Raw genomic sequence first — 72,089 nt, 5'->3', positions numbered from 1 at the left:
CCTACAAATGTTCAAGGAGAATAGAAACCACCAAGTATTGCATATAGCGCGCCATATTAATGTGTATCTCTCTAGTATCATAACATAGTTAAGTAGGGGTTTGAGTCCTACAAACTCTGAGTGTGTGTGTGTGCCACAGGTGATCAATGCAGTGTGGGTTTTGCTTTTACTGCGGTATGACATATGTTTCAAACAGTATGTGCATTGCACACATCGGGTATCTGCGTGTCAAATAAATTTGTGTACATGTGACCTCAATCAGTACATAGGTGTGAAGCCTGCATACTACATGAATACATTTGTAACCTTTGACAGATTGTGCCGCTGCTTCTCAGATCATAGGTCACATATGTATGTATGCGTCAAGCCCGGCCAATGTAGTGATCTGTGTCCAAGGACATCCCTCCCACACACACTCATGACATGTACTATAGAGTACTGTGAGCGAGGGTAATTGCCGGGGTATATGTCAGACATGTTCATACACAACAACGGCTGGCAATAATGGACAGTCATTATAGGTGTGCACCAGCCCTGTGGATATGCATGCAGGCCCCTAATGTGTTATGTGAAACACTGAGGGACCCCACAATACCTATGGATATGTGGATACCAAGGGACAGATGACATAACACGTGTCTGTCTGTACACATTGGTAGCCAACATACATGTTCAGGGCTACGACCTATGTGGTACTGTCAGGATAGTATGTATAGTAATTGTGGATGACTATGCCATAGACAGCGTACTGCTATACAGCATGTATTGGACATCAGGTATCTGTCTGCATGATACCCTTGTGTAGGATATGCGTCCCATCGGGGGAATGCAGTGTAGGCCAATGCATGCATTTCCAGATGTGGATGGACATATCCCTAGTGTGTTTGCATGTACCTAAGAGGGCTTTATGCCACTGTGGTCCCAGGAACATGTGGCGGTCAATACCACTGGTTACTGTTATAGTATAGTACTGGAAGGATCCAACTGTTACTGAGTTCCCTACAACTGTGAGTCATTTGTCAGGACATCATCTAATGATTGGTTATAGTCATGCTGTTGAGGTGGTGTATACTACCAGACTGCAGATCATTGACAGATATCAACGGTATCACCCACAGCATAGTGCCAACCCATGTCATACAGACATGTGCACCCATGTTAGTACCTATCTGTAGTAGAATGCATACTGGCCATTGAAAGATACCATGAGATGTTAACAATGTGTAGAACAGGGTATGTCGCACATCCCATGTGTCCACTATGCACGTACATGCAGGCAGTGCGCACACACCATGTTCACAGATGTACACCAGCTAATTTGTAATGCACACATCACACACATACTGTCCACTCACTAACACATGCTGACAACAGTGTACACTTCAGCCAAGTGGCACATGGGTGGACAATACATTTTCAGACCTAACACTGGTGTAAACAATGCTACAATGACTGTCAGAGCTGTGATGCATGTCTGCTCAGCTATACCTACAAGGATATCAGTACACTTTCCTGTTGGCAACTTGCTACTATTGCTACACTGCTATAATGTCACCCTGTGCATCAGAACTCTGTTAGCCTATTCCTGTATCAATGTGACAGATGACAGGAGGTGGCACAGGTGTCATCATATGCACAGGGTGTGTTGTAGGTTTGCCAGAGCCCGACATTGACTCATCCAATCGGCATGTCTGTGTGTGTGTGTATGTGTGTGTGTGTGTGTGTGTGTGTGTGTGTGTGTGTGTGTGTGTGTGTGTGTGTGTGTGTGTGTCAGGGACAACAGTACTGCATGGGCCAATGTTGATGTAATGTGTGTGTGTATGTGTGAGCCCTAGTTGTATGGTAAATGTGTGTGTGTCTGCATGCACACAACTCCACCATGTGGCTGCCATATACAGGCGGTTGTGGGACAGCCACAGACTGTATGTGCTAGGCTGTACAGATCACTGTCTCCAGCCATGGACACAGTACCTGTGCCTAGCAGGGGTGCTACGGGCAGTATCGGGTACCAACCCTGACTGGGTGCTATCATCACAGGAAGAGGTATGATGACTGGACCCATGTCCCTGCTGCGACTGGCCAGCACCACGTGCACGTGGTCTAGTAGGACGGTCAATGGACAGGCCAGCCCCAGCATTGCTGGGGCTGGTACTGCCACTACGGGAGCAGCTGTGATCCGTGGTCCATCCGTGATGACTGCCAGCTGATGCTGTTGCTGGCATGCATCCGCGTCAGCTTCTCATCTGTCCTGCATGGTCCTGGCTCATGGCTAACACATTGTGGAGGACATCTAATGTCTCCCTCCAATGGCTATCGATGACCTCAGTGTAATGGCACCGGCAAGGTCACGGATGCTGTCATTGATAGCAGTGTAATGGGCCCTCTGCACCCTTAGTCCCTGTCAGGTGTACCGTTCCATACGTGCCTGTGCCTGCATTATAGCCCAGAACATACTGGAGGTTGTAATACCTCCGGGAGCACATCTGCCATGGGCAATACGACCAGTGGTGCTACCCTGAGAACCCCTGGACATCCACCTATGTGGTACTATTCCAGTAATCCAGCTATGGCTGCTGTGAGGGGATGCATGTGCCATAGGTACCACACTCTCCTTGTAAAAGCCAACTGTATGCTGTCCCTCAGCTACGGCCATTGGTGACGAGGGATGTATTGGCAGTATGAGTGTGTGCATAGATGGGGTTGACCACTGTGTACTGTCGATTGGTGGACCAACGACAGACCTTGTCAGACCTTCCTGTGCCACAATACATGTCTCATTATCTCCACTATTAGTGACGGTGACATCAGGTTCCCTGCTGCATTCAGCCACCCCTAACTCAGCACCTGTGGAAGGAAGACAGGAAACACACTTTACAATCTGTACATGATGTTAGCACACATGCACACATGCACACATGAACAGATGAACACATGCACACATGCACACATGTACACATGCACACATGAACACATGCACACATGCACACATGTACACATGTACACATGCACACATGAACACATGCACACATGCACACATGCACACATGTGCACATGCATGCATGAACGCATGTACACATGCGCACATGCACACATGCACACATGCACACATACACACATGCACAGAAATACACTGCTCACCACAGCACATACACACACACACCAGCAATCCAACACATACACAATAGTTGGTGATGGTGGGTGACAGTATCACAAGGCAAACAGTCACCACACACATGTCAGCATGCAGACCATGTGTTGCTCAACACCATGCAGTGCAAGTGTAGACAGCCCTATCTAATGACATTATACATGGCTTTGATGCATGTGTGTAGTTGTTCAGTGATTGGCTACACCCTGGACAACAATGTGTACATGGACACAACATTGCTGTGCAAGTATTATCTGCTCTGCAATGTCATGTGCACCCTCACTCAATGGTATACATACCATGGCTGCATGTGTTATCTGTGTGACACATAGATTGCCATGTCTGGTGACAGTGTCTGTGTCCATAGCACATAATAGTGGGCACAGGTGTAGCAAATGCATGCAATGTACAGACATGGGATGAGTGGTGCATGCAGATGTGAAGGAATCCCAATGCTCAACATGGACATTGTACAGTGGTTATGGTGAGTGTGGGACATATTGCAGATATGTTGGTGCCAGCCATGACATGGCTTGCTACACAACTGCAACTTTAAACACCACACATACCCAATGTGTGTCATGTGACCTATACACCCAATAGCATTCCAGGACATATATGTGACTCTTTGTACAGATGGCGACTGCTGTGTAAAATGTGTATACTAGCATATGTAAGCACACACACAACATGCTATGCATAGTATGCATAGGTGCATATGTTTGCACACACAGAACAATGAGGTGCACAGCAAAGACTGCTATGTGTAGTACTGTGGTCACTGTAACTGGATGGGGTGTAGTACCATGTGCCATCATCATCATCATGCATCTTGTGGTCACTCATGGCTACTACTGTGTGACAGACCACTGCCTAGCATGCTGTACCTGAACTGCAGTGCAGTGGCTACGTTCACTATTACACAGCCACTTTGTACATGGGTGTATGAGGTGCCCAAAAGGGAGCATTGCTTAACATGACTGTGTTATGTGTTGAAGAGTGTTGCACAGCCCCATGATAGGCCTCTACCCCTGAGGTACATCATGTGTGTGTGGATGACATGTGGGATACTGAAGTGTTATCTTGCAATGGGCGTGTGGTTACGCCATATGTAGCATGGCTTTGTGTACTGCATGTGATAAATGTGTTATGTTGTGTACAGGTGTTGCAACTATGCCTATCCAATGTGCAGTACAGGGTTGCCACAACTGTGTGTCATGTTCTCTGTATTGCATGTCATTGAGGCAGCTACTAACATTACTGAGCTGTGCAACGTCTCACAGCAAACATGCATGGCATGCATTATGCGTAGGTGTGTTACGTGTACATGGCCTACACCTCACCTATGACATGCATATCTCATTACCAACATTGCAGGTATAACATACTCATCAGCATGGATCGGCTGCCCTGCCGTCACACCAGAGGGACCTACGAGAATATGAGAGAGTTCGTCAGTGGCCACAACTGTGGCATTGCTACAGTGGGTATGCTAAACTGCAGTACAACAACAGTCAACAGTCACAGGTGTAGGAATATTATTCAAACTATCCATATTGCACAACACTAGGCAGCGGAACTGCTAAACACACAGTACACATCTCACGTAGACATAATCTAACAATACAGTTAATTGTAGTCTACAGATAGGGCATGTTACCTGCTTGCTCCAGGTGGATGTGCTGGGTGGCTCCGGCCTCCATTACAACACATGTGAGAGGTTGATGTAGCTGTTGTCCAGGAGTCGCCACGCTTAGGAGCAGCTCCTCCACTCTGGTGAGGGGGGATGAATGGCCACCCCACCACCTGTGGCAAGCTGCTGTCTTTGGATATCATATGCATGCTGCCGGACTTGTCTAATTAAATCACTGCAGTGATGGCGTACCTGCTCATATGTCCGGTTATGCATGCCTATGTCATTTACCCGACGAACAAGTTCCTGCCACAGTGCAGTCCCCTCCTGCTGGTGCTGGCTGCTTCTGGAGAACAGCATTGTGTTCTGCTGCAATAGGCTTTCAAGTATCACCTCTTCCTCATCCGCTTTGTACGCTGGGTTGCGTTGGTGGGCTATCTGGCTAAAAAAGATATGAACAATATGTGTGAGAGTGTCCTGTGGCACACTTTACACATTTACTCACAGATATCACTTTACTGACATATATACCATCCTATTGTCTGTCAGAGGTGACACACATTCAATACCACTTATTGGTTCTCAGGCCAAAACTAACTAACACTGCCTGGCAGACTCTATATATCACACCACTATACAACAGTACCCGACACACTGTTTGTGACACATTGCACAACCTCAAGACAGGGGTGTATATCACACCAATGCATGAACAGAGATGTCATCCATTGCAATGGATGTAAAGTACAGGTACAGTAGTACCAATCAACCACCCTAGTCATTGATGCCATGGCCCTGCCTAACATATGTGTACAGTTGTTACTATAGGTGGCATACTGCTGTAACAGACTATATATGTTGCTGGATACACACGTTTACCCTGTAACACACATATGATTGCAGCCATTGTACAGGCATAATCACACACACATCAGGCAAACATACAACGCACCACTGTATGCCAACACAGATGAGCATTACCCGTGTACCATACGTACTGTGTGTCACTACTTACACACCCTTATGCCTGCATTCTGTCCTCTGTGCAGACTACAGGAAACACACATGACAGTGTTTCCAAGCATTGTGTCACACACCATACTGTGCTGTTTAGGCCTACAGCTTCAGGTAGTACTACAGTTCATACTGGTGATGGATTCACCAGCAGTACCACTCACTAAGCATATATGTATTGCTTTAGCCTACAATGAGACACCACATTCGTCAATGGAGAACTACGTCACATCATATGCCGTACTACTATGTCTGCCTAACAGTACATTACACATCAGTTGCTGTCCTCAGAGCTAGGATAGGCACTACCATGTCAGATACAACATCACACTAAGCTATCACACATTTACAGACCTTGCATCACATTCAGCGTTACACTTATTCAACCTCACATAGCAGCTATTGCATTAAGTACATGTGTGAGTGCATAGTGTCATAGGTAGGTAATATGCTATTGGCCCTAGGGCCCACAGCAGCCTAACCATATGCTACCCTGGCCTTTGACACACATGTACTTTGATTTCACTTGCCCCTGCCAACCCGAACCACAGAGGAGTTTCCTGATGTGTATTACCAATCTCCCACACAATCATCAGGGGTATTTATAATAACTGCTAAGGAGGAACCTTTTTTACTATTGCTATGTGGTCTATTCCGGTGTATGGCATATCTCTGAGATGGGAACCTATCCCTCCAGCATGTGCTGTTTAGTGAGCTGACAAGGTTTAGGGCCCTAGACCGTGTATCCGGGAGGGATTGTGATATATTGCCATGGTGGTTGTCACCCAGCTATGGGTGTGACATACCTCTGTCCGGCAGAGGTCACCTCTGTGTGTCCAGTATGCAATACATTGTAGTTGTGGTTTTGTGAGTCAGTCTGCATAGGGCATCTGTTTGCAGCCAGTATTACCCTTTGGGAGGTCTGTCTGTGGCCTGTTCACCTGGTGTAGTTGTCATGTGAAGTACATACCACACAGGGCATTGTGATGAGTAGAGGGGAACTCTACCCTATACTTCCATAGATGACAGACCTGTTGTCATGACAAATACCACACAGACAGATTACAGGTGTAGTGTGGCACTGTCTTCATCAAAGCAGAGGCTACTGTCCACCTGTGTCCCATGTTCCCTTATCACACCTTCACTGCTAGGTAAATCTCTACCTATGTGGTAGTTAATGGGTACACTGTTTTGGGAAGGTGGAATAGCACTGCAGTATCAACACTTGTCTACAGTCCATGCCTTGGTCACCACACACCTGTTGCAGTACATATGACCCCGTGTCTCTCTGTCTCTCTCTCTCACTCTCTCTCTCTCTATATATATATATATATATATATATATATATATATATATATATATATATATATATATATATATATACATATAGGTTCATAGGTTGGTACTAGGTTATCAGCCCTAGGGCCTATACAAGCTTAGCCATTACAATTCCCTGGCTATTTCTTCCCACACTATTTACTTCCCTGGACCCCTGTCTAGCAGGGCGACTGACGTGATCCCCGGGGTGAATTTCCTTTCTCCCATCCAATCGTCAAGGTTTCTTTTGAAGAGGACCAAAGAGTCACTCTGCTTGACTTGTATGGGCAATCTATTCCAGAGTCTGAGGAGTCTCTGGGTCAGGAACCTATCCCTCCAGCATGTTTTGTTTATTGTGATGACAAGGTTTAGATCCCTGGAGCGTGTGGCTCTGAGGAATTGGGATTTCTTTAAGTGTAGCATGTCCAACAGCTCTGGGTTTGACATGGCCTTGTATGTTAAGCAAAGATCGCCTCTGAGTAGACGATATGCGACAGAGTATAGCTGGAGTTTTTTAAGGCGGTCAGCGTAGGGCATCTGCTTTAGGCATGTGATTCTTTTAGTGAGGTATTTCTGCGGCCTTTCCAATACTTGCAGTTGTCTTGAGAGGTTCATACCAAATGGGGCGTTGTATTCTATAATGGGTCTAATGAGGGATGAGTACAGTGGGACAATGACCTCCTTTTTTCTGGATGAAAAGCCGTTAGTGATGAGGTGTGCCACATAGAAGGATTTCCTGACTGTTGTGGCGATGTGGTTATCGAAGGTCAGACCACTGTCCACCTGTGTCCCTAAGTCTCGTATCACAATTTCAGTGTTTAGTGTACTGCCACCTATATGGTAATTCACGGATACATGTTTTTTCCCAAAGGGGATAACTATACATTTCTTGGCATTGAGCTTGAGCCCATGGCTCTAGCACCAAGCATCTGTTTTTGTAAGGCCCTTTTGTAGAGTATCCACATCATTTGGGGATTCAATAATGGCTCCCAGTTTGCAGTCATCTGCGAACTTTGTTATCCAGAGTCCCTTAGTGTTGGCCTGTACTTCAGAGAAGTTGATGCCAAACAAGAGCGGTCCCAGGACTGAACCCTGAAATACTCCACTTGTCACTTGTCTGGAGCTGGATTTGGAGTCAGCTACTTTTACAGTGTGGGTTCTATCAGTAAGCCAGTTAGCAACCCATTGGGTGACGTAGGGATTAATGCCCAGCTTAGTAAGTTTATCTATGATTCCAGAGTGGGGGATGGTGTCAAAGGCCTTGGCAAGATCTAGATAGGCTGTGTGGACCTCCTTACCCTTGTCCATGGCTCTGGAGACTGATTCGAAGAAGTCAATCACGTTCAGGAGACAAGATCGGCCCTTCACGAACCCAAACTGGGTGGGGTCCAGCGTTTGAACATTGCCAATGTCTTTGTTTATAAGTTCCATGATAATACGCTCCATATATATATATATATATATATATATATATATATATATATATATGTGTGTGTATATATTTTATATATATGCATAGCTATACACATACATGTACACATCCATTGCTGTACACATGGATGTACATATAGGCACATGTACAGTTCACCTTTCATGGTGGCAATATCACTTATGTGACAGTTGTGGGATGTACAGGTATGTGATTAAATTGCACAGTGTTGTGCAGAATGCATGTGGGTGTCCCCAGCCCTTGTAGCATTAGCAGGCCTCACTGGCTGTAACACAGCAGATCTGACAAATCTGTCCCACAGCATCTAACCACCACATGACATATATCAACACTACCATAGCTGGCCTTAGGCATAGGCCAACTGAGCGGCTGCCTAGGGCGCCGCTCTAGCAGGGCTTCTTTTCCACTATTTATGTGGTGTAGTAAGACAAGGATGGAGGCACCAGGAAGTGTGGTAGTGGGTGCCGTGGAGCCCTTTTGCCTAGGGCACCAGTTGACCTAAGGCCACTCCTGAGCACTGCATGCTGTTTTCTAGGCTACACACTATGACCTATATGCACATATCAACCTTCACTGACAGATATCTGTCCACCCTTCACTAACAGTTGCAGTATGTCCCTTGCCCTATGCACATGTGCAGATACAGATAGATACATACTGCTGCCACACATGGATGATTTGCAGTGTGTAGAGTACGCTTCAGGAACATCTACAACATGCCAACACATACATGTGAGTTACATACCTTACCTTTGTATTTCCCTGCTCCATGTGTTACGGTTTTGTAGTTTTTTTTTTTTATTGGTGGTTTGTTTTGGGTTTTCGCCCTCTATTTAACTTTCTGTCTCAGTTTCTTACTCTGTTCTGTCTCTGTCTCAGTCTGTGTCCATGTCTCTCTCTCTCTCTCACTCTCTATCTCACAGCACCTGCAATGATAGAATTGCATGTGTGGACTGCAGGTACAGCCTGCTTTTCTAGGTATCTGCACTTGTGCATGTGACAGCCTCTGCACCAATTGCTGCCCACCATTCAGTAATTGCATGCAGCCTGCTGCTTGGTGATTGCATTACTCACTGTGATTGCAGCCCACTGCTATAACATGCTAGGTTAGGTAGGCATAGCCCTTTCAAATTTCCAAGGTGGGGCCCATGCTTGTTTGCTCTGGACACCGTTGTGTCAGTCTGAAGGTTGGTATATGTCTCTTATCTGATGCTAGGGTTGTAGCCAGTTATATGCATGTTGTACTCAAACCTGAAAGTTGCTGCTTCCAGTACACACATCTCAGTGTAGACATGTACGCACCCCTCCAAATGCTAACACAGGATACATGGGAGTATGTACTTTTTTCTCACTTACACAATTAACTGCCATACAAATGTAGTTATTGCACTGTATTCCTGTGGCCAGTATTTATCCTGGTCTGATACTGTGTGGTGTTTGTAAGGTGCTACTGTAACATTATTCCCTGCTAGGATGGCTGGTTCTCCTTTCACAGTCATGTCATGCAATTCCACAACCACTGCTAGTAAAGACCCACAGAAAAGGATTTGTGTTATACCATTCCTAATTTCCATTTACATTCCCTCATTGTAATGCATGATATATTTATTTCAGAACCAAGTTATTTGTTTATCTGCTGTGGCTTAGTGGTAATTCATGCAGTCTATTGTGTCAATGGTCTGGGGTTCGAGACTAGCAGAGGTTTTTTATTTTGCTGCTCAGCAGAACAAGGGCCCTGCCATAGAGTGACTAAGGCACTTTTGAGCAGTTGTAAGTGGGTTTGCGCAGGTTTGTGTGATGCTTAGCGATACTTAGCTAAGCGCACACATGCGCACACTCCCTTAAACCCGCTTACTACCACTTAAAAGTGCTTACTCCCGCTAACCCCCGCGCTAATTTCTTTTAAAGAAAAGAAAATGGGGAGATAGAAAAGTGGTGAAAAAGGGGGCACAAAAAGGGACAGACAGTAAGTAAACAAGCTCAGGATGTACAGGACAGGTGTAGGGAAGGTCCATAGCTGCCCATTTCTTTAACAGCAACAGCTGTGCATATGCAATGAATTTGGAGTGAAATTTGAAACCTTCCACCCCTGGGAGGGGGGTGAGGAGAACAAAGTATGTTGTACTGCCAATTCTAATTATCAGCTTACATGTCCAATGGACATGTGTGTGAAATGGGCAGCTATGTATGGGGCGTAATTTTTTTTGTGGGTACAGATTGCCCTTTTTTTTCAGGTGAGAGTGGGAAGTGAGGTAGAGGAAGTAGGTATATCTGGGGAGGTAGGTTGGGAAGGTAAACAGACAAGACAGACAAGGCTCATACAGGGGTGGTGTATGACACATGGGGTGGCTGAACACAATTGACGGGGTCGGATGTTTGGAAATCACAAGCCCATGAGCCCACAGATGGTAACAGTGGAACTGAGATCCCCACCCATGGGCAGTCACCACTGAACCTTCACAGCCCTGAGGGTGGCTGTGCTTGAGGCTGTGTAGGACAGGCAGGCTCACATGTGAGACGCGCCACTCTCACCTTGAGCTGGCGTAGGGGATCAGTGACTGAACATTGGATCTCCCTATGCACCACAACCTGGACCCTAGCAAGGGTGACAGGTGGCCATTCTCCACCCACGCTTGAACGGGGGGACTAGCCCCATTCCCTGCAGTGCTTCCACCCAAAGGTGGCACAGGACCAACGGAGGAGGGGAGCCCGGGCTGAGCACCGGACCTGCTGGTACCAGGTGCACTCGCCAGCTGAGGAGGGACAGGTGGGTCCGCTGGGATCGGCCTTCCCATACGTTCTGTGATTAGGTGTGTTTAATTACAACATAAGCAAAACAGCATTCCAGATTAGTTGTAACAGCATGCAGTAATATTCCCATTAACCCAACACACCAAGGTTACAACATTTGAACAGCAAGCATAACACATGCATATATTGAACCACAGTGGATATTCCAACAGCATGCAGGGATGTTTGGTAGCAACAGGCCACCATGATTGCGGTGTTTAAACAGGGCACATGCATCAATGTGAATGCAAATATTTATAGAAAAATAGGACATATATCCCAACAAATATTTAAGATTACACATACCCATTGAGGTGTGGAATTGCATGGTTTATGCACATACGGTAGGGTGTAGAAAAAACCTTGGTTAACATCTTATAATTACCTTTTCGTCTACACTACATTCCTAGTGACTGCAAGTGTATATACCCTACATGTATTATTACACTTGCCACCATACATTAGGTTGTGTAATGGGTTTGGCTAGTTCAATATATGCCTGACCTATATCTGACATACTAACTGACCAGGATGCAGATGTTACTGCTACATATTTGATTGCATTTTTACTTCTTTATCTACATATCTGGGATGTTTTCACATGACATTTTCACTTCAATTTGTACAGAACCCTGCATTTCTTGACACACACTCACATTTCTGGGGAGAAATAACATGCTACACGTGTGCCAGATTTACTTATTCATGCCAGCCAGTAACTGGCTGTTGTGGATTGTCTATATGTTTCACAGCTACTAGCACTTCCATCACCCACTTTATATGGGACTGCACAACTCTGGGTTGCCAGCACCTTTTCAAACAGTACTGTTTGTATAATGCAAGGGTACAATAACATTTCAAACTGTGTGACACTGACACACTCCGGGTTTTAGACCTTTATTAATGACATTACACACTTTTCCACAGGCTCACTCCTTTATTTGTTGTAATGGTGTATATGGCGGACATGTTCAAGACATATTATACCTTTATTAATAGGTTAGAACACTCTTTTTTTCAGGCTCACTCACTTATTTTATATGACAGTGCCTGCAGAGATATTATTCCATACATATGTTACCTTTCTTAATGGGTTACTACACTCTTTTTCTGCCTCTCTAACATTTTTATCTGACAGTACATGCAGAGGACTTATTCAGGCAATTTTATGGCAGTATTATTGGACTACAACTCTTTCTTTCATGCTCTCTCCCATATTTTATATAACAATACATGCAGAATAATTACTAACCTGCCTGGTGGCACAGCCTTAGCAGCCTATCAGCATAGGCTTGCTGATTCGCAGCAAGGTCACCTGCAGATGTAAAGTAAATGAAGGGATATTGAGACATACCTATCCATTATACATACTCCATTATCAATTCTTACATACTGCATTCAATGGCTACATACTCAGTTGTGGGGCATCCCGCATCCCATGGGCCTCCTGTATCCATTGGTTCAGGCGGTCCTGCTTTCATCTCTTCAGGTCTGCATGGTGGTGATGGACCTGCTCACCAGTCCAAGGAATGCCTGTGGCACTGGTGAGTTCACGAGCTAACCGGTTCCAAGCCTCTGCCTTGTACTCCGTCCCTTGGAACTGGCCCTGCAGGAGTCTTGACTCATGACGGTGGACAAGGAGCCAAACCATGTATTTTGACTCCTCGATGCCCCAACGTTGTGCTCAGAAGCATGTTCCCTCTCTGACACCAGACATTCTAACTGCAGATGTGAGCTACAATCAGTTATGGCGTGTATTCCCGCCTGTGGGGCTTAAATATGCCGCATTTCACACACTTTTTTGTGATTGGCCATTTTGTAAAATTCTCGGCTGACTGCAGACCTGCTTAGTAATGGTTAAAATAACATTAGTAAGTATATGAATGTTAACAGTGGCTGTTTCCCCTATGTTGTCACGGCTTAGTGGTTCTGTACTTTGCTTGTGATGCACAGAGTCCTGGGTTCGAACCTTGTCATTCATTTTATTTTCATACTGTCCAGACAGGCTAGGGGGTGTGGCTGCATTTAAGCAACTTTGCTCTACGTTGCTCCTTGGTGCCCTACAGTACCCTGGTTGGCGCGGCGCGCACATCCACGCAAACACATTGCGCTGGGTAAAGTGCTATTGAACTATGGGCAACTCTATTGCGCTGGGTGAAGCGCTGCTTAACTGCAGGCAATTTTACATTGGGATCCTTTAAAATATTTATTTTGTTCACTGATACATTTGGCCATTTCACTGCTTTTTAGTTATGTTTAAACATATTTGTTAGGTATTATTCCATATACTGTTTTAAAAAATAAATACAAAAGGGAGTGGTGGGACTTGAACCATGAATGCCTCTTTTTTGTGCGAACGCTCTACCATTACACTATTGTTATTTGGTATGATTTGCATAAACATTCTTTCTTATACTCTTCCATGTCAGAATTGCTAACTGTAGCTAAGCAATGGGCACACCCGCGCACACACGTGCAAATACGGGCATCTATTTTGGGAATTTAAAAAAAAATTATGTTATGCGTTTTAGAACTGTGATGGGGGTTTACAATATCAGACAGTGAGGTGTTGGGTGCAGGGACATTTGAGTGGACTCGCTGTTGTTTATTTGCTTTTATTTTGAACACTTGCAGGGGCATGGACATTTAGACTGCTCTGCAGTCGGACATGCCCCCTTCTTTCTTACACAGTCTGTGTAAGACTTACGGTTGAGTCAGCATGCCCTCATGCATATTCATGGCACGCTGATGTCATACCATTCAACTGCAGCCTCCGAGTAAGACTTATTAAGTCTTACACGGAGGATTCGTGAATCCGGGGGAAGGACTCATGATTGTTGTTTATTCAGTGGATATCATCAATCTTCAGGCTTCATTGGCTCAGAGTACTTCATAACTCATACTATATCTTGGTCCTGATGCACTTGGTCCACTGTCAAAATCTGCACTGCTTGATGTTTCACATGCTCAATTCCACATTTGATGGCAATAATTGTTAGGCTTATGCAACCTAACATGTCAACTATAACCAGTATAAACTGCATTATTTTTCCTCTCAGCCATTGATAGAGCCACTCAGTCAAGTGAACCATGTTTCTATTTGTGCTTTTTGAGCAATTTCCTCAATTAGCTTGAGGTGGTTCCTGATTTCAGGTTCATTAACAGGAATATAAGTACAGCATTCTTCTCCTACCAATGCACAAGTGCCACCTTTACTAGCAAGAACAAAATCGAATGTCATGCAGTTCTGTAGGACTACAATTCTCTTGGCAGTCTGTGCTACAGTAACTTTATCTATCACTTTAAATGTAGAATTACTTAATTCCTCTAATGACCCATGGTGGTGGTGTTGCGGTAGCGTTGTCACCTCACAGTAAGACACTGTCTGGTTCGATTCTCAGCTAGAGTGTCTTCTGCGTGGAGACATGCGTGAATGGACGTACCTTCATTGAAGGTTGGGCATCATGGGTGATAACTCGGCATGTAAAAATCAACTACCAATCATTAGTGGACCGGAGTTCCGCTGTGGCGATCCCTAAATGGGAAAAGCCGAAAGACACAAACTTAATTCCTCTAATAGTACTGCAGATTTTTAAATTTACCAAATCACCTTCCCTACTCCATAGAATGGAAAGATTGATGCTCCTGTTATGACGTCATCTCCTACATCTATTTTTGTTATGTCAAAATGCCTTCTTATGCTAACATTTTTAATATTATAATTAGGCAATGTTGAAGTGTGTCTAATGGATGGAATTACATGTCCCGAGAAACACAATCCAGTCCAGATCTCAGGAAGCAATTTCCACATATGTAATATATGCCTGCTGAAAATGGAATCATCCATTTGATCCAATGTTTATTTCTAGCTCTTTCAAATGTCATGAAAGTTTCATTACTAAAATGTTCATAACATTGTTTAGTGGTATTTAGGGTAGCATGGATTATGCTGCAAGAATTTTCCCAACAAATTGGTGATTATTCTTTCCTTCTCCTTGTAAACAAATAGCAGTCACATTTGTATGAACAAGTCTTAAAAAAATGTTCAGTTTCTGTTTTTTTAATTAAGTCATTGCTTTGGACACAGTCTTGTTCTGTGAGATTGAACATTTCTAGAAGATTAAATGGAATAGGCTGCAATGGAATTCTGCTGTTCACATCTTGTGGGATTTCAACACATATCCAACATTGTTTGGAATTAAAAGTTTCTGAGTACATTTGCAGTGATTTGTTGAAGGTGTTGAAATTCCCTTTTCCTTGTGATGGGGAATGAAAGTTTATCAGGATCGCGATTGATATCAGGACTTTCATAGTTCTGTCTTTCCTTCTCAAAAACTATCTGTAAGAGAGAGGAATCACATGCGTATGTTTTATCTGATACTGTGTCCCTTTAACCCAATATTTGTCAACATCAGTTATTACATTCATAACTGAATTAATTTTCTCACCTCCATTTTAATCTTTTAACATGATCTTTATGAATCAAACAATTTTTGGTGGTTGCTTATCATATGACCGGATTGTACAGCGACTAGCACCACTGTGATAATAAGGTAGGTCCTTAACCATTTTGAGTCCCATTTGATTGTGTTTCCAAACTGACAGACCACTACAAGATATTATTATTCCAGCTGCATCTCTGGCTTTCCTCAAATCTCATTTTGCTAATGGTCTTCTAGACTGTAGGCTTGTACAGTTTCCCAGGTTCTTTCTTTTGCCAACTGATTTGATCTTGTAGCAGGTCCCACAATTTTGTTTCTTCTAATGGTATCCCATAAGGGATTTCTCTTCCTTGCAGATTCATAGGTCAATCTGTCATTAATTCATGTGGAGTTAATCCACATCCTTGAGGAGAATTTAACATCTTAATCAAAATGTTGGATAAATGTTGTACCCAATGATTCCCATACTCAGTGATCATTTTCTTTAATCCTTCTTTCAGAGTTATATTACCACTTTCAACTATCCAAGAACTCTGAGGATGATATGAAACATTTGCTTAATTCCCCAAATTAAGCACATTTGTTTTGTTATCTTCCCAGTAAAATGAGTCCTTTGATCACTATGAATGTGCATTGCACAAGTGACACATCTATCTACATGATTTTGAATGTCTGCTGCCATACCGTCATACACAAATCTAGATCTAACAATTTGTTGTAGTTTTTCTCTTCCTGGGTGACCTAGAAAACTGTAGTAGTAAGTTAGCAACATTTTTCCTTTCACAGGATACATAGTTTTTACACTATGTAAATGACCTTTTTTGAATTCTCCTGATATTGACCCAGGCTGTGGAAAATTTTCAAATTCCTCCATTTTGTCCTTTTTTATAATATTTGGCTGTCCTCTCAAAATTTTTACTAAGCTTTCTAACTGTTGATTGTCTTTGTTGGTTTTCATTTTTAAGGTCATATGAACACATTGTTCAAATTCTGGACCCCATAATGGCTTTATTTTATTTGTCTGCACAACTGTTAATCTACACACAGTATGTCATATGATGATCCCATCACACTGACTCTAAGTGATTTTCCCCACTTTGTCTTTCACTTTATGCTCCTACTCTGTGCACTGGTATTTAGAAAAGTAAGCCATACAATGTAAATGCAAAGGCTTTATAGGTAAGTCCATTTGTATTTGGCACTTAATCAAAATCTTTTGAACCATTTTCTTTCTTTGGTTTTCTTCCATGATACTTACTTCCCATGCCCAGTATTGAGGAACATTTTGTATAGGATATGTTTGTTTAGCATTGGGAGACCCTTCTTTTTCTAGCTGGTCTACTATTTTATTAGCCTGACTATGCACTTCAGTTTTGGTATGTGCTTTGACCTTATTTATGCTTACTGTAGAAGGATTACCATCTTTTATTGGGCCCCAAATATCTGATAATACTTCTTGATGACAGATTGGTTTACCATCAGCTATAATCAAACCTCTCCTTCCCCATGTGAGAAGAGAGTATGTCAAAACTAGGATTACATGCTCACTGTATAGATGTTTACAGGTCTGGGTAATAGCAAAGCTTGCCTGATTAGTTCTAGTTCTGCTCTTTGTGCTGAGAATCCTAATGGGAAACTGCCCTACATTTGCTCTTTTGTCTCTGTATTGTAAATTTTCCATCCTGTCACAAAACACTCTGTTACAGAGCTCCAGTATCTGTACCCATCGGTATACCAATTTGAAGTTCCTTCAGTGGTTTGAGTGCCTACTTTTAAGTGTTCCTCCTCATTTTCCGAGTCAGGACATTCATGAGACCCCCGTTGGTAATTAAATAATTCTGGTAAAAACTTAATATGAGGGACTTCTACCCTAATCCCCCCTCCCTGACTTGCAAAACTTGCAGTGATTGTATGTAGTTGTGCATTGGATTTCCTTCTAGCATGTATTTTAATGGGGTATGCTTAGTCTGAAGTACAGTTGGAGAGCCCTGAATCAAATGGCATCTCACATCAGGGCATCAATCTGCTACAATGACTTGATTTTCATATTCTCTCATTCCTTTTTCAACTGGGCTCATAGTTTGGGAATAATAACCCAAAACCTTATATTGAGATCCTCTTTCATGCAACACTATAGCCATCATAGTTTCACCATTATGTCCAAACTGTATGATTATCTCATTGTGTCTTTCTGGGGCACCCAAGGCAGGTGCAGGAATAAGTTCTTCCTTGATCTTAAAAAAAAGCTATTACTGACTCATCATTCTAATTGAGAAGTTCATCTCCCTTCTTGTTTCCCTTAAGCATATTAATCAATGGTTATGTTTTACCTGTGTAATCTGGTATCTATTCCCTTGATAATTCAAAGATTCTTAGGGTTTTCCTTAACCCTGTGACAGTAACTGGAATTTGTAACTTTCTAATTAATTATTTTTGTCCTCACTAATATTTCTCTGTTCTGCTGATACTGTGACACCTCCAAAAGTAACAACATTCTTCATACATTGACTCTCTTTAGGGTTCAGTTTTAATCCTGCTTGTCTTATTGCTTGGAATATTTCTTTCAGTGGATTCAAGTTCATAGGTTCATAGGTGTGTACTAGGCTAATGGCCCTGGAGCCTTTACAAGCCTAGCCCATAGGATTGCCCTGACATCGTGCCACCCATCCTTAGTTCCCAGTGCCTCTGTCGAGTAGAGACACTGGAGTAATCCCTGGGGTGAATTTTCTATTTCCCATGCACTCATCAAGATTTCTCTAGAAGAGGGCCATTGAGGTGCTCTGTTTGACATGTATGGGAAGTCTATTCCATAGCATGTGCAATCTCTGTGTTATGAACCTGCCCTCTAGCATGTTCTGTTGATTGTAGTAATGAGGTTGAGGTCTCTGGAGCATGTGATGTGGAGGGATTGGACTTTCTTTAGATGTAGCATTTCTAACAGAGTTGGGTCAGACATGGCTTTATAAGTCAAGCAGAGATCACCTCTAAGTAGGTGATATGAGACAGAGAACAGTTGGAGATTTTTGAGTCTGTCCATATAGGACAAGTGTTTAAGGCCTACGATCCTCTATGGGAGGTACTTTTGCAGCCTCTCCAGTTGTTTCAGGTGTCTAGTGAGGTACATGCCAAATGAGGCATTGTACTCAATGATTGGCCTAATGAGGGAAGAGTAGAGGGAGGCAATGACCTCTTTTTTTTTCCTGGATGCAAAACCCTTAGTAATGAGATGTGTCACATACAAGGACTTTCTGACCACAGTGGCAATATGGTAGCCAAAAGAGAGGTTGCTGTCAACCTGTGTTCCCAGATCTCTTATAACACCTTCTGTGTTTAGTGGACTACCATTGATGTGGTAATTCATGGGAACCGGGTTTTTCCTAAAGGGGATGATGACACATTTTTTCGCATTGAGCTTAAGGTCATGGTTCTGACACCAGTCGTTGGTCTCAGTGAGGCCTTTCTGTAGGATGTCAACATCACTTGGGGAGTTAATAATAACTCCAAACTTGCAATTGTCTGTAAACTTTGTCAGCCAGAGTCCCTTTATGTTGGTCTGGACTTCAGAGAAGTAGATACCAAACAGGAGAGGACCCAGGACCAAAGTCTGTGGGACTCCACTCATGACTGGTTGGCTGTCTGACTTGGAGTCAGCTACTTTCACACTGTGGGTTCTATCTGTGAGCCAGTTTGGAGCTCACCTAGTGATATAGGGGTTGATGCCTAGCTTAGTGAGTTTTTCTGGGATTCATGAGTGGGGAATGGTACCAAAGGCCTTGGCCAGATCAAGGTAGGCTGTATGAACCACCTTGCTTTCATCCACAGCTCTGGTGACTGACTCAATGAAGTAGACCAGGTTGACCAGGCATGATCTACCCATCACAAAACCAAACTGTGTGGGATCCCGAGCTTGGAGATTCCCTATATCCTTGTTTATTAGGTCCACAATTATGTGTTTCATAGCTTTGCATATCATAAGCTAAGCTAAGCACAGCTAAGATGGCCTAGTGGTAAATTGCTGTGACTATGGTGTATAGCATCCCGGGTTCAAGACTGAGCATAAGTGCTGCTTTTCAGTCTCTGTTTCTACAAGGATGTCATCTACATATTGCATAATAGTGAATCTAAATTTTAATGGTATTAGTACTTTGTGCATTGCATGTTGTAAAACTTTTGAAGCATTATGAAAGCCCTGAGGCATTCATGTCTAAGTATATTGTTAAGCCTCTACAATAAAAGCAAATTTCCACTGTGAGTCTTCATCCAGAATGATACTCCTGAAACTGTTACTCACATTCAATGAGGAGAAAATTTTTATTTTTTCCTGAATCTGAGCATTAAAATCAGGCACACTTCCTACTAATGGCAAAGAGTGAGACACTACCTTATTAAGTTCTCTATAATCAACTGTGAGATGATAACTTCCATCTGGCTGCTATACAGGCTAATATGGATGTTAACAAAAACTTCCTACTACCAAACTAAACGAAAAAAGAAAAATGAGCAGACAACAAATCCTTCGACACTTTATTGAAAGTTAGTGCTTTCACTGAAACAAGTGAATCAGCTTCTTCAGACTGAGTAAAAAATCACAGTCTCCCAGTTTAAAAACTCACACTAAACCCTAAGCTAATAAACAGCTACCTACAAACATGATGTCACCGTTCTGCTTTCAAGTTAATATGGAGTGTTAGCTGGTGAACTGATTTTTCTCACAACCCCTTGAGCTTCAAACGCTTTTACAGTATTCAGTATTACCTTATCTGCTTCTTTCTTGATTGGATATTGTTTTATACATTTCTTGGGACTGTCTCTTACTTTGAGAATAAAGTTAGGGATTTGTCCGCAGTCATGCCTATGTTTGGCAAAAATATCCTGATAACAATAGATTAGTTGAACCAACTCTTGCTTTGGTGTTTTCAGTAACTCATCTAGATCAAATTGCCCTGGATCCTTGACACTGTATTTGTGTAAAGCTTCAGAGATGGCTAACACTTTGACTGATGGTCCCTTTATCAATTCCCTGTTACTCAGAGCTATAATGTAACCTCTTTGTTTTAAAATGTCACTACCAATGATGTTTTGTAGGTGAAGACCTAATACCCATGCATGTTGGAAAGTATCTTCAACTATCTTTGTTTCTAGAAAGAAATGTACTTGAGCTTGAAAAATTTCTCTTCCCAGTCCTTGCAAACTTATGGTACTTGTTCCTGGGAATGTTCCCGTAGTAATGCTAACTGCAGCTCCTGTATCTATTAAATATGTATCTAAATGGCCTTCTACCCAAATCTGAGCATGTGGCCTCTCATCACAGTCACTTTTTAGGGAGGCTACAGAGACCCCAAATTCCTAACTTGATAAGAAATGATTTGTCATCTTCTTGTGAAGATTTTCCAATCTTTCTAGAAGGGCTTGAGGAACTCAAGTCAAAGTCAAGTCACGTCAAAGTAAACTTTATTTTCATTCAGATCAACATACAGTGATGAAAGTTAAACAAAATTATGTTGCTTCAGTTCAAGTGCATATATCTCATACAACTACCAAGAATAACAAGGACACATAACAGTACAATAACATAAGTATACTAAACAAGACTGACAAGATCTGAGAAACCTCTATAACACTGGTAGCAACCTTCATCAAATATTGCATGTGTGGAAAAGCAACTATTGAACATTGTATACAGAATATACTGACTAGCACAAATATATTGCATGGAATGTTCAATTACTACTGATTGCACTTTCAAAGCAGATTGATGTGGGTATTGCATAAGAAGATAGCTGTACTACTAATTGTTCTGATCACCAGCTATTGATATGTTCTAGAGTTAAACAGTCTGATAGCATGTGGGAAGAAGCTCCTGCTAAACCTGTAGGACTTACAATGTCTACTACAGTATTGTCTTCCTCAACATAAGCAGGAGAACAGTCCATGTGCACGGTGTGTATGATCTCTGATTATTTTTCTGACTCAGCCAATACATCATGCTTTTTATAGGGCCTGCACAGCCAGAAGTGGGGAGCCAGTGATCTTCTCAGCTACGTTCACCACATTTAGTAAGGGCCTTTCAATCTGATACTTTGCAGTTTCTGAACCAGACTGTGAGATTAATGGTCAAGGTACTTTCAATGGTACTCCTATATAGAAGGTTTTGAGGACAGAGGAAGGGAGACTAGCTTTCACCAGCTTCCATAAGAAGTGTAGGCACTGATGTGCTTTCTTCACAATGTGTGTAGTATTTCCTGACCATGCTAAGCTCTCAGAAATATACACACTCAGAAATGTGGTGCTACTCACTTTCTCCACTGTTTACCCTTTAATTATGAGTAGGTGATCTGAGTCCTTATTATTTCTGAAGTCCATTACTAACTCCTTGGCTTTACTCATGTTTAGGACCAGGTTATTAATAATGCATCAGTTAATGAGGTAGTTCATCTCATCTCTGTAAGCAGTCTCATCTCCACAACTGATAAGACCCACTACAGTGGTGTCATCTGTGAATTTGATGATCTTGTTTGAATTATGTCTGGTGATGCAATCATGAGTTAGTAAGGTAAACAGCAGAGGATCAGCACACATCCCTGAGGGACTCTGGTGTTTAGTGTTAAGCTCATTGAGGTATTGTTGCCCACACATACCTTTTTGGGGGTCTATCAATGAAAAAGTCCAGGATCCAGTTGAATAAGTAGATGCTGACTTCCATCTGGATAAGCTTCTCAGTCAAGTGTTGAGGGATGACCATATTAAAGGAGGAGCTAAAATCAATGAATAGCATCCTTACATAACAATATTTGTTGTCAAAATGTGCCAAGTATTCATGAAGAGCAAATGAGATTGCATCTGTTGTACAGCCGTTGGCACTGTAGGCAAATTGAAGTGGGTCTTGAACTCCATTCTTATCTGCTTTTCTTTTTCTTCTTGTTTCCTTTTTTGATTTGGTCCTTGTCCAACACAATCTCTACCTGGTGACCAGCAATCTCTTGCTATATGTCTTTCTCTATTTCAATTATTACATCTTTCTTTGAATTTTCTTTTATTTGTTATTTCATCTTGGTTTAGATTTAATTATCCGTCATTAACATATACTTTTTTGACTTCCTTTGGTTTATCTGTTAGTTCATTTATCATTTCCTAGAGTGATAACAAGGCCTTATGAAAATCATTATATGTCTGCAATTGACTCCTTACTAGGATGGCCCTTTTCAATCAAGTTGGTAGTCCTTCTAATGCTGTACTTTGGGAGGCTGAGTAATCCATTTCAGACCATTCTTGACCATTATACAATCTTTAGCATCCAATTTTTTATGAATATATTTATCTAAATCTCCACTTTCCCCTAACTTTATTTCATTTATTTTTCAGCAATCTACTCTAGGATGAGGTGACATATCTTGTAGAAATTCTTGAATTTCAATCCAGTTGGCTATGAATTAATCTTGATGTCCCTGTTCTTTCTGGGATAACCTTTTTGAGTTTTGAAAGCATCTTTTTTTCCCTTGAGGGAGCTTAAAAACCTTTACATTTTTCTGTAAGACCTTTCTTTTTGAGATGGTTCAGCAAAAATAAGAATTTCTATAACCTCAGTTGTACTTTTAAACTGTTTGCAATTGCTTTGCAGCCTACTTTAAACTGTTGTATTGTTTGTGACTATTTTCTGGCCTACCTATTTACAGTACTTGAACAATCTGCACTATAGGCTACATTCAGATTTGCTGAATCTAGACTGTTTGGCATTTTCTGAGCACTAAAGCCAGCAATCTTACATTAAGGTGGCCCTCCTGCACCCTTGTGGCAGAAGAGTGCAGTCAAGGACCCATCTGAGTTCAGGATTGTTGGAACAATGCTCAGTCTTGGGCTTTTCTATTGGTTAAATTGTTTGAAAATTGTTTTACTTAGCTGATATTTAAACACATCATTTGCTCACATATGTGGGGATCTCCCTGATAAAGTCCAATCATAAATCAATGTTGCTTGAAGTAACAATCATACCTAACCCACCCTCAGGAGCAAAAAGTTTTAAAAAATTCTCTAAAGCAAAGAATAGCCTACTGGGTGATGGCATAGTTTCAGACCCTCTGCCAACACTGACAACAATGACCCATATACTGAGGTGTACACAAATGTCCTGTATAAACACCTATATAAATGTATAGACTCAGCCGTATGAGAATGAATCAACTTAAGATCCTCACGAAAAAATAAGCCACTCTGGTGGACATCCAGAATAAGTAGGTTATACAATAAGAGAAAGAAACTGATGCCAAAAAACAACAGGAAATGGTCCCAGCAAAGGTAAAACTCCCTCTGAAGCATAAACAAGCAGATTAGACATCTTGTAAAGTCCTCTAAAGCTAATTACGAAACTAAATTAGCATCCCTGGCTAAGGTAAATCACAAAAATCCTTTAGCTACATTCAAAATCTAAAAGGAAGGGCACAGCTTTGTGCTGCACTAGCTGTGGATGGTACCACTTATACTGAACCTGAGGACATCACTGACCTGCTGGAAGACAGGTTTAGCAAAACTTAACCCCTCTGTCCCCACCAACCATACCCCATAATATACCTGTCAGCAGTTATCTGCCTAGTATCTCCAGAGACCAGGTCATAGCCACACTCTTAAAGACCAAAAACATAGCCTCTATGGGACTGGATAACATCCCAGGCTGCTTATTAAATGGTCTAAAACAGGAGTTAGCAGAATTGCTGAGCACGCTCTTCAATCTCAGTCTAAGCAATGGTTTTGTTCCAGCTGAGTGGAAAACAGCAACCATAATCCCCTTGCACAAAGGAGGTCCCTCAACTGACCCCGGGAGCTATAGACCCATAAGCCTAACTAGCCTTATCTGCAAGGTCATGAAGAGAATCACTATGGATCTTATCAACAAGGATATAGGTGAGCTTTGAACTCTTGACCTGACCCAGTTTGGGTTCATTAAGGGCAGATCTTGCCTGCTAAATCTGGTGGACTTCTTTGATAATGTCAGCAAGGCCATGGATGAAGGCATAACAGTTCACACTGCCTATCTCAACTTAGCTAAGGTGTTTGACACAATCCCTCACTGAGGCGTCATTGAGAAACTCACCCATCTGGAGAGTAACCCTTATGGTGAGGTTGCCAACTGGCTCACAAACAGAACACATACAGTCAAAATTGGGAATGCCAACTCTACTAGCAGACCTGTTACCAGTGATGTTCCACAGGGATCTGTGCTAGGCCCCCTACTGTTTGGTGTCTATTTTTTAGAAGTCAAGGTGAAAATAGATGGTCTGTGGCTTACCAAGTTTACTGATGACTGCAAACTGGGGTGCAATCATCAAATTCCCACAAAGATGTCAACATGCTACAAAATCAGCTTACACAGACACATGTTTGGTATCAAAGCCACGGACTTAAACTAAATGCAAAGAAATGTATTGTTATCCCCTTCAGCAAAGGAGAAACCCCTGCTAATTACAACAGTAATAATATCCTCCTAAGTTCAAACTCAGTGGTGAGAGATTTAGGAATGCAACTTGATAGCAGCCTTAATTTTGATCATCAGATATCCACAGTATTAAGGAAGGCCTTATACATTGCTCACCTCATAAGCAAGGGTATAGCATCCAAAGCTAAGGAGGTTACAACTTACCTGTACTCGGCTCTCATCAGACCAATAATAGAGTACAATGTTCACTTGTGTATGTACCTCACCAGACATCTGCAGCAACTGGAGAGACCTCAGAGGTTTCTTACCAAGAAAAGTCAGGGCCTACAACACATGACCTACATGGACAGAATGAAGGCCCTATCACTTTACTTAGTATCGTATAGACTGCTTAGAAGCGATTTGTGCCTAGCCTACAGAGCAGTCACAGACCTGGCCTTGATGAAGCTGCTGCACATTCCCAAATCCAATGTGACAAGATTCACTCACTCTATGGATATTAACCTAGCCTGCGATATTAACAGGACATGCTGGAGAGACAGATATGTCTCCAAGAGGTTGCCAGTCCTCTGGAACAAACTCCCAATTCATATAAAACAGAGCTCCTTAATGACCCTATTTAAGCATAACCTGTGGAATTGGATGGGAAACCATAAATTTACACTAGGGATTTCACCTGTGTCCCTCTTAGACAGTGGCATCCAGTGCTGATATTTGATTAGCGTGCAACCATAGACTATATATCTTGGTCCATAAGGGAACAAGGGTATAACATGGCTAGGTTTGTAGAGGCCTTAGGGCCAATACGAACAACAGCAAAAATGGAGACCAAGTTGCTACACCGCAGATTGAAACAACAAAGCCAATGTAAAAATAAGGTTCTGTATTTATTCTCTAGCACCTCGGCCACAGTAAGCCTTCAAGGAGTAACACATAACACAGACAAAAACGTTTATATAGCATCAGCTATTAACAGCAATCAAACACTCAAACAATTAAATCATTAAAGTTAATTAGAATACAATTCAAGCAAATTTAAAATGCATTCAGGCAAATCAAATAACACTTCTCCAGCAACAATCTGTATTCAAGCCCCTAGGAGTTAGGGTTTCATACTTCAAAATAAAAATAGTTTTTTTTTAACAGTGCATTCTTAATCAAATTCTCATTTAGTTCACTTATAAAAACCTGTTCTAAAATGGTTGCTGTTAACCTATCACATTTACCATCATGACATTCATAAAAATGCTGAGCTAAAGGACTCTCTAATTTTTTTACCCTAATATCCCTCAAATGTTCCAATAGTCTCACCTTAAACATTCTCTTCGTTTGGCCAATATAAAACTAATTACAACCACATCTGATGGCATATATCACTCTCTCAGTTCTACAACTATACTGGCCATTTGATCTATACTCAATATTATTTATATAAGGGAAAAATTAATTACATAAGGGCAAACACTACATTTCCCACATGATAACATCCCTCTACTCATAATTTGGTAGTGCAATTTTTCATCAGGTTTATGGAATCTAGTGTGCACTATCATATCCTTCACATTTTTTTCAACTAAACTCTTCAATTCAAAATAATTTTTTAGAAAGTCCCAAAAATGTAAAATACATTTTTTGATATTCTCACTACAAATATTATAAGTAGAAACCATAAATATCTTTTCCACTTCTTTGTAATTCTTAATATCATTCCTACACTTATTTATACATAATGGCCCCTTATTAAACCTATTATTAAAAATCTTATTGATATCTAAATCAATCAACTTTATGTCATATTGTCTTTTTTCAAACATATTCCTGGTACATAATATTTCATTCATAAATGTATTATCATCATTACATAACCGAGAAATTCTCAAAAATTCACCATATGGTATGGCTTCAAGGGTATGTTTAGAGTGACAACTGGTGCCCATCAAAAATTCATTTGGTAAATCAAATTTTCTATGTATGCTAGTGATGACATGTTGTCCTGAAATACCCTGTAGATTAATATCTAAAAAAGAAACAGTTGATCCACACTGTATACCATCAAAACATATATTAAACCTATTTATTTGAATATCCTGTATAAAATCATTCACTAAATGCTTACCCCCTTCATATAAAAAAATTAAATCATCAATAAATCTAAAATAAAATTTTACATGATTTTTCACAAAACAATTAGTATAAATACATTCTTTTTCAACTAATCCCATAAAAATGTTAGCATACATTGGTGCAAAGAGCACACCCATTGCTGTACCTTGGATTTGATGAAAAATTTGATTATCAAAGTGAAAATAATTATTTTCTAAACAAAACTTCAATAAATCTAAAACATAATGTGTTAACGGAAAATCTCCCATCTGTTTATGTACTGCTTCAATTCCAAATACATGTTTAATATTGGTATAGAGACTCTTAACCTCTAGAGTCAGCCAGTACATACTGTCTACCCAAATAACATTTTTAATTTTACGAAGAAAATCAAATGAATCTTGTATATAAGACAGGAGTTTCTGGGCTTCCTTTTACAATACTTGATGCAGAACAACTCCCAAATTATGTAGAAAGTATCTACTAGCCGAAACTATAGGTCTACCCGAAGGATTACTACTATTTTTATGAATCTTGGGTAAGCAGTAGAAATAAGCTGGACCAGAGTCCTCCACACTTAATTTGTTCTTAACATCAGCTTCCAACCAATATCCTAGTCTCAAACCTCTCTGTATTAGACAGGTATACTTATTTTAGCCTGTTTAACAAAATCTTCTGTAACTACACAATATACTGTATCATCACTCAATAAATCTAAGCACATTTTATAATATTGTGTATAATGCATGATTATAATTTTATTTCCTTTATCTGATGGTTTCACAATTAATTCCTTCTGTTTAGAAAAATTAACTAGTTCAGACCATTCCCTTTTAGATAAATTATAATTAACCTGTGTCAAATCTAAATTATTTATCAACAAATTAACTTCAAATTCAACCATCACATGAAAACTTTTTATACCTTCATGTGAAGAAGGGGGCATATAAGTACTCTTAGTGTTTACTCTCGAAGTGTCTATAACACAATAGGCATTTAAGTTACTCTCACAGGATACAAAAGATTCATTAGAGTCCAAATCTGAAACATAATCATCAGTAGTATGTGTATCATTCAATGCAGTTTCCACATCAACATTCAAAGAAGGTAAACAGTGAAAATGATACCATAAATATAATTTGCGCACAAGTCTGAACAATTCTATTTTAAACTCATATTTCTTAGGTAAAACAGTGGGTACAAATTTCAATCCATGATTCAATACAGCATAAATACTATCATTTAACTGACATCCAGATAAATTAATTACAATATTAGATTCAGAACATAAATTAGTACCATTTTGTCCTTTTGTTATCACGCCATTGGCGTGGGGGCCCTCCCCTTTGCTGTTCCTGATCCGAAAAACTTTTCTTCTGTTGCCTACCATATGTCCTTGGTGGCCGAAAATGTTCAGAGAAATAAAAGTCATCCACCGGTGATGGCAAAGGTGGAAAATCATGGTTCATTATATTATCCATATCTTGTCGGACTGCTGGGCTCGCAGGCAGATTACCATTATTACCAGTTCTTTCTTTAAACCAGCCAGCATCATTACGACGAGCTTTGGAACGTGAACGCTGATTGGATCCCATGAAATAGGCAGCGCCTTTTTCGAAATCACGGAGATCTCTCTGTATTTTGTACATTTTCTGTTCAAGGACTCTCTTTTCTTGTAAGTTTAATTTGTCTCTAATATCATGAAGACAGGACTCAAATTTCGCCCTGTCTAAAGCAGACATTAAGTTAGAACAAACCATATTAATATCTTTTTTTATGTTAGACAATTTAATGGTATCTCTCTCAATCAGAATATTAAGCCATTTCCTTGAGTAGAGATGTGCCGCTTTTTCCCATCTCTGCTGAAAGACCTTATCAACTGCACAAGTTCCAATGAATGGCTCAGAAGGAAATTTAACAGCTCTCAACCCTCGCGGTATGATGTCAAGATCTAAGTATCTTTGCAGACTCGTGTAATTATAGAAAGTCAACATTTCCTTATTCATTAAATTACTTAGTTTAGAGATTAATGTCTTTACCTCTACCGGGTAATCCACGGAGCATTTTCCAATATTGGCAAAAGGATTAGAAGCACGCTTGTTCCTTGTTTCAGCTAAAAAACGCTCCCATAATGGTAAACCTGAGACATTCTCACCAACAGCATTAGTATCGGAGCGATCAAAATCGCGCTCTGAATTGAAGAAACCATCAATAGTCCGCTGAGAGGTACCTGGATTATCCTCTCTAAAAACCCTCGGAATATTCAATGCTGGATCACTGGCCATAGAAAAATGGATAAAATGAACAACAGCAAAAATGGAGACCAAGTTACTACACCGCAGATTGAAACAACAAAGCCAATGTAAAAATAAGGTTCTGTATTTATTCTCTAGCGCCTCGGCCACAGTAAGCCTTCAAGGAGTAACACATAACACAGACAAAAACATTTATATAGCATCAGCTATTAACAGCAATCAAACACTCAAACAATTAAATCATTAAAGTTAATTAAAATACAATTCAAGCAAATTTAAAGTGCATTCAGGCAAATCAAATAACACTTCTCCAGCACCAGTTGTCACCCTAAACATACCCTTGAAGCCATACCATATGGTGAATTTTTGAGAATTTCTCGGTTATGTAATGATGATAATACATTTATGAATGAAATATTATGTACCAGGAATATGTTTGAAAAAAGACAATATGATATAAAGTTGATTGATTTAGATATCAATAGGATTTTTAATAATAGGTTTAATAAGAGGCCATTATGTATAAATAAGTGTAGGAATGATATTAAGAATTACAAAGAAGTGGAAAAGATATTTATGGTTTCTACTTATAATATGTGTAGTGAGAATATCAAAAAATGTATTTTACATTTTTGGGACTTTCTAAAAAAATATTTTGAATTGAAGAGTTTAGTTGAAAAAAAAGTTAATGTTCTCTTACAAGAGGGGTAGAAATGTGAAGGATATGATAGTGCACACTAGATTCCATAAACCTGATGAAAAATTGCACTACCAAATTATGAGTAGAGGGATGTTATCATGTGGGAAATGTAGTGTTTGCCCTTATGTAATTAATTTTTTCTCTTATATAAATAATATTGAGTATAGATCAAATGGCCAGTATAGTTGTAGAACTGAGAGAGTGATATATGCCATCAAATGTGGTTGTAATAAGTTTTATATTGGCCAAACGAAGAGAATGTTTAAGGTGAGACTATTGGAACATTTGAGGGATATTAGGGTAAAAAAATTAGAGAGTCCTTTAGCTCAGCATTTTTATGAATGTCATGAAGGTAAATGTGATAGGTTAACAGCAACCATTTTAGAACAGGTTTTTATAAGTGAACTAAATGAGAATTTGATTAAGAATGCACGGTTAAAAAAATAAACTATTTTTATTTTGAAGTATGAAACCCTAACTCCTAGGGGCTTGAATACAGATTGTTGCTGGAGAAGTGTTATTTGATTTGCCTGAATGCACTTTAAATTTGCTTGAATTGTATTTTAATTAACTTTAATGATTTAATTGTTTGAGTGTTTGATTGCTGTTAATAGCTGATGCTATATAAACGTTTTTGTCTGTGTTATGTGTTACTCCTTGAAGGCTTACTGTGGCTGAGGCGCTAGAGAATAAATACAGAACCTTATTTTTACATTGGCTTTGTTGTTTCAGCCTTAGGCCCAATAGCCTAGTAACCTTCTATGATCCTATGAACACTTTCAGATTTCTTTTGAGACTTTTTCTCTTGAAATGGTTTAGTAAATCTTAATAAATATCTATTTCTAGGTCTAGTTACAGGTACTTTTTTCCTGGTATAATATCCTGTTCTAAGTCTCTAATACTGTTAGTTTTATAATTAAGCTTTTCAGGTTTTATTTCTGGTTCTAAAAAGTATGGTGCTTTGCTTCCCCACATTTAAATTCTTATGAATATACAAGTTCTGATACCCTTGATAAGTGTAAGCATGGGCCTGGGAGATGAATCATTTACAGGCCTATGCTTACACTTATCAAGGGAATCCTAGCCTTCTCTTCTTCTTCCAGTTTCTGCACTCTCTGCTTTGTTTCCTCCCAGGTTTCGGCACTACACACCTGTACAATGATGCACAAGTACTGCACTTATGAGGAAAAATAACACACAATTAGAATAAAAAACAAACAAGCAAAACACAACAGTTGGATCAGTACAGTCTATTTTCCATGTAACATGGATTGCAACTGGGCACAAGGTATCTGTGCTCTTCTTTTCTAGACCTAACACCACTCTAAGTAATCGGCTGCAATAACAACTTTATCTTCAATAACACCTTTATCTTTACCCTGACCAGTGGATACACTCTTATATGAAAAGTGCAGTCCGGGTCTGAACTGTCTGCAAACACAAACAGCTAAAGTTAACTTTGTGTATGTGTCTACCTGTTTGAGCTAATATTCATTATCCACTGGAGAGCACTCAGCTTTGGCTTGTAAGCAGCCCCCCCCCCCACACACACACACTCATCTTCCATGTCTCTTTTATTCCTTTCTGTTAGCAAATAGTATCCATAACTTATCAAATACTGTGTGTGTTTAATTTAATTGAGAGCACAGTAGCATACAGATACAAGGTTATGCTGTTTTTCCACCTAATAAATTGTTAAGAAATGACTTACAGCTTCACAGCAGTTCTTGGTCAATTTTGATTGTTTTTCTTAAACACGAACTTGTCTTTGCCTTGTTCTTGGCTCATTAACAGCAGTGCAAAAGAACTCCCAGGCCAAACTCTTGTTTCCCCCCCTTCCCTGTTTATTACCTTAAGCCAATCCCAAAGTTACTCCCAGCCCACACTCTTGTTTCCCCTTCCCCTTCCCTGTTTATTACCTTAAGCCAGTCCCAAAGTTAATAAATATTACCTGTGGCAGGCACCATTTTAATGTTTTACATAGCCGGACTGGGTCTGAAGCACTAATTGCTCCCTTCCAATCAATATCTTAGAAAACCTTTATTACCTGATTTGGCTTACTAAGTCCCTTACTACCCGTTAAAGAGTACCTCAGTGGAAAACTGCTCAAGAATACTTAATGCTTTACATGTGAGCTCTTGAAAGCTAAATGTCTTACCAAGGCATAAAAGTGAAATTTACTCTGATAGCAATAAAACTATAAAACGTAACAAACACATCTCTTTAGACAAATTGTTATAAAAAGGAGGAGAGGAACCTAATAGAAAGTAAGAAAGAACCTACTTTTAGCTCCAGTGCACTCATGCAGTATACACAGACCCTTACTACCTCATGGTCTGGTTTGGCCCTGCTCCGTTCGCTGAGCTTGGCCTTGTTCTGCACCCCACCCTGCCCCCAAATCTCACCCGCCCCCAGTGGTGCCAAATATATAGTGCTACAACCACACCCCATCTTTCTTCAACCAATCAGCTATATCCAAGTCATTAATAGGCTTTCCAGTACTTAACCTTTCTATCTTATCTTAAAACGTTTAAACTGGGGACAAGTCAACCTCAATAATTCCAATGTTACTTGCAATGAAACCACTTAAAATACTCTCACTGTATTGTCTGCTACCCTTTCTGCTTGTCCCATGTCTTCTTACTGCCTATGAATATTATACATACCCAGGTTTCCACCACTCAAAAGGGCAAACCTCCACTTGTATAGCTCCACACAAGCTTGAACACTTAACAAATCCTCTCCCATCTAACTCTTTACTTACTAGGTGTCAGTATGCCATTAGAACAAGATATGCCAACCCTAAAACCAAAATATACCACTGTCTATTAATTAAAATCTAGAAGTTCACAATCAGATTACAGTGCAACTTGACAATGGATGAAGATATCCACCCAAATCCTGGCCCATCCTCATCCACTGGCTCTAGGTCCTTTACTAACTGTCCCACTACTACACAAATGTTAGACAAACCCCCAAACTCACTCTTGATCAGTCACCTAAATATCAGAAGTGTAAACAATAAGATTCAACACCTACATGCCCTCTTGGATGCTCTTTCCCCAGACATACTATGTCTTACAGAAACATGGCTAAAACCTTCTACTTCAGAAAAAGAAGTTATACCACCAGGCTATAACATCCTAAGCCATAACTGAACCAATAGAAAGGGAGGTGGGGTAGCTGTTCTGTACAAATCCATGCCTGGAGTGTCCAGTAATGCCCTGTAAACATCCCTGTTTGGCAGAGCTGAAATTCTTATCACTAAGCGCCGTGTCAATAAGAACAAATTTATAAATCTTGTCTGTGTGTATATTCCCCCAGGCAAAAACATAAATACCCTTGAAGATATACTACATTGGTTATCCAGCAATTACCCCCAAGAAAACATTGTACTTGGGGACTTCAACATAGACTGGAACATGTGTTCCTCAGAACCCCCACTCTCCACATAAACCTTTATGGATTTTCACCAGTTATATCCTCCCCCACTAGGATCAGTAAACCCAACAATAAAGCAAGTATTCTGGACTGGATTCTTGTTAACACCCATCCCCTCAAACACAAGTATGGGACCCTGCCTGATGATGTAAGTGATCACCTCCTTACCTATTTAATCAGGCAAAAAGCTGATGTCACAACCAGACCATTTTAAAACAATAAGGAACAATAAGAATTTCAACTGCACAAATTTCCAAAATGAACTCAAATCTTGCAATAGGTCAGTTCTGAAACAATTACCACTTGAAGAAGCAGTAAATTACTTTAATACCAAATTTATATCCATGCTTGACACCCATGCACCAACACAGACTATTAGAACCAAAACAAAAGTTGCTCTTTGGCTCTCAAAAGAAACCAGACATAAAATGCTACTTAGAAATAGGGCTTGAGCCACTTCAAGGACCACAAAAAAAAAAAACATAGATCAACTTAGATACAGACAGCTAAGAAATGAAACAAAAAAAATCCACCACATTGTACAAGAAAAACTATTACTGTCATCTACTAGAAAAACACCAAAACAAGCCACAACAGTTTTGGGTAGGTATAAACAAACACTTTAGTCCAGGACAGTCCTCCACTCCTACCCCCTTGGATTCTAACCAAAAAAAAAAACTAGCAGAAATTGCCAATACCTTTAACAGCTTATTTACAACAATCATCCAGAAGCTAGCTAACCAATTATCCCCAGAATGTCCATATTCTACGGCCACTACACCCTGCTCTCAACTCCCCTTTAACTTCAAGCCAGTTTGCACATCTTTGGTCCGAAAATTACTTAAAAAAACTAAAGCCTACCACCCTGTCAGCTGATCTCCTCCCTGTTGAATATCTACAAAAAGCTGCAGATGCCATAGCATGCCCCATTACTATCCTGATCAATAGAACTATAACTGAAGCATCCATTCCCTCCATCTGGAAAATAACCCATGTCATCCCACTCCATAAAGGGGGCAGCTCTACTGAACTTTCCAACTATAGACCCATAGCTATTGTCACCATTGGCTAAAATTATGGAAAAATGCATCCACAATCAACTCCTGAAATATCTTATCCATAATAATCTTCTAGCCAACACCCAGCATGGCTTTAGACCATTCCATAGTACAACCTCAGCCCTCCTCTCCTTTTCTAACATCATTAACCAACACCGAAACAATAATAAACTTTCCTCTGCTATCTTTCTCGATCTTAAAAAATCCTTTGATATGGTAAACCACCAAATACTCATAAATACTTTGAAATCCATCTCCCTAGAGGACTAGGCCATCCAATGGTTTCAATCATATCTCAGGGGTAGACAACAGGCTGTCCTATGGCAGAGCAATCTATCCACCCTTTTACCCATCACCCTCGGAGAACCGCAAGGCTCCATACTAGGTCCACTATTATTTTCCATTTTCATCAGGCCATCCCAAATGCAACATGCATTCAATATGCAGATGACTCCACTTTAGTATGCTCCGACACTTCACCTACAGAGTTGCAGATTCTATCCCAAAATACTTTTAACACAGTTGAAAATTGGCTCCTTAACCGTCTTCTCTTGTTAAATCCTAATAATACCAAACTGCTGCTTTTCTCCCTCACTCACAGGCCTGCCCCTATAACCTTAACATTAAAATCCCACAATGGCATCATTATTTCCCCAGATTCCTCAACCAAACTGTTAGGAGGTATAATAGATAATAACCTTAAGTTTGATCTGCATATCAATAAAACTATTAAAACAGTTAATAAAAAACTTGGCTTACTATATAGGATCAAGCGCTTCCTAACGCCATTAGCCAGAACTGTAATTGCTTGTACACATCTACTCTCCACCCTCCTCTATGCTTCCCCTCTATTTACAAACCTCAGCAAAACTGACCTTAATAAACTTTCTAGCAGCTACAATCACATTGCTAGATTTGCTACCGATGTAGCCTACAGAACTCATCACTGTCATAACCTAAATCTACTAGGATGGTTTCAACTGCCTAACCTACTTCAGGTTAACCAACTAATAGTTGCACACAAGATCCTGTACCAACCAGATAATACACCCGTACTTAAAAACCTCATCACCCCCTACAGTAACCTTAGTGCACTTGATTCATCGGAAAGACTACTAGTTCAAACTCTCAAATCCAACAACACAGCCAGTAAATCTCTGTTTGCTAACTCTTTTGGCAAAAGTTGGAATTCTCTTCTTGCTAATCTTGCATCTGAACTCTCTCTACCTCAATTCAAGAAAAGTCTGATTCAGTACTTTAAAAAACAATGGCTATGACCTTGTCCTAATCCAGACTAACTCTAACCATCACTTATGCACATGGAGGACTTCTGCCTACACTTTATTGTTTCTTAACTTATAAATCTTATGATCTCCTTGGATCTATTACCAGGTTAGCCTACTAGGCATTCAATATCCTATCATTCCTAAAAACACTGTGTAGAATTTTCCATCTGAGTAAAAATGTAATAATTTGTTTGTGTATCTGTTTTTGTGTTTGTTTACATCTGTGTAAAACTCCTTTTATTTGTGTTTTATTTTGTGTTTTAAACTGTAAAAATGTAACAGTTTGTTGAATGTCTTTTTGGAGTTTTTCTCCCCGGGCCTCCACTGAAAATGGGTATGTATCCAGTCAGACTACCCTGGCAAACAAATGTAAAATAAAATAAATAAATAATAAATAAAAGGATGCAGTCCTTCTTTTCTGTTTTCCATAATACTGTATTGGACAACATAATTTTATCTTTTTTTCCTTGAATGAGAAGAGTGTATCACTACATAGTGTCCTAATCTTGTTATGCAGTTATTTTCAGAAATGCTGCTGACACAATTTACTTTTGTAAAGGATACAGATGCTAGCATTCTTTGCTCAGCTTTATCATAATATTATTATTTCTCTAATCTTTCTAATAAGAAAGTCTATTCATTATTGTTATAGCTACATTTGATAACTGTTTTGCTATTTTCAATGATTAAAAATTAATGACCATTTGCAACATACAAAGTAATACAAAAGCTTAATAAAAAAGAACTTCACATAATCAAGTCTGCAGTACAGCACATATATACAAGACACATCTGTTCCTGTCCTTCATTCTATAGACAGCATACGAAGTAAAAGCACTATACATTTTCAAATCCTTTGATGATTGTATATGTGTATGTTTATTATACATAGTGTGTATTTACATTTTCTTTACTCTCTACCCATATGTTTAAAGGATGTTTCTGATAGAGATAGAACATTACTGATTAATACATTTATGAGACTTCTAATAAAAGAGCCATTCCCTATTGTTGCAATACATCAAATTATGTGTCATTGTGTAACCCTTTGTTCTAGTTTGCTGTGACTCTTTCATGCTAATTTTATCCTAGTAGTAGGCTTATAGCTCTAAGAGCTGCTGCGAGGACTTACAGCTAATTTACATCTGACTTTTTCAAGTAATTAATTCCAATCAATATCGATATTCATTTATATTGATAATTATGCTTTAATAGAGAGATGAATTCTATATAAGCACTATTTTATCTTAGTGGATGCCCTTTTAGCCAGGTATTGCAGTTTTGTGTAGCCTTTTATTCTTTTTGTTAATTACTGTCATGTTTTTCAGTCACTGACATTCATATGAAAGATTGTTCACATATCGCAGAATATTTTGTAAGCTGGTGTCTCACATTTGTTTGAGATTCCAGTACTATAACACAAACATGGGTTCCATATTACAGAACTAGGAAACATTGCACATCTTTTTGCTGGTTTCACTTGCCTCATGATTGAGGATCTGTTTGCTGAAGAACACAGCAAGGGACCAACATTCAGGCAGCTGAGAAACACTGGAAAAATGAACCATAAAGGATTGCTGGAAATGAAGATTATTGTATTATTGTTCATTGAAAATTAACATTATTGTAGCTTTTGGGAATCATCCACCTCAGGAAACTACCACATTAACAATACCCCCCTAAGAATTAACCCAGTTATTCAAGGTTTGGGGATTTATGTGGATAGGGACCTAACTTCTGACCAATATGTGTTCATTGCCATAAGAAAGTCCTTCTATATTGCACAGGTTATAAACAAAGGGATTTGTTTAGATATAGGAATGTCTTTGTCCCCCTCTACTCATCCCTCATTAGGAAAATCAATGACTATAATGCCTCCTTTAAATAATGCAGCTGAACTTGCACAACGGGCCGGTGCAATGGCCAAAAAGCAAATACAAAATACAAAAAACAGCCAGCACCCGGAATCACACTGGAAATATATATTTATTTAAGATCCACGATCATACCGGTTTCGGCATTAAGCCTTCTTCAGTGATGTTGACCCATAATGCCAACTAATTATATATAGCCTAAAGTTAATTACATAATTAACCAAAAATCAGGGAGGACTGTATTTAAAGCTATACATCACATATCTATATATTCAAATAGTAATGAACTCCTAATACTGAATATATAAATACCCCAGACGTCATTCAAAGGCCCTAAACTAAAGAATATATATGTGTAAATAGGGTCTAATAATATATATAGACCTACACAACTTATAAATGATCATTCATACCTGGAAAAAACAAATCCCCAAGTCTTATGATCCATGTTTTTTCTTTCTTATCAAGCAAACTGTGCCAACCGGATTTATTAATATGATCTCCCCTAATAATATCAATAATTTGAAATTGAAATTTAGCTTTGTTATGGGACAAAACATGCTTGTAAAGGGCACTGGACAAATGTTTATTCCTAACATCACTCAGATGTTCAGACATCCTGATTCTAAGTGGTCTAGATGTTTGTCCTATATAGAAAGCACTACATGAACATGTCACCAAATAAATAATCCATCTCATTCCACAATTTCTAAAACATCTAATATCAAATATTTTACTAACATTTTTACTTGAAAATTCCTTAGATTTTTTGATGTATCCACAAAAAGAATAATGCCCACATGGGAATGAACCCCTGAGCTCCTCCCCTGTTAGTGTACGTTGTATCCCTCCAACATGTTTATATCTCCCTTGTTTATGCATATTTAAATAGGAGCCCAATGTACAACCTCTCCTAAATTAATATAAACAATTAGAACCTAAAAACTTAGCTATCTCTGAATTAGCTAATAGTATATTCCAATTATTATTAATGGCACTCTTAGTAACATTAATATTTCTACCAAATGTTCTAGCAAATCTAATAGGTGTCACTGCTGGAGTGTTCTTTTCTTTATATTCCAGTAATTATTCTCGATTAAATTGTTCTACTCGATTGGACACCAAGCAAACCTCCCCATATTTGTATCCCCTGGTTATAAACCTATTTTTTAAGTCCTTCTTAAAATATTCATAACTATCCTGATTTGAACATATTCTTTTAATCCTTAGAAACGGGGGCTTGGAGATATTTTTTATAATATGTTTGGGATGTAAACTGCTTGCCTCCAATAGGGTATTATATTGTGGATACTTTCTAAAAATCTTAGATTCTAAAGTATGATCACTATTTCTAGTAACACAAACATCCAAGTATTGGATCTGATTATATTGTACATTTAAAGTAAACTCAATGCCCCAAACATTGTCATTCAGATATTGGATGAATTCCAGAAAATATTCCTTGTCACATCTCCAAACAAGCCAGCAATCATCAAGGTATCTTCACCATATATATAACTCCTCTATATATATGTTATGGGTTTTATCATAAATAAGATACTCTTCCAAAAAACCCATAAACAAATCAGCATATATAGGGGCAAAAGATGCCCCCATTGTAGTACCTTGAGTTTGCCAATAACATTCTTGATGGAAATAGAACACGTTCTTAGTCAATACATGCTCCACCATACAGATTAATAAAGTGTTGAAGCCTGGTTGGTAGATCCCACTTCTATTTAACCAATACTCAACCACTTGCAACCCAGCCCAATGTGGAATACTGGTATATAAAGATTTAACATCAAGTGTACACATCCACCAACCAGGCTCCAACTGAGTATCTGCAGTAATCTGTAAAAATTTGGTGGTGTCTTTTAACCTAGATCTAACAAAGACTAGGAAAGGTTTTAAGTACAAGGTAAGAAATTCTGAAAGTGGTTCCGTCAGTGAACCACGACCGGAGACAATTGGTCTACCTGGTGGTTTCATCAAATTTTTATGAATCTTTGGCAACAAATAAAAAATGTGTTTAAGTGGATCTGTAACTGTCAATTGCACTTGAGTTTGTTTGTCAATAATTCCTTCCTCAACCGCCAAATCCAAAAATTGATCAATCTCTTGCTTAAATTTCTTTGTCGGGTCTAAGGGCATTAACATATAGTATTTTCTATTATTTAATTGTGTATGTGCCTCCAAAACACACTGTTCTAAATCCATCACTACCACCGCTCCTCCTTTATCTGTTCTAGTAATGACAATGTTGGGGTCATTTCTTAAATCTTGGATTGCTTGAAATTCTACCTTGGATAAGTTGTTGCCCAATATAAATTCTTCTTCTTGTTTAAAATGTAGATCTTTAATTACTTTTTCTTGAAAAATGGCAACATACTTATCCATTGGTGGTTGAAAAGTAGATTTTCTAAATCGGAAACCAGTGGTTCCGGAGGAGTTATCCTTATCTCCAAAAAATAATTTCAAATTAATACGTCGACAGAAAGACATAACATTCTGCAGAAAATCATATTCATTAACAAAAAACCCTGGAACAAAAGACAGCCCTTTATTAAGTACTTTAACCTGCATATCATTCAGTGACACAGAAGAGATATTGTGTACATTTGGATATTCATTTACTTCTGAATCAACACATCCAGCAACATTTCCAAATTCTTTGTAGTGTCTATGTTTATGTTTCCTACCTCCCCTGTGTCATTTAACTCTAAAGGGCAATCCATGTTTCGGGTTTTCTTATATACTGGGGACTCCTGAGTGAAAACATGTTCTTGTTCAGTGATCGAAGACTCTTCACCTGAGGTACTAATAAAGTCCATTTTGGACTTTTTTAATATAGACCTATGTCTCTTTTTCCTAAATCTCATTTGTCCAGTATCCCGCTCCCTAAACCTGACATATTTCTTAGTGCCAAATGGCTTTCCCTCTGTATAGTCTGTAACATCTCGCTGAAATTTTTGTATCTTTTTATTTTTTAAACTGTGTTCTAATGTCAGTAAATCTTTGGAGAGCTTGGACAAACAGGACTTGTAAATAATTTGTCCCTCAAATGGTTTAATGTCATCACATAATTTTTTCACATCTATAGCATTAGAATCAATATTTCTTTCATAAAAAGAAATCAAAGTGTCCACAAACAACATAGTAGCTGTGTGTTGAGCTCTAACCCATTCTTCATTTAACTGTTCGTCCGGACTACTTACAAATGGTTGAATTTTAATTCTCAACCCCCTTGGTGTAATGTTCTTAGCCTTATAGGTCTTAAAAAGCCTTAAATGCCAAACATTGCTTCTAAGTTGGGTCATGCTCCTAGTTAGTTTAAAAAACAGATCCTTACAAGAATCCCCCGGATCTTTGGTCATCCCACCATCAAGGGAGATACCCTCATCATTAATACCAAAAATTTGGACATCATCCTTATCTGAAGATAAACCTTTCAAAATGTTAGCCAGATCCATTTTTTCAAATAATGCCAAAAAATCAAACTAGTAATATGAATACAGAGGCCTAAAACCACCACTACAATGATAGAAGAAAAACAATCAGTACCTGGACTTGCCTGTGATCAATAATCATATTATATATGTATAAAAACAAAAATAGTCTCCCAACAGTCAAGAGTCAGATCCATTTTTTCAAATAATGTCAAAAAATCAAACTAGTAATATGAATACGGAGGCCTAAAACCACCACTACAATGATAGAAGAAAAACAATCAGTACCTGGACTTGCCTCTGATAAATAATCATATTATATATGTATAAAAACAAAAGTAGTCTCCCAACAGTCAAGAGGGGTATGCACTAATATTCCTAAAGTATTTATGACTATTAGCCCCTGTTTATAAGCAGCTACAAATAAACCGCCCTTTGCAATAAATGTTAAACGTTGCAACGGTTTATTACAGCATCCAAACTAAAAATGGAAAGTTAGATTTTGACGGTAAAAAACATTCTTATTCCATATCTAGTAAATATAATAGCTGCCAATAAACGTCAATAGCGTCGTCAGATATTACACAAAAAATTATTAGCTGCTTTGTCAATCAGAGACAATAAACGTCAATAGCGTCGTCAGATATTACAAAAAATATTAGCTGCTTTATCAATCATAGGCCCAAAAATAAAGTTTTAGTACAACACTCCCCCAACTGATGAATGACACCTCAAACCCCACTATATCAGTTATACACAAGCACCAAATGTCCAGATACTAATCAAAAAATCAAAAGTATGGCAGTACATAGATATCCCCATATCATATAATGAAAAATTGCATCTGTTTTTATACATAATATCAATTATAGTATAATCATTCATATTCACCCAAATATAAATACACGTAAACAAATACAATTAGCTAAAGTTTGATATCCAAAAAATATTTTTTGCCCAAGATGTTCCGGACAATTTCAATCCAAAAGTCTAAGTTCTTGTAGACCGTAAAGGAGCTCTCTACTAAATCTAGTCGGAACACATCATTTCGGAACAAACAATATTCACAGTTTATTTGTTTCCATAGTCACCTGTGAAAAATATTTGACATATGGTATAAATAAACCACTTTATAATGTCCAAAAAGCCCAAGATATTAACAAAAAATTGTATTCAAGCAAAGTTTATATCACCCAATATTTCATGCATAAAGTCTGATGACAAAGACTTCAATCCGTTGGCCCAGAACACAGATAAAGAAAGGCTCCAAATAACAAATCAGTTCTTGTGTACACCATTCGTATAAAAAAGAACTTTTTCATATCCTACATATACGCTTCCCACCATATCCTTCAGTTCTTTCATATAAAAAATGGCTACAAATGCAAAAGTCATAGTAGGCCCAATGTTACATGGGAAACGCCTTTAACGAATGAAAAAATGTACACTAGAATTGGATGTAATATCCTAAAGTTTACCATTTCACAAAGCCTGGGATGTATATACATTCAAGTATTCCTCCATGCCAAATACAACCAACAACAGTAGCAGACCAATCCTCTCCGTTAGGATCTAAACCATACACTAAACAAAAATCTGTGTGTTCAATAAGGAGCCCCTAGAGAGAATGAAGAACCAGAAAATAATGCAGCTGAACTCGCACGACGGGCCGGTGCAATGGCCAAAAAGCAAATACAAAATACAAAAAACAGCCAGCACCTGGAATCACACTAGAAATATATATTTATTTAAGATCCACGATCATACCGGTTTCGGCATCAAGCCTTCTTCAGTGAAGTTGACCCATAATGCCAACTAATTATATATAGCCTAAAGTTAATTACATAATTAACCAAAAATCAGGGAGGACTATATTTAAAGCTATACATCACATATCTATATATTCAAATAGTAATGAACTCCTAATACTGAATATATAAATACTCCTTTAGCATGTATCTGACCAGATGCATGCAGCTACTGGAAAGCCCACAGAGATACTTTACTAAAAGGATACAAGGCCTAAACTTCTCCTACATGGACTAACTCAAAGCCTTGTTATTATACTTTGTACTCTACAAACTGCTAACCTGTGTTTGGCATACAAGGAATCTTCTGACCCATTACTGATGGATTCACTGCACATAAGTCAAATGGCATCAGAAACACTCAAATTAGGAATCTAAACCTCTTCTGCAAAATCAAGAGAACAGTTGTAATTGAGCATTGATGTCTGGACCCTGAACATGCAGTCACAGTTCTCCCTTCCTTAATGGAAGTGTATGTCCAGCCTTGGAAAATATGCCAGCCTCTAAACCTTTAGTGGCATATCCTGAAATATCACCAAAAGTATAAATAGCAGGAAAATGACAGTCTGAGGACTCCAAAATGGTGCTACTCTGGACCAATTTCCAGTCCACATAAAACAAAGTTCATCCCTGTCCAAATGCAAGTGCAACTTAGCTCTATGGATCAGAAACAAAAAAAAATGTTCCCCAGGACAGCACCCTGTACTACTAATGGACAGAGGCTGCTCCTAAATGCTTTTGCCCATGCATGGGTCTCCTCACATTATGTATCGTACAATCTCAGTTATTCTCTTTAGGGGTAATATATAATTATCAACCATGGGATGGTAAGGCTACTGTACAACCAAATGCGATAGGTTATTTCATGCGCAAAAAGGGAAATTGGCCAGGTTTAAAATGTCCCACAAGTGCAGTTATCCTAGTAGCTACCTATGAATCTATCATCTTAGAAAATGGACACATGAGGTCATCCAATATCAGCAGTTTAGAAAGTAGAAGTAAGAAAACCCGTTATAGTGGTCAAAGGAAAAAAATGACAAAAGTATCATTTATCAATGAAATAACTAGTGATTATAGTACTTTTGCACCATGATCCAGTCCACACCTAACCCCCCTCATCTTCTCAGCTCTTCAGAGAAAAAAAAAGACTGTTTCTACTTAAGACCATGCCCTTGGGGTAGCTCCCTCTTTACCCTTGCCACATTTTTGCTGTTTGAATCGTCAAACTGCTTGGGACTTTCCCTCCTCTTTTTGTGAGAAAATGGTCTACTATCATATAGAGGAGAAAAGGTAAATCTCTTTGTGGCAGAAAAACACACACACAGAGTCCTTACAGAGATGCCAACACAGCTTGTCTTTTTTTGCTTGGAGAAGGCTCATGAAATTAATTTCTGTAGTATTTATTTATTTACCCCTACACTAATAGAAGTAGTCTATATTCCCCTCAGTATTTTCCTTGGAACCAGAGACTGAAGGCTTTAACCAAATCTGCAATGTAACCTGGCATTGGTACCTCAGAAGTCCCCCAGTAGGTCTGAAAAAGAGAAAGACTTCCAGGGAAGTAATTGAAGTGGCTGGTCCTACACCTTCCCTCTCCCCCCTCCCAGTCTTTGACAGATGTATCTTATTTGGCACTTTTGGTGTCCTCAGACTGTCCTTTTATTGCTTTTGATCCTTTTGTTGATGTTTCAAGAGATGACAATAAAGGTCTGGAGGCTGGCATATTTTGCAAGGCCAGATGTACATTTCCATTCAAGAAGTGAAAGCTGTGATTGTCTGTTCAGGGTCCAGACAGAAGCACTCAAGTACAAGTGAGGGAAGAGATACATAATTCCTGGATTCAGCCTCATACATCTGATTTGGATTCTTCTTTATGATATCCCAAGTAAAAGTCATAAAAAACAAACATGCTACTAGTCTGTCTACTCTGTATTCTGGGGGGTGTAAAGTAGAGTTGTACTCTTTTGTTAAGCGTCTTTTTAAGGCATTCCATTTTTTACAATCTTTCTCTTCCCTCTCTCAGAAAAGGAGGAGATCCCCATCTTCCACTGGGAGTGATTATCAATCTGATTTGAGAGACTGGTTCTTAGTATGCTTCTCAGGTATCTTCACCTGATTCCCTAGAGTCAGAATTTGAAAAGAATATTTCTTCTTAGTCTCCTGTAAAGGAGATATCATTTGCAGAGAGTATTGTTACGAGGAAGGAATTTTTCCAGTGGTAGGAAACTGACATTTCTGAAACCCAAAAAAAAAGATACTACAAGCTTTAATAGATTAATACTTTTATGTTTTAAGCAATTCCCCCACTGATAGATGCTCTAGAGAATTAATTTGTTCATACAGAGCAAGGGATCACTGGTCCACCTCAAACTACAGTAGCTTCAACTCACTGCCTGGATGATAGAATTTTGATCACAATAAAGCACCATTTGTCTGAGGATGTGCAGTGGATGTTAATGTGGCCTGTTAGAAATTATACAATGCCTCCTAAAAAACGTGCACGCTGATTGGCCAGCCCAACCAGCGTGCCCGTTGTAAATCCCTCAATATACTAACGGAAAAAGGTCCGGTCGCCCGGACTTTTTCCGTTAGTATAAAACACTGTCTCACTATGTTAAAAGAGTTTAACATAGCGACACAGGTTTAAAAAAAGCAACACAGATCTCCGTTGCTTTTTTTAAAGCTGTCTCGCTATGTTAAACTCGTTTAACATAGCGACACAGTGTGTAAAAAGCAACGGAGATCTTGCGATCTCCGTTGCTTTTTTTTTTAACCTGTCTCGCTATGTTAAATGGGTTTAACATAGCGAGACAGCTTTAAAATAAGCAACGGAGATCTCCGTTGCTTATTTTAAAGCTGTCTCGCTATGTTAAACCCATTTAACATAGCGTGACAGTAAAAAGCAACGGAGATCTTGCGTTCTCCGTTGCTTTTGCCCACAGCTCTGATGTACTGCTTAGGCATGCGCAGTACATCAGAACTGCCACGGAGCACCAGACAGCTGCGGAAGGGCAGCAAAGAGGCATTATACAATGCCATTATTTAAGAAAAATAATTATTTCTTTTCTTAAATAATGTCATTGTATAGTAATAACCACTTCTGGGTGTGGATAATGCTGGATTTACCCACGGTTGTCTTTGTTTGGTTCCTCGGGCTTCACCCTCGGGACCAAACCACGCCAACCGTGGGTAAATCCAGCATTACCCACACCCAGGCGTGGGTTATTGCTATAATATCACGTAGCAGAATGGAAAAGATTCTCTATATAGGTGATGACAATCATCACATACAGTTTTATGTTTCTGCCAGAGTGATCTAATGATGAACATAGTCCAGTTATGTAAGTAAACTTACCATAACAGTATGTTCAAATAGATCACTTCTGCACTACTGAAGCCCTCCTTCCAGTGCCCTGTTTTCCTCTGTCAGATACTTATTTTCTATATCTTGTATATTTAACTCCCTTTGGAGATTCTCCCTTTTGGCCAAGGTGGGGTTTCCTTCGACCTTTAACGGCTTTCCCCGAGCACACATGTGCATCGCTAGGCCTGAGCCTCTCTTGGGTTGAGACAAGAAAATATGATTTTTCACACTCATACATCTGCTTTTACACCAGCTTTACTGAAAAAGCTGTCTCAGATTCTGCGATAGATCGCGGTGAGGGAAAGGTTCGTTTGTTTTTGCTTTATTGTAATTCGTATTACTTCTTTGCCTTCTTCTATTTCATATATTGTGATGCATTTTCTTTACAATGTGTTTTATTTGTATTCTGCTTTCACTTGCATATTTTATCTAGGAAAGAGCCCAGAGCTGTGTCTGTAGTTACCCACCTCATATGTTAATTTGACTTCATATATCCTTCCCTCTTCTCTTTCATTGGTTATTTTCAGTAAGCTAAAAATAATCATTTTGTGAAGTCACTACTCTTCAGTTACATAAATGTATTAGCCCTCCCAGTGTATTCCATACAGCCTAAGCACTTAAGTGCCCACCCCCTTCCAATCTATCTAGCTCTTTTAAAATGATTGGCTCTACCCTCAGACTGCTAAAGCTTGATTTACCCCCTCTTTCATTTCTAACTGATTAGTACACACTGCAACTGTTAGGATAGTAACCCATTTTTCTATGTTACCTTTAAAATCTCAGTGACAACTAGTCCAAGACCACCAGTTACTGGGGAGCCCATATTCTGCCTTTCACTAGTCATCTTGGAATTAATGCTTCTGTTTTGCTCTGGATAACAGAAGGAGCATATAGATATTATTTTCTGGAGACTGCTGATCAGCAGAAAGCCTGAGAATTGTTTCATATGTGCCATTTAGAAGTGGTGCTGATATTTTGCTCCTGGTGACAGAAGGAACAGAGGACATTGATTCCTGGCTGTCTCTGATTGGCCAGTGAATGTCTGTGTGGAACCTTCTTGATTGGTCTAATTGCTATTCAAGGCATCTACTAGGAAAAGGCTATAACAAGCCTACAGATCCCTGCATCATCTGAGAGAAGACTGTTGCTCACCAAAGGGCCTGTGGCCTGCTTCTCATGTTGGTATTCATGCTATTGTTTTGCTTCTAGTGAGAGAAAAAGCAAAGTGACATTGTATGCCAGTAGCATGAAGCTGCACTGAGACCAGCACTAGTAGTAGTCAGGTACTGACCTATCAGGCGAATCCCCACTTTTCATCATACTTGACAAAGCTAATTCTTTTTTTTTTCTTTTTGGCAGTGCTCTTTATAGATGCAGGCACCTTGCATTGACATTTTTCATATAAAAGCACCCTTGAAATTTCACCAATACCTAGTTGCACATGGGCCAACTAGACTGCAGTGACAAGCACTTGCAAACCAAATACTCCTGATATTACAGGTGATATTTTCACTGCAACTGTCTAATCAATAAAAAGGGCCTGTTGCCATGGAAAAGAACGTCCCACTATATTTGTTACCAGCTTGCTGAATATTTTGCATCCTGAGGCAATGAAGAAATTGCCTCATGTTTACTGACAACCAGCTAATTCTCAAAAAAAAAAAATGATAAGGTATGTGAGAGATATATTTACCCAATGACACTGGAGGCAAAACTCTCACATAAAAGCTCTCTTAATGACAAACAGGATGACAGTAGTACACACACTGCACCCAGAAGCAGGCACATAGACCCACATATGCTGAGACACTTAAATGTAACTTTCCAAAACCCCAAATAACTCCTAAATGAAGTGCACATAACAAATACCCTCAGCAGCCCTGAATGCACTCTTTCAAAACAACACCCACACCAGCAGATACAGCTACATCTCATAGATCCTCTACTTCTAAGCCTATAAGGCAAGTAAAACACAATCCAACATTCTAGTCATCGGAAATTCCATTGTGAGACAAACTGATGTCCCTCTCACCAAGCTGAATAAGAAGAAAGTGATGGTGAGTTTCCTATCAGGGGCCAGGGTCCTCCAGATTACATGTGTACTCATTGGACCACAAGTACCAGTATGACTCAGTCATAGTCCATCTGGGTGAAAATTACCCAGGCTACCTTCTTGCTATTAAGTAATAACCTGGCAAAATTTCAAGCCTCGTTAAACCCTGAGAACTCTGCTGCCTACATGGAACTGATCACAGAAACCATAGTCAAGCATGTTAATAGCTGCATAGAAGCAGATATACCCACCAGAAATAAGTACAAAACTAATTCAAAAAAAAAAACAAGCCTGGTGTAATTGCCACATTAATAGGCTGTATAACAGAAGGAGGAAAATCATGGCAAAAATTAGGAGATGCAGCACCCAGCAAGATAAAATCACTCATCGTACTGAACAAACAACTCAGAGGAAACATAAAGTCTGCCAAAGCCATATTTGAGGTACATTTGACCTCCCAGCCCAAGGACAACCACAAGCATTATTTAGAGATGTCCTCAAAAGCAAAAGCAATCCACAATTGTGTGTAGAGCTCATTTTTAATGAGGCTACCTATACTCAGCCAGAATATATAGCAAACCTACCGGCAGACAAATTGTGTTTTAACCTTACTCCTCTTTACCCCTCAACCTCCCGTCAGGAAATGGCATCAAATATAACTCCCCCTTTTATCACCTGGAAACTGGTTATCAATGCTCTGTCTAAGCCCAAGAACATTGCATTGGTGGGCATAGGCAATATCCCAGGTTACTTTCAAAATAGCATGAAACATGACTGCTCAAGCCATCTGGAATTGCTATTTAACTGTACCTAATGAATGGAAAACAGCAACAGTCATCCCTCTGTACAGTGGTGGGCCATCTACAGACCCTTGAAACTACAGATCCATAAGTCTCACTAGTCTCATATACAAAGCCATAGAAAGAATTATCATGGAAATTATCAATAATGAGATAAGAAACCTCCAGACACTGGACCCAACCAAATTACTTTCTTCAAGGCAGATCATGCCTACAAACCTGATGGGCTTTTTTGAGAAGATCACCAAAAATGGATGAGGGCAAAACAGCTCACACTGCCTACTTTGCCCTGGACTAGGCATTTGACACACTACCCTACCTGGGCATTGTTGACAAACTCATGAGGTTGGCTATAAACCCTTATGTTATCCAGTGAATAGCCAGATGGATCACAGACAGGACCCATGAAGTTAGAAATGGGGAGTCTACCTCTACAAATAGGCCAATCACAAGTGGAATCCCTCAGGGATTGGTCCTGAGACCTTTCTTTTTTGGCATGTAAATCTCTGAAGTCAAGACCAATGTCAAGGGCCTCTGGCTGACCAAATTTGCAGTCGATTGCAAATTAGGAGCAGTCATGGAATCCCTCACTGACACTAATATTCTCCAGGAAAGGCTGACACAAGCAAATAACTCATGTCAGTGCTATGGGTTAAAACTAAATGCCAAGAAATACATATTAGTATACTTTGTGAAGTCATCCACCACTGGTAACTATCACATTGACAATACACTCTTAAGAGTCAACCCAGTAGTCAGGAACTTGGGGACACACATAGACAGTAATCTAGCCTTGGACTATCACGTCTACAGTAGTGAGGAACTCATTTTATGTTGTGTAACTTATAAGGTATGGCATCTAATTCCAAGGAGGTCATTGTTCCACTGTATTCAGCATTCATCAGACCTATCATTGAGTACAATGCCCACTTTGGTATGTACCTAATCAGGCACATCAACAATAAGAATACTAACAGAGGTTCCTCACTAAAACAATACAGGGTATAATTAACATGCCTTATGCAAACTGCCTCAAGGCCCTATCCCTGTATTCTGACTCCTACAGGCTGTTGAGGGGAGATTTATGTCTGACATACAAGGTATAGTCAGATGCCACTCTGACTGACCTCCTGCATATCTGCAAATAAACAGCACCAGCATTGCCTATTTGAAAGACTTAAATCTTGCTTGTGGTATAAATAAGACCTAATGGAGAGACAAGTATATTTGCCAGAGACTACCCCTTCTTTGGAACAGACTTCCCATCCATGTGAAACAGAGTTCCTCCCTAACCCAATTCATGTGTAACTTGGGCAATTGGATGGGGAATAGGAAATTCATCCCTGATTTGGCACCTATGTCTAATGGACATAGGCAACCTGTAAATGGTACATCTCCTAGGCCCCTGTTTACACTTATCAAAAGTACCAGAACTTGTCAGAGATTTGGGATGCATGGCTAGGCTTAAAAAGGACTTGTGGTCATTATTCTAGTAAATACCTATGAACCTATGAGCACATACTGGCATGTTTTCATCTCGTCAGATGTACAGTACACAATGAAGAAGCCTAAAATCATTTGTATATGGGCTAGGGGTGTGATCCTTGACAGGGTACATCCCATATGGCTGTATGCCACTTTAACAGTAACCTTTTCAAACATCTACTCATATGGTGAGTTTACTACACAGCTGTACTATCCAATACATTCAGCTGCAAAGATAAATGAAGATTTTAAATTTCTTTATCTGTTTTTAAGTTCATTTTAACAGTCTGTATCAGCTTTAACTAGAATCTTTAAGCATATGTTAGTAATTTCAATAAATAATTGCACTGTATTTTGCCATTGAACTGGCCTACTGATACTAAACTCTATTTTTTTCTTATGTGATGAATGACAATCAGAATAGTTCAAGACGTGTATTTGCTTTTTTTAAAAAATGCTTTTAGTACCAGGCATACTTCTCACTGTCCAGATTTTTGCAGAATGTCCAGATTTTTGCCTCTTAGTTTTGGTCTGCTCCTCATAAAATCTGTGTTTTTTTCTGACAAATCAATGGGAAGATTTTAGGATTAAAATTATTAAATAGTGACATGCCTTTGAGTTTCAGACCATGTCCTTCAGATAAATGCATGCTAATACAAATTCTGTTATTCTAGCAACTTTCTAAGTTTATAAGGTCAATATTTAAAATGTGTCCCTATTTTGGGCCTTTGTCCCCCCATTATGTCATTTTTTGTCGAGATTTCTTTCACCATGAGGTTGAGAGGTATGGTTCCAGGCCAGTCAGTTACAGAGAAATGTCTAAGACATTTTCCACCCTTCTACATATTTGCATTTGTGTTTTTAAACCATTGTATATGTCATTGTCCAAACTTCATGATAATTTTACAAAATAACTCTCTCCTTCAACTTGATTATTAGCTGCTGCGAGTAAGCACATAAATATTATTTTGAGAAGACTCTCCCCTTAAATGTTTTTAAATACACTTGCCCTCCCACTATATTCTTTAGAGTGAGAATAAAGTGCCCTCCAAGCCAATCTATTTTGATCTTTTAATTGTTTTGCTATGTTGCCTGACCTTAGAATAAAACTGTCTTTGTTTTAGCTCCTTCTGGTTTCATTTTATATATTCATGATAATGAGCACTAGTGGATCAAATTAGAAAATTCCACCCCTTAACTTTATTTTCTTTACTCATTTAAACACCTAAGCATTTACAACACAGAAGGTTATCCTGCTAGTTTCATGTCTGTTGCCAGCCCTTTAGCATTTGGTCTCATAAGAAAATTTATAATCTGTCTTATGCTCACAAATAATGAACTTATACTCAGCAATAATAATTAAGTCTTTGAGAGATGAATATATTTACTCAATCTGGAGGCTTATGTCTCACCTATAAGCTTTCCTTGTGGGCTTTGGACACTTCCATAATGATGTTTCACTAATTGTTCAAAGATGACTTAGCTGAGGATATAAAACAATCACTTACAGATCCTCCTAGAAATAAAAAAGATAAAGTTACAACAAAAATCAGGCAACGTGTCCACCTAATGCATATCTCCCATAAAAAGTCACTCTGAGAAAAGACACTCTAAATCTTATTATTTTGAATCATAATAGCAATAAAATGTTTTATTCATAGGTAACTTTTATGTTAGACAAACTGACGTGCTGCTCACACATCAGGATCTGTGGCATTACAAGGGCCCAAAAGGGCACTAAATCTTGACCAATATCAGTATAATATGTCAGTGGTACATGTGGGAACAGATGACTTGAAATGTAGAACCTCTGATGGATAGGCAGAGAGATATGTCAAAACTTTCCAGGCATGTTACAAATACAAGTTACAAACTAGTCTTGAGTAAAATACTTCCTTCACCTTGAATGACATCTAGGTAAAAAGTAAAGATAATTGGCTTTAATAGTTTGTTATATAGCTGTTGTCATTCTAGGAGAGTCCAGTATGTGTCAGCATGGAGAAAGATGTTTGACAGTCTAGCTTACATCTCTAAGGATGCCCTGCACCTCTCATTTCAACACTTTTGCATACTGGATAAAGCCTTTGCTGCCCCAGAGCCTTTTCTGGGCAGAGTCCAGTTGATGGCCATTCCAGTGTAGCTAACATACCAGTCCCAAAACCAGATTCCAGTAAGGTGGCTCTCCCTAATGCCAAATGTCCAAACAGGAAATTGCCTAACCTTGAAGCATAGTTACTGACAGTTTGGTTAAATGTAAAGAGAGCCTTCTGTAAATACAGGGCTTTATGCTCTCCATACATACATACATACATACAAATATTTCAAGCACTGGCATTAATGCTCTTCTAGCCTGCTAATATACCAAAGCACTTTTTCCATAATAAGTGTCCAGGTTGTTCTTAAAAGTTATCTAAACTAGTACTTGCTTTAATGTAATTTGGCAGTCTGTTCCATACATCAGCTACTCTCTCAGAAAACCAATTAGTACACTTCTCATTCCTATAGAATCTTCTACATAGATTGTCTGATGAATCTCTAGTACTTTTTGATAACCCCAAACATTCTCAGAGATGGTTGTCTCTAAATGCCCTATATACGTGAATAAGATCTCTTCTCAAATATCTATAAGAAACACTATACAAGTTCAGATATTTTAGTCTTTGATAATAACTTAAATTTTCACATATATGGATGTCCTTGGTATATTTCTACTGTACTCTTTCCAGTTTACTCATGCTTGTTTTCTTATAAGGTTTCCATATTCTTATTCCATACTCAAGTTTGGGTCTAATGTAACTAACAAACAACGACTTCATCATTTATAATTTCCTAGAGATTATAAATCTTTTTATTCAACCTATAATTCTATAACTATCATTAACCAATTAGTTGATGTGATTAAAAAACCTCAAGCTGGATCTACCCATATATCCAGATCATTACATTAATCTACAGTTTCAATAACTGTGTGCTGTATTAAATATTCACCTTTCAATTTATATCTCCCAAATCTCATATGCCTAGTTTTTGATGTATTTATCAGCATGTTATTCTCCTGTGCCCACATGATCAATTCAGTCAAGTTCTTTTGTGGACATGCCTTATCTGAAACACATGTAGTCAGTTCACCCGGTTTCAGGTCATATGAATATTGACTGTAGAACACCTCAGATGAAAAGGTTAGGTCTGAAAGATACAATCTAAACAAGTAAGAGCCTAAGGCAGAGCCATGTGGGACACCTTGACTGTAACCTAGAATTTTACCTGTCCAGTTGCAGTATGATACTTGCCATGTCCTGTTTGGCAGATATGGAGCTACCCATCTAATCAAAAGTACATCAATGCCTAGTTTTTCTAATTTATTGATCACTGGTTTGTGTATGACCCTGTCAAATGCTGACATTAAATCTATATAAACTACATCACAGCACAATTTTTCATTCATAGCTGTATTATGTTGCTGTAGAATATCATGTTACAGGTGGTAATAGATTTATTTTCAACATATGCATGCTGATATATCGTTTCAAGTCCAAACATATCCAGTTCTGACAATAACTTATCCAGTATTACTGTCTCCATTATTTTTCCACAACATGAAAGTAGACTTAAGGGTCTGTATGACTCTGGGTTTGTCCTACTCCCCTTTCCCTTAAAGTCAGGCTTAATATGCACATGTATCCAATCTTGAAAACTCTCCCCATATTTATAAGACCTAGTAAATAATAGATATAATGGTATCTCCCTTTTTTAATTTCTCCAGGTATTTTGGGTATTTTATACCATGAATGAAATTAGTATTGTTTCAGTCTTTGATGTCAGCCAGAAGTGCTCTTCACAGCACCCGCAATGTGCCCAGTAATGACCCCTTCAGCAATTCATATGGAGGTATGTGTATTGGTAAAATATCTAAATACGATAGTAGATTCTTTTTTATAAGACCCATTGTTCCTACTACTATTGGAAGTGTCTGGGTAACTTTCTTTCACATTGCTCTCATTTCTGCCTGAAAATCATGATATTTTATTACTTTGTGTCTCTCTGCATGCAAGACAGTGTAGTCACTGGATGTTGTGATTTCAATGATCAATGCTACTTTCGTCTTTTTTTTTCATGGACCACTATATCCAGTTTTCTAGCATCTATTTTTTTGAACTGTTGGTAATGGGTGACCCCATATAATGTAGACTTCATCATTTTCTATGATGTTTTGTGGCTCATGTTTCCACTTCAATACCATAATGTTTACACAATCCCCAGTGCAACAATCTTGCCACATTAGTATGCCTTTCACAATACAGTCCTTCTGCCATTATGTCACAACCAGCAACGAGGTCTGCAACTGTTTCCAATTCTGTTTTACAAAACCTACATTTGTCTGTTTCTCCCACATGTTGAATGGACTTTGTAAACCAACACGTACTTAGCCCACTATCTTGTGCCACCAATATTAACCTTTCATCTTTTGGTTTGAATTTGCCTCTCCTTAATCATTCCTGTGTTCATTCCTGATCACCATGAGGTTCTTCCAGAAGTTTTCTATACTTGCAACTATATTTATGCATTTTCCATAAATACTGTAAGTTCTTGCTGAAGTGTTCTCAGATCATTATCACTAATTCTGCCTCCTCCCTATGCTTTAGTTGGATCAACTTTGAGCAGATCTTTTTCAATATAACCTAATTTGATTCCAGCATCTGAGATTACCTGGATGTCACTAAGACAACTTATCACCTCCTTTGTAGAGACTAATTGTTTTGCATGAGATTTTGTACATATATCTATAATCTATTGTGCCTGAGAATAAATTTTAGAATCCATACACAGCTTATCAATTGTTATGTATTTACCCTTCCATATGTATCTATAAAAAGGTTCCTGTTATGCTTTGTATCTTTATATAACTTTTCTTCAAATTGTTCTTGATCCATTCTTGGAGCCTTTCTCCCCAGGCTTCTGCTGAAAAAGGGCTCTTGCTCAGTCGGACTTTTCTGGTCAGCAAATGTCAAATAAATAAATCTTCTCTCACACTATGCTTAATTTGTTTGTCCAGCTTGTTTATTTTAATTTTCAAAGTTGTAGGTCGACTTCTCTTCCATTTCTTATTTTTGTTGTCTCTCACCTTAATCAGATGTTGTGTTCTTATGGGAATATATTCCCCTGACATTGTATCCCTAGATCCTGATGTTAAACATTTTTTGATTTTTTGCACTCAATTTCTCTTTCAAATCTTTTCATATTTCATCTGCAGTTTTTCCACTGAACCCATCACTCCAGTTAGTTTTACATCGTGACAGTTTTGCTTCCATTAATCTGTAATTAATCTTCTGCATATTGGTTTAGATGTCAGTTTGGCAGAATTATCTAGCAACAAATTAACTTTTATAACTCCATTATCACTGCTCATCAATGCTGGCAAAACTTGCCTTGAAGTAACAGTAATTTCATTAGGAACACAAACAATGTCTAGTATTTTCTGTTCCCTAGTAGTAGTTTTTTTTTTTTTACAATTTGAAGAAATGTTTTCTTGTGAATAATTTCCTTACTGATGTTGTTGAATAATATTGTTTAATAATCTAATAATATTCTTCCATCCTGTGATTCATGCAAGGAATGTATGAATTCCTCTAGGTCATCAGCGCTTGACTTTACTGGTCTATATACTCCAACAATTGTTGTATGCTCCAGGGTTGTCTTTATCGTCACAGTTACACAGTAGTACTGAACATGTAATAATATAAATAAAAGTAATAATAAAAAATAAGCAAACGGTAACAGTCAAAAGTAAAGGCTACAGTAGGAACTAAAAATGTATAGAACTTATTGAATATCTCTATAGTAATTTTGTATGTTTTGGAGCTTTTCTCCCTGTTCCTCCACTGAAAAAGGGCTTTAGCCCAGTTGGACATTCCTGGTCAACGGTAAAATAAAATAAAATAAATAAATAATCACAGGTCTTATAACTATCTTTAATCCCTATCGTAACACCTCCACCTGATTTTTTTGTTAGAATGTCAGTTACATTAAAAACATTTATATCCTGACAGAGTTGGTTTCCAATCATTGTTCTTTAACCATGTTTCACAAACAATAACAACATCAATCTTGTGGGAACGTAGCAAATTTTCCAATTAAAAAAAAAAAAAAAAAAAAAAAAAATATATATATATATATATATATATATATATATATATTTTTTATCGATATATATATATATATATATATATATATATATATATATATATATATATATATATATATATAATTAATACTCCTAGCATTAACAACCATCAGAGATGCATCAAATGTTTCTCTGTGAACTGTTAAATGTTCAATCTGGCAAAAATCCTACCTAGTGTTTGTCAAATATTGCAAAATATTTGCTACAAAAATTCTCTTCCCTGATCTTAACAAATGCACATCATCCTATTTATTATTTATTTATTATTTATTTATATTTGTTGACCGGGTGTGTTAATAATATTTGAACTAGGCTTGGATGATCTACACATTTCCATTTTTTAAAATGGGACAATTTTTTCCATGTAGGCATTTTCCCAAAAAATCTTTTCATTCACAGTGACCTGACCATCCTTTCTATATGTGAGTGGCCTAGTGGGCTAATGCACTACACTGTAGATTACAGGGTGCTGAGTTCAATACTTGGCATGGTTGTTTAATTCAGCTATGTCTATGATGGAAGCAGATAACCTGTAAATGGTTTACCTCCCAGGCCCATGCTTACAATTATCAAGGGTATCAGAACTTGTCAACGATTTGGGATGCATGGGTAGGCTTAAAAAGGCCCTTGTGATTATTAGCCTAGTAAACACCTATGAACCTATTTGTGAAAAATATGTCCTAACATCAGTACAAGATGTACTGTCTAAAAGGGCTGTAAGTTCCCTACTAACAGTTAAATAGTCCTTGCGGATAAGATCATTGGTATCAACATGTAAAAAAACAGAGTACTTCCTTACATTAACAAGTTCCAAGGGTTGTCTCACATTTTCTATTTTTGCTCCACACAAGCATAACAATATTGGATGTTCATTATCTTCTCTGTAAATGTAAGTATTAGTTCCTCTAATAATAGAATCTTCAAATACAAGAATATCTTTTCTGAGCAGATCTGAATAATCTTCAACTTTTAATGCAGTAATATCTGCTCTTTCAGTTGTTGCAAAGGAATGACCTTCATCATCTTTAGTCTTATTAATCCCACTGTTTTCATTGTGTATTAAATCTGCAAGCATACGATTCTCATCTAACTGGATTTGTATATCCACATCTTGAGCCATGTAGTCAACATCTGTTATGTCTTCAGGCAATGGCAACTGTGGTGCGGTATCATTATTTGTCAAGCAATGCATTATTTCTGGACAGATCCCTCACAAATTGAACTCAGATCACTCTTTGTAGGATTTGTTATCAACTTCCTTATTCTGGATGACTTTAACTAACATCAATAGACTATTACACTTATAATTCCAATGTAGTATATACCCAAAATGCCCTAAATTTAAGAAACAAAAATTCCCTTAAGCAGCCTACTATAGGGCATAGCATCATTGACCTAATTCTTGCAAATATTACAATTATTCTTGTACTACTCCCCTGGTGTCTCCTTCACTGGTAAAGTATGACAATAAACTTGTGACCTTCTTATTTAAACTACCAAAAGCTTCTACAGCATATCCCACTGAATTTATGGCTATTGCAGACACACTCCTCAAAGTGTTTGACTTAAGTTTAGCCACTGGTTTTGTTCCTGATGAGTGATGCACTGTAGTAGTGCTGCCCCTCCATAAGACTGGTCTTACATTTGACTGGGGTAATTACAGACTTATAAGCCACCAAACATATAACTGATCTCACAAATTATGATATCAAGAATCTTGTTAGACCTAATCACCAACCATCTGGTTTTGTGAAGGGTAGATTGTGTCTATTTCATCTGGTAAATTTCTTCAAAAAAGGTTATGGAGGCTGCAAAGTCGCAGCTGCCAAATCATAAAGTGTGAAAGTGTCCAGCAGTGTCCCTCAGGCCTCAGTGCCAGGACCTCTTCTTTTTGCTATTTATTGATCAGATCTCCAAGCAGAAAGCCAAAATCTGTGGTTAAAAAGTCTGCAGGAAATTGCAAACTGAGGGTTGTTGTTAAGTCACCCTATGACACCCAAACCCTCTTGAATGAATCCTCCCTAATAAATTCTTCGTGTATGAAAATTGGGTTCAAACTAAATGCAAAAAAGTATAGTATGATCACCTCTGTTAGACAACCACCTCCCCTCATCGGGTCTATATTATAACATCGAATCTTACAAAGATCGAATGTTATAATATCAAACCCGTAATGTCGAACGCTGAAAACAGCGAAGGTGCAGGACATCGAATTCTTTCCCAGGGAAAGAATTTGGTGGGCCATTGCTCTGGCTTTGCTGTTTTCAGCATTCGATATGTTGGAGCGTTACAGTTCGGGTTCAGGTAAGTGTGCGATTGTGTGTAGGTTAGGGTTAGGGGGCGGGTTAGGTCAGTTAAGGAGCAGGTCAGGTAAGTGTGCGGTTATGTGGAAGTTAGTGTTAGGGTGCGGGTCAGGTAAGTGTGTGATTGTGTGAAGGTTAAGGTTAGGGGGCGGGTTAGGTGAGTTAGGGTTAGGGTGCGGGTCATGTAAGTGTGCAGTTGTGTGTAGGTTAGGGTTAGGGGATGGGTTAGGTGAGTTAGGGTTAGGGCGCGGGTGAGGTGAGTTTGCGATAGTGACGGACCTTAGGGTTAGGGTCGGGTTAAGGTAAGTGGATAGCTAGTAGTGTATGTAAAGTTTAGTTTAGGTTTAGGTGTAGGATTTTAAGTGCATGTGCGTGGATTGCTGTTTTTTGTGTGTGTTTGTGCTGTGTGTATGTTTCTCTGAATAGCGATTTTTTTCCCTGGGAAAAAAATCGCTATTCTGACTGTTTGATGTTTCTGGATTTCGGTGTTTAGGTTTCGATATTATAACATTCGATCTTTGTAGATTTCGATGTTATAATATAGACCCCCCCTCATCATACCCTCCAGACAGTACACCTTTAGAAAGGGAAAACATAGTTAAGGATGTAGGAACTTGGGTTGACAGCTAACACTCTTTTGACCATCATGTAACAATAGCTGTCAGGAAATCATTTTATTTAGCCTAGATAATTGCCAAAAGAATACCATCAATGATTAACGAGGTCACCACTCTCTCTTATGGTCAGCACTGATTAGGCCAATTATCAGGTACAATGCCCCCCCCCCCCCCACTTGGGATGCATCTCACTACACATATCAAACAATTAGAAAGACCTGAAAGGTTCCTAAAGTAAAAGTTTACAGGCCTAAATTCCCCAGAGCTGGAAGCTCTATTTGTTTATCCAGTGTTTAACAGACTTTTACTAGGAGATCTCTGTCTTGCTTTTTATGCTATTAGAGGCCCAATTGTCCTTGGACCTCCTATTTCTCTGCAAGTCCAATATATCCACTAATACTAAATCTTCACCAGCAGATAAATAAAAGACAGTGAAGGGACAGGCTTATGACACAACCTCCCAAACCTCTTGGATAACCTTCCCCTGTCTGTTAAGCACTGTGACTTGCTTTGTTCCTTTAAATGTAAACTAGATGACTGGATGAGTATCCACAAATTAGCCTAGGAACATCTATGAATCTATGACTGTTGCAGTTTTCTGAAAATCCCTACATTTTGTAATTCAGTCATTTAAAAACATACATCATTGTAAAGCATTTTCTGGATCCCAACTGGTAACACATTTTACGCTGTACCAGTAAGTGAAAGTTTTACTTCATTCTCAAGAGCTCAGAGAACAAAATGACAAAGCCTAAAATAATGGGGGGGGGGGGGTCAAAGCACCAAAAAGAGGAGTTTCTAGAATATTGGAGTTTGCGTTAGCATGCATTTTGTGAAGGATATCAAGTCTGAAACTCAAATTTATGCCATTATTTAATTACTTCAATCTTCAGAGATTTGCCAAAAAAAATCACAAATTTTATGAGGAATAGACCAAAAATATGAAGCAAAAATCTGGACATTCTGCAAAAATCTGGACAGTTGAGAGGTATGGAAATGTAAAAATTGTACTTATAACAAACTTTCGGCTGCAACTCCATGCTGAAGTAGGGGAGTCCAGAATCATTCAGATGAGGCTGCAGAGTTTTTTTTCCTCATATACAGTTACTGTTGCTGTTCTGTTTCATATATAGTCATATTTCTAGCAAAATGAAAGACGTATATTTGAGCATCCTTGCCAGTGTTTCTTTCCCCATTCTTACAAGCATATTTTATACAAATGGTAGGCCATGCCTTAGTAGTGAAGTAGGTACAGGTTTCTGTCATATCACACTGCTTTGTCAGTGCATTGTTTCTATAACATATAGTTCACATTACACTGAACAAATAGTACTGGATTAATATTATTGTTTCACTTTTCTCAGCATGCCAAGGCTGTGACATTTTCTTAACCATATTTCTTTTTCTTCAACTGCATTATAAATTCAGGAATATTTGATTCTGTATTTAATTACATGTCATCTCTTCTGAAACCAAGCAATACAATTTATCTAATACATGTTATCACAGCAAGAAGCATGAATTCACCGGTACAATATAATCACAATCAGCAGCATTTCACAGAGTTAGGGAAATATAGCTGTAAGTAAAAATCATCTGCATGTTTCACAAAAAGAAACTACAACAGAAAAGCCAAATGAATCTCAAAGGACATGCCTAAAAAATAAATACACTGAAAAGCAACATTGGTTCAGACAAAGGAAGCTAATTTGTTTTCTAATATGCTGCTATTAAAGCTTTATTTTTCTTGGGTCTTGTTGCCTAGTAACATCATCAGATGCTTAGAAGGCAGGATGAAGCAGGAGATGTAACTTTTCTTCTAAAACCCTTTCAGAATTTCATTAAAATTCATTTATTTCAAAGCTTATCAGTCCCACTGCACTGAAGAAAAACTTCTGTCAACTTTTCAATTACTTATCACTCGGTAAGACTGTTAGAAACACAATGCAGCCACCAAATGTTGATTCACTTTTAAAAATAGTGTTTGAAATTACAGTCACATTATTGGATTTTTTTATTTTTATTTTTTTATTTGCAGTAACATTTAAAAGTCCCTCTGGAAGCATTGCAGAGATGATATTAGTGGAAACCACCGTTTAAGAATTAACTTAGTATGCATAAGTGAAGGAATGCTTATTAGCTAAGTGATATATAACAAAAATATTCCATATTTGCTGGAAATTTACTAGCAGTTGAATTGTATATATATATATATATCTATATATATATATATATATATATATATATATATGGATTTATATTACTTCCTCGAGTTGTCAGAAACACAAGAAACTCAAAATTCATATGGTTTAGACCATATGATCCAGTTTCCAAAAATCTAAAACAAAAAACAAAATAATAATAATAATAATAATTTGATACATCCCAGAAGGGTCATTGCATTTTATGACGGTCCTTATCACTGCAGGATATAGAAGGGTAAAGAGTTTTGTGGATCTATATAAAATGCTTTTTGTTATTAGCTATACCAAATAGATGGATTTCTTGGCCACTATTGCAACATGATAGTCAAAGGAGAGGGAGTCAATCATCCAGGTACCAAGGTTTCTCACAACATCTTCATTAAGGACTGGGTGTTTTATATACTATAAACTGGGTGAAGGATCTGTTTGACAAATGCAACTATATTACATGTTTTTGCACTTAATTTTAGCTTATTTTAACAGCATTGGCTATTTACATATGTAAGTTCATTTTCTAACTTCTATGTATCAGAAGGGAATTTTAGTATAACAGCCATTTTACAGTCACCTACCTGCAAATTTGGTTTGCCAGAGTTCTCAAGTTTTGATTTGGAGAACAGAGATGTACATTACAACTAGAAGTCCCAGTATCACCCCTGTGTTACCATACTGACTGCTTCCGTTCTCTCTGAAGATGTACCTGTTGCAATCACAGTGTGGATTCTTTCTCTCTGACAATGAGTTATCCCTCTAACTACATAGGGATCAATATAGAGTTTATTTAGCATGTGGTTTGGCATTGAATGCCCTGGCGAGGTCTAGGTATACCATATGAACAGTGTTACCATTTCCCACTACTTGCATTGTCTTCTCCAAAAATTCACTAGATTCATTAAATAAACTCTACCCTTAACAAAGCAAAACTATTGAGGGCTCAAGTCTTGTAAGATATTTTGTATCATAGTTAATCTGGTCTCTTATGGCCTGCAGATGAGTGTCATCGGGTTCATGGGTATGTAATTCCTGAGGTCCATAGCAGGGCTGCCCTTGTGGTGTAGCATCACAACTGCTGTCTGCCAAACCCTGGGGAAAAAGCCAGTGGATAAGCTCAGATGGAATAGTTGTAGGAGAAGTTCCACCAGTGTATGATCTTTGTTTTTCGGCAGACAGCTTAGTATGTTATCAGGACCCATAGTGGATGTACTTTTTTGATTTGGAGAATACTTCTAATAAGCGTTCTTTTGTGATGATACAAGGTTTAAGATAATTAAGTATATGTGGGTTTTGTATAGATACCTCTTGGGCAGGGGTGGCTCAAGCTATTGGACTGCATGACTGCAGACCCCCCCAGCTGTAAAACATGAAAATAAAACAAAAATAAAATAACAAGAATGAAAAAATAAAAATTAACTGCGAGTCCTGGAACATCGCACATGCATGGCATTTCCCAATATATGGACTGCTGGTGAGCCAGTCTGGAGCATGTGCACAGAATCCAGACTGTCTCCACCAGCAGTCCAGATTACAAAGGCAACATGCAAGTCCAAATTTTCCCAGCAGGCTACGCAGTTAGAACTGCATAGACTGGAAGGGGATCAGACTGCAACATCCACAGGCAGGTTGAAGCTTTTGTGGGAAGGGGCTGGATCTGGAAACTTGTTTAGTGCGGGTAGTGTGTATGCAATGCCCCAGTTGCTACATTGAGGTGGGCAGAGAATAAGGCTTGATCCCTGTACTTTGGGCTCAAGTGGCAAGAGCCTAAATTCCCTACCCACCACCATTTGTAAAACAATTGCAGATTTTTGCCTCATATTTGTTCTGTTCTGCTCCTCATAAAATCTGTGGTTTCTGTATTTTTGTTTCTTAACGCAGCCAGTAGTGCAGTGGTGCAGTGGTAGCATTGTTGTCTGACAGCTGCAGATTGCCTGGCTTGATTCTTGACTAGAGTGCCTTCTGTGTGGAGTGTGCAGGTCCTCCCTTTGTTTGTGTGGGTTTGCTCTGGTGTCCTTGATGGATATTTGTCCCTATTTTTGGGACTGTATTCCCCCATTATTGGCTTCGCCCAGGTTTTTTGTGCCAAGGTTGAGAGCTATGGTGATAACTGAACTCACAGAATAATTTTGGGGGCTGTATTCCCCCATTATTGGCTTTGTGCAGGTGTTTTGTGCTAAGATGTTGACAGCTATGGTGAGAACTGAATTCACTAAATGGTAGCCATTTAAGTTTCAGTCTTCCTTTCTTTCATAAAGCAAATGATTTGGCATAGTGGTATGTTGCTCTGCCTGTTTTGCACAGGGTCCTGGGTTCAATATTTGGCAGTGAAATGTATGGTGATAACACATCATTTTATTCTAGCAACTTTCCAACATTATATAAGCAATGTTTAAAATGTGTCCCTGGATTTTGGGCTTTTGTCTCCCCCAATACATGCTGGCTTTTTCCAGATTTCTTGTGCTGCAAAGTTCAGAGATACAGCTGAGTGTCAAGTAGATTTTACAAGAAGCTGAGAGCTGCAGGGGAACAAAAGTTTAGTGCTGCTTATGCCAAGTATTCTTGTATTGTTAATAGCACAATAGGTAGCGTGCTTGCTTTTGAGGCAGAAGGCTGTGGGTTCTACTCCCACAGTCGATACATGCATTGCTGATACTGTACTGTATTATAAAGAAGGTGGATGCTACAGTCCTTTTTGGTGAAGATACCTAGTAACAATGAACCTGTTATCAGTTTGCCATCCATTCCCTATTGCAATATTACTAGCTTATCATTTTTTAATGCAACTTAGGCAATTTATTCCTCAATGGCAACAGGCACTTTATTTGTAGATGAAACAATGAAATATAAAGTTGTTTGCTAGCAGCAACCTCTTCATTAGTTACAGATTTTTAAATGTGGAATTATTTAGATGACTTTTACTTCTTCATAGATTGTGCATATTTACTGATACTGGTGGACTGTAGAAGTTTGAGTAGACTTTTATGATAGAAATGTTCTGAGATGGGCAGTTTTTTCGTTATTGGTGCATGCATTTTGTTTCATCGTTTACTGGAAAAATGTTCTGAATTGGGCAATTTTGTCATTATCGGTGCATGCAATTTGTTTCATTTGCTGGAAAAATGTTCAAAATAAATTTAAAATGTCCTCTAACAACTGTACTATATTTTACAAGGAATATAATTTAATACAACCAGGAAGGTGTATCAAAGACCACATGTATGTTTTGTGTACAAGGGGCCTATGATTTGAAAACAGCCCAAAGTTAATCTTTATCTGCCACTGGCAAAATGTATTTTCTTTGAATGTGGGTTTCAGTGCTGTTTCAATGAATGTAAGTTTCAAGGGCAGAGAAGTTTTAATGCTAAGTCTGTTTTCATTGAGAGATTGCATTGCTTTATTTAGCAAATGTCTTAGTGTTTGTGCTGTAAAATGCAAGATAAAACTTTCAAATGAAGTCCAAATCATCGTAGAAGTAAAGCAGTATGCACATTAGTGTTTATGGTAAATGGCATAAAATAGCCAAGTAATGGTTCACTGGAATGGCTGCAGGAGGGAGGTTCCATTCGACCATGATTTTGTGAGGGGGAAGGGAGCAAACTCAGAGACAGCCCCTGCTGAACTATACCTCTCAACTGTCCAGATTTTCACAGAATTAATAGATTTTTGCTTCTTAGTTTTGGTTTGTTCCTCATAAAATGTGTGGTTTTCTGGCAAATAATTTAGGAATTAAGTCACTAAATAATGACAGACACTGAGTTTCAGACTTCATAACCTTCAGAAAAATGCATGCTAAAGCAAGACCTGTTATTCTATCAATTGTCTCAGTTTATACAACAATTTATAATACTATTTATATGTTCCCTCAGTATATCTGGCCTTGTCCAGATTTCCTGCATTAACAGGTTGAGAGGTACGTGTAAATAAATTGCTTTATAGAATTAGGCATATCCAAACCTCTCAACTATCCCCAATTTTGGCTCAGAATGTTGCTCTTCCCCTAATAATCTAGCCGCAAAATGGCAATTTTGGAAGAAAACATGGAGGGCTTACAATTAAGAAATAACTGTAATAATCAGAGTTATAGATTACTTTTATTTCAGAAATTCATGTAGATTATTTTATTTTGTCAGCTGCTCAAGTTAGCAGTACTAATATTAAAAAGGTGTCCTTTATTTGACAGGTTCCCAGCTGTATTGTGTGGCTATTTTATATTTTTGCATCACATTTTTGGTCCATTTTTCATAAAATTGTATTTTTTGGCAAATTAGTGGCAAATCATTAAAGACTGAAGTTAGAAAATAATGACAGACATTTGAGTTTCAGATTTCATACCTTTCAGAAAATTCATACTAATGCGAGACCTACTATTCCATTATCTTTCTAAGTTTATAAGAGCAATATTTAAAAATGGTCCTTATTTTTGGGCCTTTGTCCCACTTCCATGTATGGCTTTGTCCATATTTCTTGTTCTGAGGTTGAGAGGTATGACAAATGTGTCAGGGCCATCACAGTCAGCCAGAGACATTTCAAATTGTGACGTACTTGTTGCACCCCACTCTCCCATGTAGTGACTCTGGATGTATCCAAGCAAGGCAAGGAGCAGTTATGCAGTGTAAATGTGCAGAGTATCCCCCATCCAAGATAGACACAAGTGCTACTTTTATTCTGTCCTTGATTTTGCAGAAGGTTTTGGTTTCTGTCATATTTTTATACTGTTGATTTAGGCTTATTATTACTCAGAAAGTGCCTGTTGCTCTGTGTTTAAGTAGCAATTATTTAATGACCATCAGGTAAGCTTGTCTGAGATTGTAAGATGCAAGTAAGCTTTAATAAGCATATTGTTAAAGAATTGCCAACATTGAAAGCCTTTCTGTTGTTGCCATGCAGAGAATACTTACACAACTAGATAATGTATAAGCCTTGGCTATTGAAATGCATATGACAGTATTTTTAATAAAGGAGAGGATTACATTATTTTAAAAAGCTCATTACATTTGTTGGAGACTTGCAGTCAGCTTTGTAGGCTTTACCTGTAAACCAAACAAAATGCCAGTCTATCATATGTGGTCCATTACCTGTACAGTAATCCTTTAAGCAACGTATCTTGAGCTTGTTTCTTGTTTGCTTTTCATTTTTTACTTTGATCATGTTTTCCCCATGAAACGAGTAGATAGTTGTTGTCAGGCAGCAGGTCTTTTTTGGATAAGAAACATTTTTAAAAGTGGGGGTATCACAGAGATTGCTACTTTCAGTATGTTACTTGGTACTTTAATAAAGCTGAATATAAATTATAATTAGAACTGCAGTGCAAGGAGAAGTGGTTTGAGTTGAGTGCTGCTTGTTTTTCTTATACTTGATTTTGACTGGCATTCCAGTAATGTATTTAAAAAGTAATTTATTTTTTCATGCCTCACAGCCTTTTTGTTTCCATCTAGATATTAGGTAAGCTATCATGCAGCCAATGCATTGAAATATTTTTTTTCTTCTGCACTTTATTATGTCTTGATTGGACTCTCATAATGACGGTTTGGCACACAGGGCAGCATATTTAATTAAAGTTACAGTTTTTGTGGTTTTGAGCATAGCTCCTCCCCTTTCTAGTTGGCTGCACCCCTTCCTATTGACCCCACCCATTCAGCTGTCTCCTGCAGCCCCCCTTTGATTTGAAGTCACCAGCCGCCACTGCTATTGGGTGAAAATTGTGCTGAGTTTATTTACTAATGTATTTGTGATATCCACTGCATCAGAGCAAGTAATGCCATTGTGAATAAGTTCTGAGCATTGTTGGCTGTTGTTTCACAATTTCCTTATGTAATTAAGGAAGAATTTGTAATTATTCTTAGGCTGTGATGTCACCCAAACTTCACATGAAGTTTTAGTTTTCTTGATGGAATTGTTTTGCTGGTTTGGATAATCTTTTGATGTTGACCTTGATTTGTGTATCTTTAGTTTTGACATACATTCTAATTTGTGTTGATTTATGTGGACCACCATGATGGTCTGCTCTTATCCTCCCCATTTTGTTTAGTTTTGGTAGGGACTGACAGATTTATACAGACTTCTAGGTGGGTACACAATTTATTTACATAACTGCTATCTTTGTCCACATTTTTGGGGAAACAGTTATACTTGGACTTTGAGACGTTATCATAGAATAGTAGAAGTTTTGTATATTTGATGTCTTTGAATACTGTGGTATTTGCATTTGCTTGTTTAGGAATTTCAAATGAGAAGGTTATCAGTTTGTGGTCAGATGTGACTGCTGATAGGTATACCAATGGGATAGTGCATATTCACACTATATTTATTTATTTATTTTATTTTACATTTGTTAACCGGGCTAGTCTGGCTGGATACATGTCCATTTTCAGCAGAGGCCCGAGGAGAAAAGCTCCATTAACGTACTAGCAAACTTACAATACAAAGATCAAACAATCAAATAACAAATATCAAAACCAAAGACCCAAGCAAGCAAAATTATATAAACATCATAGCAAATAAAGGAATCACATTTTTATGTAGTTTAGTGAGATGCTGAGGGATTATAAAACAGGAAAACAAAAAGTACAGTTTTGTACCTACCATAAATGTAGATGTTCGAGGATCCACATTGCTGCAGTCCTAACTATTGGGTAGTCCGCTGTCCAGTCGGCCCGAATACCAAAGTATATGGCTGACGTCGGTCACGGCGCATTAGACTGACGTCAGTACGTCAGGGTACTAATGCGCATGACCGACGTCATATCCTCAGTCTTTTCTTGCCCCAGATGTCAGAAGACCCTAAAAAGACAAGGCCAAAACCAAAACAGACCAAACATACCTGCACCAAAAACATATACAATATATACAAAGGTACCAGAATATAATCTCACCTACACAACCACCCCTAAACACAGAGGGAAGGAGGGAGGGTAAATTGGACTGCAGCAATGTGGATCCTCGAACATCTACATTTATGGTAGGTACAAAACTGTACTATGTTCTTCATTCCACATTGCTGCAGTCCTAACTATTGGGTAGAATCCCAAAGCAGAGGTAAGGGAGGCTGGCAAATCATAAGGAAGCAGGAGCTGATAACATGCCTTGCAAAATAGCTGTGGCAAAACCAGCCCTAGACTTAGAGTAGAGAGGAAGGTGGTAATGCTTAGAGAAAGTATGCACTGAACTCCAAGTAGCTGCCTCCAAAATATCCTTAGTTGCCACCCCCCTTAGAAATGCTGTTGAAGTGGCAGTAGCCCTAGTGGAATGAGGCCTAATCCCAGCTGGAATCTCTTTGCCATGATGGGAATAACAAAATGCAATGCAAAACCCAATCCACCTAGAAATAGTTTGTTTTGACACAGGCTTGCCCTGCGAACTCAAAGCAAAAGAAACCAACAACTGCTGAGACTTTCTAAAATCCTTAGTCCTGCTTAAATAATAACGCAATTGCCTGTGTACATCTAAAGTGTGCAAAATCTTTTCCCCTTTATTTTGGGGATCTGCATAGAAAGTAGGCAAATGAATAGTTTGGTTTAAAGCCACACTAGAAACCACCTTAGGCATAAAGGAAGGATTAGTACGTAATGATACCCTATCCTTATGAAAAATCAAAAAAGGCTCAACCGCCATAAGGGCCTGTAACTCAGAAACCCTTCTTGCAGAAGTAATGGCCAACAAAAAAGCAGTCTTCCATGACAAGTATTTCAGGTCAGCAGTAGCTGCAGGCTCAAAAGGTTGTAGAGTAAGTTTCTCCAACACAAAATTGAGATCCCAAGCAGGAGTAGGAGCTCTACGTGGGGGTCTTATATTCTTTGCCCCCCTAAGAAATTGCTTGAATAAAGGATGTGAAAACAATGGTGGGTCACAATCATAGTGAGCTGAAATTGCTGCAGCATGAATCTTAATGGAAGAGAAAGACAAACCTTTGTCCAATAACTCAGTAAGGTATTGAAGAGCCACACTCAAATTGGGCTCCGAAATCTCCAAATTCTGTGCTGCAGTCCAAAATAAAAATCTCTTCCATTTTTCTGCATACACTTTCCTTGTACTAGGTCTTCTGGCTTCCATAATCACATTTAAAACCTGTTGAGGAAGTTGAGACCTGCTGTCTTTCAAAACAGAATATGCCAGGCTGTTAGATGAAGAGTTTGAAGCTTGACATTGAGCAGATGACCGTCCCTCTGAGACAATAGGTGTGGAATCAAGGGTAAAGGCCATGGAGGCTTCCTTACCAGACTCCTCAGTAATGGGTACCAGTGCTGCCGAGGCCAATCTGGAGCTATTAAAATCATCCTTGGCTTGTCTTGTCTGACCTTTAGAAGCACCTTTGGGAGAAGAGGCAGAGGTGGAAAAGCATACACATGAAGATTTTTCCAACTGAAAGAAAGAGCATCCACTTTCCAAGCTGTGTGATGAAATCCTTTGCAAAACTTTGGCAGCTGGTGGTTTAGTGGAGAAGCGAACAGATCTATGTCTGGAGTTCCCCATGACACTGTCAATTTTTGAAATACATGAAGATCCAGTTTCCACTCGTGGGGATCCATGATTTGTCTGCTTAACACATCTGCTAAGGAGTTCTGTGCTCGGCAGAAACCTTGCCTGAAGAGTTAGTTGCAAGCTGAGCGCAGTCTCCCATAAAATCATTGCTTGCCTGCACAATGGGTAAGAATGTGTTCCCCCTTGTTTGTTGATGTACCACATGACAGTTGTGTTGTCTGTTAGAATCAACACCTGCCCTGGAATAAGTAACTCCTTGAAAGCCATTAATGCAAACTGGACTGCTAACATCTCTTTCATGTTGATATGTAGATGCTGTAGTCTGGCAGGCCACTTGTCTTGTATCCACTTTCCATCTAGATGAGCTCCCCAAGCAATGTCTGAGGCATCTGTCGTTAGAATCTGACTTGCCTCTGGCCGGGTCACAGAGAGTCCCTTATTTAGGTGACATTCCTGAGCCCACCACAAAAATTCCTTTTGAATGCAAGGTATTATTTGAATGACAGTGTCCAAATCCTGGCAGTGCTGTGTCCATAGATTTTTGAGATACCATTGTAGCTTCCTCATATGCAGTTTGGCATTGGGAAGCACCAGAATACAAGATGCCATGAACCCTAAGGCTTGAAGGACTGTCCTTGCAGTCAGCCCGGACTGAAGAGATAATTGATGGAAGTAACTGGAAAGATTCTTTTGTTTGTCCGGGGTTAGAAAGGCCATCTGGGCTGCTGTATTCAGTCTCACACCCAGAAAGCACATGTCTTGAGAGGGTACTAGACTGGACTTTATTTCGTTCACAGAATACCCTAAGCATCTTAGCACTGCTATGACATATTCCAAATGCTGTAGAAGGTCTTCCTTTACTTGAGCCAGAATCAGGCAGTCGTCCAAGTAAGGATAGATTTGAATTCCTTTTAGCCTGAAGTAAGCTATCACTGGAGCCAGAACCTTTGTGAATACTCTGGGCGCAGTAGATAAGCCAAAGGGCAATGCAGAGAACTGATAATGAGAATTTCCAGCTCGAAAACGCAGATACTTTCTGCAACTTAGTCTTATAGGCACATGAAGGTAAGCTTCCTTGAGATCTAAAGTTACCATCCAGTGATCTTTGCCCAGTAGAGGTAAAAGCTGTTGTAACGTCAACATTTTGAACTTTGGAATGTCCAGATAAGTGTTGAGGATAGATAAATCCAAAATTGGTCTCCACGTGTTCCCCTTCTTTGGTACTAGGAACAGGCGAGAATAAAATCTTAGGCCCCTTTCTGGCACAGGAACTGACTGAATGGCTCCTATTTGGAGTAACAGAGAAATTTGTCTGCGAGCCTCTGTTCTTTGTAGAGGAGGAATGTCTGGCATGCCTTTGAAAGGAGGCAAGGTATGGAAATAAAACCTGTAACCGTGGTGAATGATATCCAGAA

This window comes from Protopterus annectens, chromosome 11.part0 (genome assembly GCF_019279795.1).
Source record: "Protopterus annectens isolate FY-2018-M chromosome 11.part0, PAN1.0, whole genome shotgun sequence".
Classification (NCBI taxonomy): Eukaryota; Metazoa; Chordata; order Ceratodontiformes; family Protopteridae; genus Protopterus; species Protopterus annectens.
The sequence above is the reverse complement of the archived record's forward strand: the minus strand, read 5'-3'. Positions refer to the sequence as shown.